The sequence below is a fragment of the Chenopodium album genome, chromosome 23, assembly GCF_948465745.1.
Source record: "Chenopodium album chromosome 23, dcCheAlbu1.1, whole genome shotgun sequence".
NCBI classification, from domain to species: Eukaryota; Viridiplantae; Streptophyta; class Magnoliopsida; order Caryophyllales; family Amaranthaceae; genus Chenopodium; species Chenopodium album.
Genome location: NC_137856.1, coordinates 1,381,226 through 1,442,173, shown reverse-complemented (window position 1 = coordinate 1,442,173; position 60,948 = coordinate 1,381,226). Strand labels below are relative to the sequence as shown.

The 60,948-nt window shown below is 35.6% G+C and overlaps 7 protein-coding genes and 2 pseudogenes across 8 annotated transcripts; 8 read left to right on the top strand and 1 right to left on the bottom strand.

Moving 5' to 3' along the window:
• Positions 1-279: 279 nt before the first annotated feature.
• LOC145609524 (putative aldo-keto reductase 4) lies at positions 280-5,391 on the top strand. Its single transcript, XM_081664984.1, has 8 exons — positions 280-501; positions 1,464-1,664; positions 2,166-2,338; positions 2,436-2,538; positions 2,748-3,081; positions 4,455-4,602; positions 4,680-4,788; positions 5,051-5,391. Exons 1-8 carry the CDS (start codon positions 280-282, stop codon positions 5,375-5,377), a joined length of 1,617 nt encoding a protein of 538 aa, XP_081521110.1. The 3' UTR covers positions 5,378-5,391.
• A 3,470-nt stretch (positions 5,392-8,861) lies between these two features.
• Positions 8,862-15,911, top strand: LOC145609574 (putative aldo-keto reductase 4). The gene is made up of 8 exons (XM_081665027.1): positions 8,862-9,108; positions 12,568-12,768; positions 13,212-13,384; positions 13,485-13,587; positions 13,912-14,243; positions 14,978-15,121; positions 15,259-15,368; positions 15,607-15,911. The coding sequence occupies exons 1-8, from the start codon at positions 8,887-8,889 to the stop codon at positions 15,894-15,896; spliced, it is 1,575 nt and encodes a 524-aa protein (XP_081521153.1). The 5' UTR covers positions 8,862-8,886; the 3' UTR covers positions 15,897-15,911.
• A 1,201-nt stretch (positions 15,912-17,112) lies between these two features.
• Positions 17,113-24,434, top strand: LOC145609575 (putative aldo-keto reductase 4; annotated as a pseudogene). The gene is made up of 8 exons (XR_014106037.1): positions 17,113-17,388; positions 17,787-17,987; positions 18,915-19,087; positions 19,175-19,277; positions 19,952-20,283; positions 23,101-23,244; positions 23,330-23,432; positions 24,081-24,434. The product of XR_014106037.1 is annotated as a putative aldo-keto reductase 4 (transcript).
• On the top strand, positions 21,608-22,559 carry LOC145609478 (IN2-2 protein-like). The gene is made up of 2 exons (XM_081664956.1): positions 21,608-21,829; positions 22,248-22,559. Exons 1-2 carry the CDS (start codon positions 21,608-21,610, stop codon positions 22,557-22,559), a joined length of 534 nt encoding a protein of 177 aa, XP_081521082.1.
• Positions 24,435-24,834: 400 nt separating the features above from the next.
• Positions 24,835-27,138, top strand: LOC145606696 (putative aldo-keto reductase 2). Its single transcript, XM_081662519.1, has 5 exons — positions 24,835-25,068; positions 25,483-25,683; positions 26,168-26,340; positions 26,421-26,523; positions 26,687-27,138. Exons 1-5 carry the CDS (start codon positions 24,853-24,855, stop codon positions 27,023-27,025), a joined length of 1,032 nt encoding a protein of 343 aa, XP_081518645.1. The 5' UTR covers positions 24,835-24,852; the 3' UTR covers positions 27,026-27,138.
• Positions 27,139-27,672: 534 nt separating this feature from the next.
• LOC145609523 (putative xyloglucan galactosyltransferase GT11) lies at positions 27,673-29,118 on the top strand (annotated as a pseudogene).
• A 509-nt stretch (positions 29,119-29,627) lies between these two features.
• Positions 29,628-31,405, bottom strand: LOC145609522 (xyloglucan galactosyltransferase KATAMARI1 homolog). The gene is made up of 2 exons (XM_081664983.1): positions 29,878-31,405; positions 29,628-29,656 (listed from the first exon to the last, which is right to left on the bottom strand). The coding sequence occupies exons 1-2, from the start codon at positions 31,403-31,405 to the stop codon at positions 29,628-29,630; spliced, it is 1,557 nt and encodes a 518-aa protein (XP_081521109.1).
• A 912-nt stretch (positions 31,406-32,317) lies between these two features.
• LOC145608527 (ylmG homolog protein 1-2, chloroplastic-like) lies at positions 32,318-33,353 on the top strand. The gene has a single exon (XM_081664142.1). It carries the CDS (start codon positions 32,412-32,414, stop codon positions 33,108-33,110), a length of 699 nt encoding a protein of 232 aa, XP_081520268.1. The 5' UTR covers positions 32,318-32,411; the 3' UTR covers positions 33,111-33,353.
• A 17,019-nt stretch (positions 33,354-50,372) lies between these two features.
• Positions 50,373-51,712, top strand: LOC145609521 (uncharacterized). The gene is made up of 4 exons (XM_081664982.1): positions 50,373-50,379; positions 50,483-50,803; positions 50,913-51,029; positions 51,120-51,712. The coding sequence occupies exons 1-4, from the start codon at positions 50,373-50,375 to the stop codon at positions 51,710-51,712; spliced, it is 1,038 nt and encodes a 345-aa protein (XP_081521108.1).
• The last annotated feature ends 9,236 nt before the right edge of the window (positions 51,713-60,948 follow it).

The window sequence follows — 60,948 nt, the reverse complement described above, 5'->3', positions numbered from 1 at the left end:
ATTAAAAATAACCATATCAGATGAGATTTGTGAATCTCATCAACAAAGTTTTTTTTATTTTTTTATTTTTTTTTAAAAAAAAAGTCCAATCAGTCAATTAGACCATGACTTCAGTGATGCAATTTTCCCCCTTTTCTTCATTAAAATGCTCAAATCAGCCCATCACATTATTACTACAAATACTACACTTTAATTTACACCCAATTTACTAAATATTCTTCCCACAAAAAATAGAATAAAAAACCCAAAAAACAGAGGAAAACAGAGAGATTTGATAAAATGGCAGAATCAAATGGTGTTAGGAGGATGAAGTTGGGTTCACAAGGTCTAGAAGTTTCTGCTCAAGGTTTAGGATGTATGGGTATGTCTGCTTTTTATGGACCTCCTAAACCTGAAGAAGATATGATCAAACTTATTCATCATGCTATTAAATCTGGCATCACTTTGCTTGATACTTCTGATATTTATGGACCTCATACTAATGAAGTTCTTCTTGGGAAGGTGATTTAATCAATGCCCTTTTATTTCAACTGTTAATTTAATGTCTACACAAGTCATACAGTTTGCATGGTTCATGGTTGCATTGTTAATCTTTCACTTCTTAAAAAAAAAAAAGAAAAAAAAAAAGAAAAATCTTCTTATATGTTAATGTTTGTTTTTTAATCATTCATTTCGTAAAAAAATAAAATAAAATGCAATGATGGTATTCTTGTCTTTTAAAAGTAATGGATACTTAATGGTGTTAGTGATTAAGGATGTTTAGTACATAAATAATAATCGTATTTGTTAGGGTACATTGTTCATTCCAAACTTGTTAGAGGTGCACGTTGCGTATTTTAATTTCTTAGGGGATCACGAAACGATTTCTAGATTTTTACTCCCTCCGTGCCGCTCCGTCACTTTTTACCGTTATGTTTGGTTTTTTTTAACTTGCATATAAAGACAAAAATTTGGTGTATGTAAAATGAGAAAATTTGTATTTGGGTAGCTAGGTACTTTAAAAGAAATTTAGATTATGCCCGAGCCATGCTCGATTTTTTAAATTAATATGGACTCTGTAATTATATAAAAATACTCTATTTTAGTATTAAGTAATAAATATTTGTTTTGAGATCGAGTAGGTGAATATTTTAGTAAATAAAAAAGGTTTCTTTGGGAATCATGTACGAAATACTTCCTCCATTTCTATGAGAGAAATTGTGATTCTTGGCCTTTGATGCCCATTATCTACTTTATTATGGTAAAAAATTAAATTGTGTCCACATTCACCCTAGGAGGATGATTTAGAAATTTGGTCTACTTATAACATACCAAATAAAGTATGGGTTAAATAAAAAAGAAATTTCTACTTTATGAAAATAGTTTCAACAATCGGAAAGGGACTGGAACCTAACCACCCAGAACCGATCTTGTGGTTTGATTGCTAACGACTGAATTGGCATTTGATCTTGTAAATTGGGCAGGCATTAAAAGGAGGGTGGATAGAGAAAGTGGAACTGGCTTCAAAATTTGGTGTTAGATTTTTGGATGGAACTAGAGAGGTTCATGGTGATCCTGCATATGTAAGGGCTGCCTGTGAGGGAAGCTTGAAGCGGCTTGATATCGACTGCATCGACCTCTATTATCAGCATCGTGTTGATACTAACACTCCCATTGAAGTCACGGTTTGTCCATCCATTTACTCCATCATCTGTCCAAATTAGTACTTATATATGATTCCAAAACATGTCTCATTTAATTATTCATGTTTGTTCTGTTATTGTTGTATGTCTTGTGTATTTATAAGTTTAAGTTAATATGGAGAGAATAGAATTTGTGAAAATGAAGCCTTATCTTGTCTCTTCTTTTAGATTGTTGTCGCGTCACAATGAAGCACGTACATACTCTTAAATACATTGGTTAATAAGCTATCATAATTTTAGCAGGGTAAAGGAATTGTATAGTGTATCAAATTCAACTATATGTGAAATTGCAGCATTTTATTCTTAAACTGTCATTTTTAGGTGTTAAGCTATCATAATCTTAAGGGAAAGGCGGTGTATCAAATAAAGCTATACACTCGTTAATGATAGCTAAGAGCCTAAGATAGCCTGGCAGGCTGGCATAAAACCTGTTCAAAATCTATATCTTTGTACTCTTATATGTTAATGTATAAGCTATATCAGATGGGAGAACTGAAGAAACTGGTCGAGGAGGGGAAAATCAAGTACATAGGTCTATCTGAAGCATCTGCATCAACCATCAGAAGAGCACATGCAGTTCATCCCATAACAGCAGTCCAGATTGAATGGTCTTTATGGGCGAGAGATGTGGAGGAAGTCATAGTTCCTACCTGCAGGTAAGATATATCTGATCGATTCTTGGTAAGTGAATGTGAAAACTTGGAATTTGGAACTGTGTCTTCAGAGTTCTGACAACATTGAATCTTGACACAGGGAGCTTGGGATTGGAATTGTGGCTTACTGTCCTTTAGGAAGGGGCTTTTTTTCTTCAGGGCCTAAGATTACAGAGAACTTTGCAAAAGAGGATCTCCGGCAGGTTTGTCCAATTTGCTCTGACTTAGTTTCTTGTAGTATATCATTTGACTGAATTTCCTCGAAAATGATCTATGTCTTTCATGATTCACAAACTTAGAAAAGTTGTTCTAGTATTAAAGAAATCCTTTTCATATATAGTACGAATAGTTGTGTAAAGGTTATTGATTTATAGCTTCGTCATGTTGATCTACTGATTTGTATTCCTCTCAGTACTATCCAAGATTCCAACCGGAAAATCTAGAGCATAACAGACATATATATGAGCGGATCAGTGAAATAGCTGCTGTAAAAGGATGCACCCCAGGACAGTTGGCGCTTGCATGGCTCCATCACCAGGGAGACGATGTATGTCCCATACCCGGAACCACAAAGATTGAGAACCTCAACCAGAACATTGGAGCCTTGTCTGTAAAGCTAACTCCTGAAGAAATGGCTGAGCTAGAATCTCTTGCCTCGGAGGAGGGTGTCAAGGGTGATCGATATGGAGATGTAGCTGGATCTTATACCTGGAAGAATTCAGACACACCGCCTTTGTCCTCATGGAAACCTGAATGAAATTAGTTCATCCTTTATTATTTACCCTGATTTATCATTCTGAAATGAACATGTATCTGTTTTTTATTTTATTTTATTTTAACTTACATATTCATGAATTATAGTTCCTGCTATACTAAGATTGTCTGATAAAAAAAACAAGTTCTTAATCAAATTTTCAAATCAGGGACATTTTTCTTTGAATTGCAATAACTGATTGCTTTGTACAAGTAGGTTCAAGATTATATTACCAATGATTGATTTTTTTTTTTTTTTTTCTGTTAATTAATTTATTATCAATTAATCATTCTTCTCCAAAGCTTCTTTGTACATCTTTGACTGACCATTTCAACTACGTAACTGAATTAACTTTTGTTTACTATAGGTTATAATAAACTTGTATATATCTACATGTTGAAAATAAAATCACCAAATTTGACATCTCAACCATGGTAAATAGATTAATATGTTATTGGTTTCTTTTTATATTTATCTTAATTATTATATTAATAATCACTATGACATCATGTATAACGCACGACTTTCCCTAGATGTTCTATAAATAGCATGCATTAGCCCTTCCTAGAAATTAATCAGTAAAAACTAGAAGTGTAAACTCAAAAAACAATAAGAAATGGCAGGTGTTGTTAGAAAAATTAAGTTAGGTTCTCAAGGTTTAGAAGTTTCAGCTCAAGGTCTAGGATGTTTGGGAATGTGTTTTTATTTTAGACCTCGAAACTCCGATGAAGACATGATTGAAGTTATCCACCATGCTATCAACTCCGGCATCACCTTCCTTGATACTTCCGACATGTATGGACCTCATACCAATGAGATTCTCCTAGGCAAGGTATTGCATAAGTACTTGTTTTTGACATGAAATGAGAGTTTGTGTTAGTTTTAATAAAGTCCATTATATGAAATTGTGTATTGATTATTGAGCAGGCACTAAAAGAAGAATGGAGAGAAAAAGTGGTATTGGCTACAAAATTTGGCATCAACGGCGCTGTTGGTGCAGACATGGAGATTCGGGGTGATCCTGCATATGTAAGGGCTGCCTGTGAAGCAAGCTTGAAGCGGCTTGATGTTGATTGTATCGATCTCTATTATCAACACCGTGTTGATACCAATGTTCCCATTGAAATCACGGTTAATTACTTCATTTATATTATAATCTGGTATTATGTGTTATTTATACTAATAGATACTCGATCTCCTCCCTTTCATATACTATAAGGCATACATAGTTTTCAAGCAATTAGGCCTTACTTTATCAGAACTTATGTTTATTGATTTGATCATAAGGTTAAACAAGAGTTAATTTGTTTTTCTTATGTTTTTGTCACATATGATTTTAGATGGGAGAGCTAAAGAAATTGGTTGAAGAGGGTAAAATCAAGTACATTGGTTTATCTGAGGCATCTGCTTCGACTATCAGAAGAGCACATGCAGTCCACCCGATTACAGCAGTTCAGTTGGAATGGTCTCTATGGAGCAGAGATGTGGAGGAAGAGATAGTTCCTACCTGCAGGTGAGACCGCGAGACTTTTTAGATGTAACATTCTTAAAAAATTTGAGTGTTCTAACATTGTTGTTACATTAACATAGGGAACTTGGGATCGGAATTGTATCATACAGTCCTCTAGGAAGGGGCTTTCTCTCTTCAGGGCCTAAGATGGTAGATAACCTTTCAAAAAATAAGGACTACTGGCAGCAGGTATGTATGAACGCGTAATTTCATGTGATCAACTTATGTATAATCGTTCTAACTAACTTGTACCATCAAATGAATTTTCCATGTTAAATGTAACTGTATTAAGCCTGTTAGATGTAACTTTGCATAGATAATAGTCCTGCAGCATGTTTATTCTTCTCCTGTATCGCGTAATGTTTAGCTATATATCAAGTTTGATTGGTATATTGACTAGCCTGTTAGGCTGTTACCCAATGATGATCTGCTTATTTATCATTTCTTTCAGTTATTTCCAAGATTCCATCCTGATAATCTTGAGCATAACAAGCATATATTTGATCGGGTTACTGAAATTGCAACCAAAAAAGGATGTACCCCTGCACAACTAGCACTGGCTTGGGTCCATCACCAAGGAGATGATGTGTGTCCAATACCGGGAACAACTAAGATTGAGAACCTCAAACAGAACATTGGCGCGCTATCTGTGAAACTAACATCCGAGGATATGTTTGAACTAGAGCACCTTGCCTCTGAGGATAGTGTTAAGGGTGATCGATATGAAGCCGGAATGGCTACTTGGAAGACTTGTGATACTCCACCTTTATCCTCTTGAAAATTAGAGAACTAAAAAAAAGATGTTACATCATGTGCTTAGGTGCTGATTTCGGGTTAAGGTCTAGCCATAGCTCCTATACGCAAACATTGCATATAGGACGGCAATGTGGTAATAAAGTTGAAGTTGTAGTAGGAGTCAAAGTACCATTTAATAGGTAAGTAGTACTATTAAATGTTGTAGTGGTATAAATATTATGCTAATAGTACAAATAAGTATGTAAATGGTACATCAAAATATTATATTACCGAGAGATGTAATAGTACTACTAAGATGTAAATCGTACAACATACATGTACAACAGTACAAAAAATGTACCACTGAAACTATAAAAGTATCATTCTAAATGCGCTTTTCCACTTTTGCCCTCTTATATGCAACTAATGCATATAGGGACTATGCAACAAGACGCACTCTTTCCTTTTGCTTGAATTGAGAGTTGAGACGGATTGTTTTTTTTTTTTTTTTTTTTTTTTTTTTTTTTTTTAAAAAAAAAAAATCCATTAGTTATTGGTGGTGTGTCAATTTTATGTAATATCCGGAATAAATTATGTAATCTTGTTTATGAGTTACTCCACCTTGAATAATCAAATTTTGAATAAATTATGGGTTCACTTTTTGATATGATTATGGGTTGTATCATATTAGCAGATTATATGGTGATTATTAGTATACTCCCCCCGTCCCTAAATTACATTCCTGTTTATAAAATTACACGGGAATTAAGGAGGAAAGAATAAAACAAATAACAATAATGAAATATTTCAATGGGAAATACAAAACATTAAATGATGAGCTTTGAGTAAAACAAAGATAGATTAATGATTAATGATACCATGTCATCAATCCTTTGCAAAAAAAAAAAAAAAAGGACCAATATATAACATGCTTCTAATTGAAAATTAAGAACCAATCATATTCATAAGATTAGTTATGAGAAGTACAAACTTGAGAAAAACGATGGAGAGAGAAAATCAGAGTGAGATTAGGATAGTAAGAGTGAGAAAGCATTAAATATACAACAGAAAAAGAGAGTTGATTTGGGATATTTGAAAAAAAAAATACTTACTAAAAATGAAAAGGAGGAATGTAATTTTGGAATACCCAAAATAAAAACCAGGAATGTAATTTAGGGACGGAGGGAGTATTATTTAATCACCTAAAAGTGCACATACATTTTGGTATTTAATTCACAAGCATGGCAATAAGAAAATTGTGATGCACTAGTGTCATCATACATTACTCCATATCAATTTTTTTAGTTTTAATTCCAAAATAAGAGTGTGAATAAGTAAAGAAAGTATTACCTTTTCCATTTTCATGTTTGAACTAAAATAGCTCTAGCTTTAGTTTAATCTTTCAATTGACAACCCGTCTTGTGTGTGGCTACTTATAATAAACAAAGTAATCCTTATAATACTAACCAAGTAATCTCTGTAATACTGTCTAAGTAACTCTTGTAACACTGACTGAATAACCCTATAACACTAACGAAGTAAATCCGTTAACACTGACCAAGTAACCCTTATTACAGTAACGAACTGATCCCTTTAACACTGACCAAGTAAAGAGTAACCCCTATAATGGTTAGCCACCCCAGCCCCACCACTACCACCCTCTTCTCCATCATCGCCAAGCGCAGCCGCTGCACCCGGCTCGCCGTCGGCACATCCCCTCCCCCAGCTTAATCCCGACCCACCTGAACCCCCTCCCTTTCCCCCAAAATCGCCAAATCGCCCCGAAATTGCCAAACCGCAACTGTCCTTTTTTTTTTCCCAAAACAACCACAAATTCGGCCGGTTAAGTCCACTTCGCCCCAAAATTGGTCGATAATTTCAACCATTAGCGGTTGTTTTGGAGGAAGGAGGGATGCAAATTGAGCGTTTGACGGTGTTGGGGTGGTTTAGGGTTGGGGGAGGGGGAGAGTTTAGGTGGGTCAAGTAAAGGGAGGGTGAAGGGATGCACCGGCAACGGCTGCGTTGGGTGAGGGTGGAGAAGAAGGTGGCAGTAATGGGGCTGGGGTGGGTGGCTAGTTTTAGGCATTTTATTTTCTTAAATAAAAATCTACATTTTTATTTTTCTTTTTTCAAACCAATAAAATGGTGACATGTGTACTATCATTGTGGACTCCATTTAACGGATTTTTTGGATGGAAACCGTTAAGTGATGGTAAAATCTATTTTTTTTTTATGTTGGTGTTAAAATACTTTATTTTGGTGTTAAAAACCAATTTCAGTCCTTTATTTTTTTTTTTATTTTTTTATTTTTTTATTTTTTTTTTTGTGTGTTGAAAATCAAAATTTCCTTAATAATGCTTTTAACACATTTCGTTCTAATTCTAAAAAAAACCCTTAGCCTCTTCTCTCTTCTCTCTCCTAAACTCTAGCCCCCATTGTCAATTTGATGGGGCTTCCATCGGAGTTCACCGGTGGAAGCCCAATCTTTATTTTTTTTAAGCCTTTAATTTTTTAGGTTACAATAATGTCTCCCTCGAAATAAAGGGTTTATCTTCTTCGAAAGAGAAGATTTTTTCGATCTCCTTCGAAAGACAAAAATTTTCGGATTCCTTCGAAAGACAAGGTTTTATTTGTGTTTAATTTGGTCTCCGATTGTGCGGGCCTACGATTGATTATAGCTCGGATTTGGGTTATGGAATTAGCACAAGAATTTACTTACTCACAAAATTACAAAGTGACGACGGATCTATTCAAAAAGTTGTATGAGACAAGTAGACAACGATCGAGAATGTGCCGAAGTGTTAGATTTATGTATTTGGATTCTTAGCCCTTCCCCGATTAACTCTTGTTTGATTGTGTTAAATTCGTTTACATCATCATTACTTGTCAATTGTAGATATTGTATGACTATAATTAATGATATTTAGTGTCCTTTAGGACTTCTTTCAAAAACACATTTCGTTCTAGATTGTTTGTTTCATTCTGTTCTTACTTCTTAATACTTCCTACTACTTTACTACATTTATAATCCACTTTTTATTTAATATTTTTTTTATGCTTTATTTTTATATTTTACTTATTATTCTTACGACTCATACAACTATACAAGTATTTCCTCTATTATATATTAGTTACAAATTTGAGACATTATTTGTAAGACATAAAAAAAAAAAAAAATTACAATTAATATATAATGGAGGAAGTAATATTTTCTTACACCACCTAGGCACCTACGGAGTACCTTATATCTCTTTTGCAGTAATTGTACACAAATTGTAAACATGGTGACTTCATTGATTACACCACATAGGGATGTAATACAAGTACAATTAATTTGAGGTTAGAAATCCCAATGACTTCATTAATTACGCAAATCTCTTCATTGAAAAGTCAATTATTCATCACTAAAATCACTGTAAATACTCCCCTCAACAGTTAACACACTCAAATTACTCATTATTCTCTCTTTTCTCACCAACTTTCACGAAAAGAAAGAACCACAAAATCCCAAAAAACAGAGGAAAACAGAGGAAAACAGAGAGATTTTATACAATGGCAGAATCAAATGGTTTGAGGAGAATGAAGTTGGGTTCACAAGGTCTAGAAGTTTCTGCTCAAGGTCTAGGATGTATGGGTATGTCTGCTCTTTATGGACCTCCTAAACCTGAAGAAGATATGATCAAGCTTATTCATCATGCTATTAATTCTGGCATCACTTTCCTTGATACTTCTGATATTTATGGACCTCATACCAATGAAGTTCTTCTTGGGAAGGTAATTTAATCAATACCCTTTTCTATTTATGGCATAATTTGAGCTTTGATTGAATAATTTGATGATATTTTGGTCTCAATTTTGATGGGTATGTGTTCATTTTTAGGGTATTTTGGGTCAAAAAATCTAGCGTGAACACCCGAGGTTTATACACACGTAACTGACGTTATATGGAACATAGTGACCCTAATTTTAACATTATCACCTTATTTTTAACATAGTATCTTCGGAAATTTCATAAAATGCCCCTGAGTAATTTTTTTATTCACCAAATACCCATCAAAACTTTCAAATTCACCAAATACACTTGAGTTTAAGAAAAATGTCACCAAATGCCCTTAATGACTAACGGCGGTTAACACCGTTAGTCATTAAAGTTAAATATGCCACGTGGCATACTGCCATTGGTTCTCTTTTAAGTAATTAACCAATTAATTTAATTAATTACTTAATTAATGTAAAAAAATAGTTTCAAAAAAAAAAATATTAAAAAAAAAAAAATTAAACCCACCCCCTCCCCTACCAAAGCCAACCCCTGCCAGCGGCCGTCGGCGCCGGTGGTCCCCCTCCCCCTAGCCGAAACCGGCGCCGGTCGCCGGCAAGGCCAGCCCCCCCCCCCCACCCTCGACAACCCCTCCCTTACCCCCAGCCCCCTCTTCCTCCGTTTCCCCTCCCCTTAAACCCCTCCCCATCCCTCGAAAAATCCCCCATCCTTCGCGGCCGGCGCCCAAACTCCCTCCCCGGCGCCGGCGAACCTTTTTTGCCCCACCCCCCTCTATCCCCACCCTAAACCACCACTCAAAAAACCCGAAAAACCCCTTAATCGAAAAAACCCCAAATCGAAATCTAGGGTTTCGATTTGGGGGTTTTTCGGTTTTTTGGGTGGTGGTTTAGGGTGGAAAAGGGGATGGAATGGCGGGGGGTGGGGCGAAAAAGATTCGCCGGCGCCGAGGAGGGGGTTTGGACGCCGGCCGCGAAGGAGGGGGGTTTTTCGAGGGATGGGGAGGGGTTTACGGGGAGGGGAAACGGAGGGAGAGAGGGCTGGGGGTAGGGGAGGGGGTGTCGAGGGTGGGGGGGCTGGCCTCGCCGGCGACCGGCGCTGGTTCCGGCTTGGGGGAGGGGGACCACCGCCGACAACCACTGGGCCGGTGGTGGGGCGGGGTGGGTCTTGGGGATGGTGGGGGTATTTTTTTTAAAGTTTTTTTTTAATAATTAATTTATTTATATTACAACAACCAATTAGAGCCTGCCACGTGGCATATTAGTCATTAATGACTAACGGTGTTAACAGCCGTTAGTCATTAAGGGCATTTGGTGAATTTTTTTTAAACTCAGGAGTATTTGGTGAATTTGAAAGTTTTGATGGGTATTTGGTGAATAAAAAAATTACTCAGGGGCATTTCATGAAATTTCCGTAGTATCTTTTATTAAAACTTGTGTGACATTTAATATGTGGTAACATTAATTTTAACATAGTAACCTTCATTATTTATATTGACTTGTATATAAAAAAATAAAAAATAAAGAAAAAATCGTTAAAAAAATACAATAGCCTATTATAGTCTTTATTATATTATCACAACTAGATTAGTTCCGTGCATCTATATATATTTTATGTATTATTACGTATCAGAAAAATTATTGAGATATGACCATTAGTTGTAAATGCTAATTTTATAAAATTAATTTTGAAGAAGAACAAACCGAATATGAAAATTTAAGCACATACATAAAAGTTAGATTTTTAATATACGAATTTAATTAAACAAATAAATAATGATTTTAAACTTGTAATATATACAGGAAAATAGAAAAAATGTATACATCAAAGTATTTTGTTCGATGAAGCATAAGGGAAAGATGTATTGGATACCAATAGTTGGTGATAGAAGAAAAATAAATAAATTAAAGAGTATATATTGATAAATTGAGAGGAGGAGAAATTAAATTTGAAATTTGAAACCAAAGAAAATATAATGACGTCAGATTTTTATTTGGGCGGGAAAATTTTTCTTATAAAGCTGCCACGTGGACAATATGATGTCAGCGGTTGTTCATTTAGTTTATTTATAGATAGATGACTTTATTTCAACATAATAAGTTTTATTTTAATATAGTGACTTTTTTTTTGATATTAATAAAATAATTATAGTGTCTAATATTAGTGGTCCACAATAAATTAGTGTGGACTGTAGACCAGGTCCACTTAAGAGTTTGTAATTTTGGGTATTGTGTTAGACTTGTTCTTGATTTCTGATGATCTTATGATGATATTCTGGTATGGGGTTTTGATTATTTTTAAAATATGGGTAAAGAAAAATAAACTTTTAATAATCCCAACTATTGACGATTTATTTCTAATATGTTTTAATAATCCCAACTATGCCATGATTTTGCCTACAGTGGTCCCAATCGGTCAACACCAAGTCAACGACTTGTTCAACAGGTAACCAATACACGTGTTAGCACGCAATTGGTCTAAAATTTAAAAGAAAAAAACCAAAAACCCTAACAGCCACCACCTCGCTGGCCGTCTCCCCTAACCCCCAAAAACGGCTAGCCGGCCCCTCCAAACCCCCAAAACCACCCTAGCCGGCCCACTCCCACCCGCCAAACCACTTAACCTCCCTCGAAAACCACTTCCCAACAGTCGACCCTCCTCCCTTCCCAACTCTCGAATTTGGCCTCTTAATTGGGCGGTTTCGATGGTGTGGGAAGAGAGAAGGAGCGCCGGCGCGGCATTTTAGTGTTTTTTTGTTTTTCTTTTTGGTTTTCCATTGAATGGGGAAGGAAGGGAGGAGAGTGGTTTAGGGGGTCGGGTTGGATCAAATGTGTTGTTTTGGGGGTTGGGAGGGCCGGTCGACCGTTTTTGGGGGGTTAGGGAGGTGGCCGACCGACTTTCGGTGGGTTGGGACTTGGGATTGGCCTAGGGTTTCACGGGTGGGTGAAGGGGGGGGGGGTGGCAGGGAATATTTTTGTTTGTTTCTTTTTTTTTTAAATTTTTTTTTTCCTCTTTTTTCCAAACTTTTAATTTTCATTTTAAAATTAGACCAATCACGTGATGACACGTGGCTTTTTTTAAAAATATTAGACCAATCATGTGATGACACGTGGCTTTTAAAAAAAAAAAAAAAAAAATTTCCCTTCTAGCAGGTTACCGGTCATTGACACCGGAGGCAATGTCATAGCATTGGGATTAAATAAAAATTAAACATTTGTTGGGATTACTCGCCAATAGTTAGGATTGTTTAAGTGTATTTTTTCCGATTGGTAATTGTTAATTGGTTTGTTGATTGAATAGATACTTTGTATATAATAATGTTTTATTTGCAATATTGTGAATTGTGGAACAAATTGATCAATTGATTGGAATTGAGACTTTTAATGATGCAATTTTGGAGCATGATAGCTTATGATGGAATTGGCCATTTTTGGGAATTGATCTTGTAAATTGGGCAGGCATTGAAAGGAGGATGGAGAGAGAGAGTGGAATTGGCTTCAAAATTTGGTGTTAGATTTTTGGATGGAACTAGAGAGGTTCATGGTGAACCTGCATATGTAAGGGCTGCCTGTGAGGGAAGCTTGAAGCGGCTTGATATCGATTGCATTGATCTCTATTATCAACATCGTATTGATACTAAAACTCCAATTGAAGTCACGGTTCGTCCATTTGCTCCATCAGTTATCTCTACTAGTATTCATTCTTGCTTAATGCTTATGATTCTCTAACATGTCTCATTTAATTATGAAATATTCATGTTTGTTCTAAGATGTAGTGTATCATAAATTCTTTACTAACATACCCATTATCTTATGCCTTAACCCCATTGTATTGAGTCCTTAATTTTCATACAAATACTACTGCAACTAATAGTTTGCCGATAATATATATTAATGAGAATCTGCTTATAAAGGAACCACTAGCCCGATAACTGAGCCACCGATCACAAACCTTTTTTATATGGTATACATCATGCTCACAATAATTTGCTACAACTAATGTGCAGCATGTTTAATTTTGGAACACGGTAATTGCTGCTAAGATTAAAAACCAGTACAAAATCTATTTCTTTGTCCTCTTATATGGTGATATGTTGCATCAGATGGGCGAACTGAAGAAACTGGTTGAGGAGGGGAAAATCAAGTACATAGGTCTATCTGAAGCATCAGCATCAACCATCAGAAGAGCTCATGCAATTCATCCGATAACAGCAGTCCAGATTGAATGGTCTTTGTGGTCAAGAGATGTGGAGGAAGACATAGTTCCTACCTGCAGGTAAGATATCTCTGATCGATTCTTGGTAAGTGAATGTGAAAACTTGGAAGTTGGAACTGTGTCTTCAGAGTTCTGACGACGTTGTTGATTCTTGACATAGGGAGCTTGGGATTGGAATTGTGGCTTACAGTCCTTTAGGGAGGGGCTTTTTGTGTTCTGGCCCCAAGATGGCAAAGAACTTTGCTAAAGAGGACTGCCGGCAGGTTTGTCAAAATTTCTATTGTCTCATTTTTCTGAGATTCCTCATATAAGCAAATTTATGGCCTGTAATTATGTTAACTAACATTATAGACAGCGTTGTTAGTTTTTCGCCGAGTTTGACCTCTTGATCTTTATTGGAAACAGAGCAATTTAAAGCTACTAGTTCTAGATTAAGTAATACTAAGAGTTGCTTCTCTATATCTTCCATGATTTACAAACTTAGAAAAGTTGTGCTTAATAAAAAGAAGTAAATTTGAGTGCTTATTGAAGTAATTCCTTTCATAGTATGAGCACCATGTTAATCAACTTATTTCTTTGCCTTTCAGCTTTTACCAAGGTTCAAACCGGAGAATGTTGAGCATAACAAACATTTATTTGAGCGGGTCAGTGAAATAGCTGCTAAAAAAGGATGCACCCCAGGACAATTAGCGCTTGCGTGGGTCCATCACCAGGGAGATGATGTATGTCCCATCCCCGGAACCACTAAGATTGAAAACCTCAACCAGAACATTGAGGCCTTGTCTGTAAAGCTAACTCCAGAAGAAATGGCTGAGCTAGAATCCCTTGCCTCGGAGGGAAGTGTCAAGGGAGATCGATATGGAGGTTCATATTCTACCTGGGAGGATTCAGACACCCCACCTTTGTCCTCATGGAAATCTGAATGAAAATGGTTCATCTTCATCCTATGCCTCTTTCTAATGAATTATATAGTCCTACTATTCCATTGACGAATAATCATTGTGAACATTATTAATTTTCCGCTTGTAACATCTAGCTCAGATATTGATCAATTTACCCCTTTCTTGTATTACTGGGATCTTTGTGTGCCAGTTAGTTTCTTGCTCTTATATGTATCAATATATTTTCCCTTAATAATAAAGATGAGTTGATTTTCATGAAAACTTCATGGGTTGATTTCCATGACTCTGCTGTTATCAGCTATCACATAATAACATAACTATCTGACGCATGACAATCAAAGGTTGAGTGTCACCAGGAGAATAGTCAAATGTGCACAAGGCCACATCCAGCCCCCCTTGTTGAAACTCCTGTCACTGAGATTTGAGCTTAACTAAAGGTTTCTCCAGGAGGGGGATTTTTCTCTTCAGGGCCTAAGATGGTAACGAACACAAATATAAGGACTCCTGGCAGAGTGGCAGCAGGTATGAATGCGTATATTCATGTGACAAACCCATATCATGCATCGTTCTAACATCAAATGACTTTTCCATGTAAAATGTAACTTTTTTTTTAAAACTGTTTCAAGCCTGTTTGTTGATCTGATCATAAGGTTAAACAAGAGTTAATTTGTTTTTCTTACGTTTTTGTCATATGTAATTTCAGATGTCACATATAATTTAAGATGGGAGAGCTAAAGAAATTGGTTGAAGAGGGTAAAATCAAGTACATTGGTTTATCTGAGGCATCTGCTTCGACTATCAGAAGAGTGCATGCAGTCAACCCGATTACAGCAGTTCAGTTGGAATGGTCTCTTTGGAGCAGAGATGTGGAGGAAGAAATAGTTTTTACCTGCAGGTGTGACTATTCTATGTTCCCTTAAATGATGTATGTTGTTAATATAATTCATAACGAGCAAACACAACATCACCTATTTCCTAACATATGTAACATTCTTAAAAATTTGAGTGTTCTTTGTTGTTACATTAACTTAGGGAACTTGGCATCGGAATTGTATCATACAGTCCTCTAGGATGGGGCTTTCTCTCTTCAGGGCCTAAGATGGTAGATAATCATTCAAAAAATAAGGACTACTGCCAACTTATGAATAATTAATCGTTCTAACTTCTAACATCTAATGAATTTTCCATGTTAAATGTAACTGTATTAAGCCTGTTAGATGTAATTAACTTTGCATAGATAACAGTCCTGCAGCATGTTTATTCTTCTTCTGTATCGTGCAATGTTTAGCTATGTATCAGACTATCAGTTTTGGTATATCGACTAGCCTGTTAGGCTGTTACTCCATGCTTATCTGCTTATTTATAATTTCTTTCAGTTATTTCCAAGATTCCATCCTGATAATAATCTTGAACATATCAATATATTTGATCGGGTTACTGAAATTGCGACCGAAAAAGGATGTAGCCCTGCACAACTAGCACTGGCTTGGGTCCATCAGCAAGGAGATGATGTGTGTCCAATCATGGGAACCACTATGATTGAGAACCTTAAACAGAACACTGGCGCGCTATCAGTGAAACTAACACCCGAGGATATGTTTGAACTAGAGCACCTTGCCTCTGAGGATAGTGTTAAGGGTGATCGATATGAAGCTGGAATGGCTACTTGAAAGACTTGTGATAATCCAGCTTTATCCTCATGGAAATTGGAGAACTAAGAAAAGATGATACAACCTGCGCCTGGGTGCTGATTTTTTATTTTTTTAATTTTTTTTAAATGCTCTTTTTTGCATTTTCTATTTTTCATAATTTTAATTGTTTTTATACATAATAATTTTTGCTAAGTATCAATATTAAGTTTTCAAAGTTTTGTTTACGTAAATATATCAGTCAAATTGATGTAATTTAAATAAGAGAACAAAGAATAATATAAAGGTAAAATTGGATATAAAATTAGCCTTTAAATATTAACTAAGATAACACCTGCTTCGGTAAGTGACTAACTGCTGCAATGTTTGATTGTTTGTCATAAATACATGTTTTAGTAGTGAAAATGATACCGGCTATGTCTATTTTGATATCATTTATGACACCATTGTACCTATTGTAAAAGTTGGTGTCGGTAAAATAAATTTTGCCTGATGAATATATATAAATTAGTGCAAGTATTGTTACATTATTCTATTTTATTTGTTCTTAACACATTTCATTTTAGTTCATTTGTTTCATATGTTATTTTCTTTCTTTGACAAATTTTGTTTCATAATGTTCATATTATATCCGATTTACTTCATTTTGAATGCACCTCTTTTTTTACTACATTACCTCTTTTACTCCCCCATTACTCCATTAGATATATTTTTTTTTCACTTATTTTTCTTAGGACTCATAACATTTTTTAAACCGCCTACCTTTTTATACTTTTATCTAATTTTATATAAACATTAAAAATGTAATTTTATTACATTTTTTTTATATTAACTATAAATGTTTAAGAACATGGTTAAGCTCCAACCAATTGAAATATCTCCCACTTTCAATTAAAATAGAAGAGGTAAGGGAAATTTCATACCCCCCAATCAATTGTAGTTGGTGAGACTCAAAGTCGTGACCTCAGATCACAAGGTGATTTCCCACTTCCCACTAACCAACCATGCTTGATTTAAGAACATGGTGACTTCATGGATTACACCACAAAAGGCAATAGTACAAGCTGTAGAAGTGTATACAAGTATAATTAATTTATTTGAAGTCCTAAAATTCCCAAATACACAATGACTTCATCAATTACGCAAATCTCTTCGTCAAAAAGTCAACAATCCATCACTACAAATACTTCCGACACTCTAATCACTCATTATTCTCTCTTCTCTCACCAACTCCCACAAAAGAGAAACAAAAAACCCCAAAAAACAGAGGAAAACAGAGAGATTTCAGAAAATGGCAGAATCTAATGGTGTTAGGAGAATGAAGCTGGGTTCACAAGGTCTAGAAGTTTCTGCTCAAGGTCTAGGATGTATGGGTATGTCTGCTTTTTATGGACCTCCTAAACCTGAAGAAGATATGATCAAGCTTATTCATCATGCTATTGATTCTGGCATCACTTTCCTTGATACTTCTGACATTTATGGACCTCATACCAATGAAGTTCTTCTTGGGAAGGTGATTTAATCAATACCCTTTTCTGTTTATGGCATAATTTGAGCTTTGATTATTTATTTTGATGTTATTATGGTCTTAATTTTGATGGGTATTTGTTCAATTTTTAGGGTATTTTGGGTATTGATTTAGGCGTGTTCTTGGTTTCTGATGATCTTATGATGATGTTCTGATCTGGGGTTTTGATTAATTTTAGTAGTTATTGGTAATGGTTAATTGCTTTGTTGATTGGATGGATATATAATAATGTTTTGTAAAATTTTTTGTGAATTTCTGAACACATTGGTAATTTGACTAGAATTGGGACTTTGTTGAATATTGATGATGCAATTTTGGGGTTTGATAGCGTGCAGTATGATTGAATTGGACATTTTTGGGTTTTGATCTTGTAAATTGAGCAGGCATTGAAAGGAGGATGGAGAGAGAAAGTGGAATTGGCTTCAAAATTTGGCATTAGATATGTGGATGGAAAAGGAGAGATTCGCGGTGATCCTGCATATGTAAGAGCTGCCTGTGAGGGAAGCTTGAAGCGGCTTGATATCGATTGCATCGATCTCTATTATCAACATCGTATTGATACTAGCACTCCGATTGAAGTCACGGTTCGTCCATTTGCTCTATCAGTTATTCTTGCTTATGATTCTAAAACATGTCTCATTTAATTATGAAATATTCATGTTTGTTCTATGTCTTGTCTATTTTTGGGTTAAGGATTAGTTCTAAGGAGAGATTGGAAAATGAAGCCTTATCTCTTCTTTTAAATTGTTGTCACATCACAATTTAGCATATACTCTTCAATACACTTGTTAAGCTATCATAATCTTAGTATGAAAATTTGGGAATGGAATGGTGGTGTATTCAATACAACTAAGCACTTTTTATTCTGAAGCAGTTAAGCTATCATAATCGGAATAGGTGGTGTGGTCAAATACTGCTATACTAGAAATTACGGCACTTTCTTCTCGAACCCTCATTATTGAGTTGTTATGCCAATTGCCAAAATTAAACCAACCCCATGGTCACTGGATGGGGATTAGCTGTGAGTCTGTTAACTTTCAAGCATCCTTGTATGCAAGCTACTGGTAAATTTTTAGCATGTTTAGCAGAAATTCTTAAGAGTAATAGTAAGCAACTTAGCAATAGTGATAGTGAAACCTAACTATTATAGATGTAGTGTTTTAAAAATTCTTTACCAACATACCCATTATCTTATGCCCCAACCCCTTTGTATTAAGTCCTTAATTTTCATACAAATAATATTGCAACAAATACTTTGCCAATAATATTAACCAAAATCTGCTTATAAAGGAACCACTTGCACGATAACTGAGCCACCGATCACAAAACTTTTCTATATGGTTTGGTACAATGATATGCACCTGAATGGTATACAGCATGGTCACAATAGTTTGCTAGAACTGATATGCAGCATGCTCAATTTAATTTTAGAACACAGTAATTGCTGCTAAGATTAAAAGCAGTTCAAAACTAAAATCTGTGTCCTCTTATATGGTAATATGCTACATCAGATGGGAGAACTGAAGAAACTGGTTGAGGAGGGGAAAATCAAGTACATAGGTCTATCTGAAGCTTCAGCATCAACCATCAGAAGAGCACATGCAGTTCATCCCATAACAGCAGTCCAGATTGAATGGTCTTTGTGGACGAGAGATGTGGAGGAAGACATAGTTCCTACCTGTAGGTGAGATATCTCTGATTTTTGGTAAGTGAATGTGAAAACTTGGAACTGTGTCTTCAGAGTTCTGACTTTGTTCGTATCTTGACATAGGGAGCTTGGGATTGGAATTGTGGCTTACAGTCCTTTAGGAAGGGGCTTTTTGTCTTCTGGGCCCAAGATGACAGAGAACTTTGCAAAAGAGGACTTCAGGCAGGTTTGTCCAATTTGCTATGACATAGTTAATTGTCTCATTTTTCTGAGATTCCTCAAAAAAGCAAAAGATGAAGCTTCTTTATCTAGTTTATTAATCTTGTACCCCATATATGTTAAGTACTTAAGTACAATCTTATACAAGTATAATGGTATTCCTCAAAATAAAGCTCCTTTTTTTTTGCTTCATATGTACCGTAATTGACCTTTTTTTTTTTTTTTTTTTTTTTTTTTTTTTTTTTTTTTATAATCAAAGATAATTCTAGTTTGGCTCCTTTAACATAATAAGTATGCAGTAGTGCTTTTGCCATTCATGCAAAGGTTCCTTTATTGATTTAAAATCTTTCTTGGTCTACCACTCTACCCCCACCCAAAATTAAGCGCCAAATTAATGGCCGTCAATTCATTAATTGACATTATAAACACCGTTGCTAGTTTATTGCTGAGTTTGACCCCTTGATTTTTATTGGAAACAGAGCAATTCCTAGTTTTAGATTAATTATTACTAAGGGTTGCTCCTCTATATCTTCCATACTTTACAAACTTAGAAGAGTTGTGCTTGATAAAAAGAAGTAAATTTGAGGGCTTATTAAGTAATCCCTTTCATAGTATGAGCAGTTGTGGAAAGATTATTAATCTCTAGCACCATGTTGATCAACTTAATTCTTTGCCTTTCAGCACTTACCAAGGTTCAAACCGGAGAATCTAGAGCATAACAAACATCTATTTGAGCGAGTCAGTGAAATAGCTGCTCAAAAAGGATGCACCCCAGGACAGTTAGCGCTTGCGTGGGTCCATCACCAGGGAGATGATGTATGTCCCATCCCCGGAACCACCAAGATTGAGAATCTCAACCAGAACATTGGAGCCTTGTCTGTAAAGCTAACTCCAGAAGAAATGGCTGAGCTAGAATCTCTTGCCTCGGAGGGAAGTGTCAAGGGAGATCGATATGGAGGTTTATCCTCTACCTGGAAGAATTCAGACACCCCACCTTTGTCCTCATGGAAATCTGAATGAAAATGATTCATCCTATGTTGTGAACATCAGTATTTTTCCGCTTACAGCTAGCTCAGATATTGATCAATTTACCTCTTTCTTGTACTACTGAGGTCTTTATGTGTTAGTTTAATGTTGTAATTTGTATCAGTATCTTTTGCCTTAATAAAGATGAGTTGATTTTCATGAAAATTTCATGGGTTGATTTCCACAATTCAGCTGTTATAAGTTATTACATAATAACAGAACTATCTGACGCCCAGCAATCTAAGGATAAGTGGCACCAGGAGGATAGTCATAGTCAAATGTGCAGAAGGCCACATCCAGCCCCCCTTACTAAACTCCAGTCACTGAGATTTGAGCTTAACTAAGGTTTCTCTAGGAAGGGGCTTTCTCTCTTCAGGGCCTAAGATGGTTACAAGCATCACAAAGAAGGGCTCCTGGCAGCAGGTATGAACGCGTAATTTCATGTGATCAACCCATGAATCGTTCTAACATCAAATGAATTTTCCATGTATAATGTAATTGTATTAAGCCTGTTAGATGTAACTTTGCATTAATAGTCCAGCAGCATGTTTGTTCTTCTCCTGTATCGCGTAATCTTTAGCTATATAATAGCCTATTAGACTGTTACTCCATGCTAATCTGGATATTTATCATTCCTTTCAGTTATTTCTAAGACTATGAATCAATTTCTTTTTTACTCTTTTGTTTCACTATCTTATTTCCTAGCAAAATGTCTTAAAATGATAGTTTGGTGTTTGAAAATGAGACATTCAAAGTATAGTATTTTGCAATTGTTTAATTCTTGTTTATTAGCAAATCATATTATTAATTTTCTTATTTTTATTTTTTAAGAACCTGTGCATTAATAGATATCCAATAACCGCAAAAACTAGTTTACATGCCTTCTGGATTTACATTTTCCCATTTAAATTTGAGTTTGTCTGGTGCTCTAGTCCGTTTGGCTGAACTGTTTAACGAAGAAGTTTAACACCTATATTTGGCCAATGCCTAGAAGTTTTACACGTTTGGTCCTCTAAAAATTTGGAGCCCTGTTCTTTTGAGTTTGTTTTATCAAAGTTCCCAAATTTAGATATACTTGTATAGTTGTATGGTTGTATCAACAAAGACAAAACTCAATAGATATCCCAATTAGACCATGACTTCATCAATTTTGCAACTTTTACCCCTTTTCTTCATTTAAATACTCAATTTAGCTCCATCACTTAACACACTCAAATTACTCTTCTCTCACCAATACCCACAAAAGAGAAGAAATAAAAATAAACCCCAAAAAACAGAGTATTACAGGGGAAAACAGAGAGACTTCACACTATGGCAGAATCAAATGGTGTTAGGAGAATGAAGCTGGGGTCACAGGGTCTAGAAGTTTCTGCTCAAGGTCTAGGGTGTATGGGTATGTCTGCTTTTTATGGACCCCCTAAACCTGAACAAGATATGATCAAACTTATTCATCATGCTGTTTGCTCTGGCATCACATTTCTTGATACTTCTGATGTTTATGGTCCTCATGCCAATGAAATTCTTCTTGGGAAGGTATTTAACCAATACCCTTTTCTATTTATGACATTTTTTGAGCTTTGATTGTTTATTTGATGTTATTTTGGTCTTGATCTTGATGACTATTTGTTCAATTTTCGGGTACTTTGGAATTTCATTTTTTTCCCCTTCTGTACTTTTTTTTTTGGACAAACCCTCTGTGATATGGGTATTGATTTAGGTGTGTTCTAGTATTATGATGATCTTATGATAATTTTTGATCAGTTGTTAATTGGTGTGTTGATTGGATAGATATATGATAATGTTTTGTTAGCCATGTATTGAATTTCTTAACATATTGATAATTTGATTATTATTAGGACTTAATTGGTGATGTGATTTTGGGGTTAGATAGCTTTTGATTGAATTTTTTTTTTCTTTTCCTTTTCGGGTTTTGATCTTGTAATTTGGGCAGGCATTAAAAGGAGGATGGAGGGAGAAAGTGGAATTGGCTACAAAATTTGGCCTTCGATATGTGGAAGGAAAAGGAGAAAATCATGGTGATCCTGCCTATGCAAGGGCTGCCTGTGAGGGAAGCTTAAAGCGGCTAGATATCAATTGCATCGATCTCTATTACCAGCACTGTATTGATACCAAAACCCCAATAGAAGTCACGGTTTGTACAATTGCTTCTTCAGAAATCTCTTTCATTTCTGAAATATTCATATATTTTTTTTTTCAAAAAAACATTTGTAATTTGTTCTATCTCTTGTGTATATTTGGGTGAGGAATTAGTTGTATGGAGTGGACAGGAAAATAGAAGGTTTACCTTGTCTCTTGTTTTGAATTGTTGTCCCATCACAATGGAGCACATACTATTGAATACACTGGATAATTTATCATAAGCTATTTAGGGGAAAGGGATGGACCAATGGTGTATCTAATACAACTGTACAAGAAATTTTAGCTCTTTCTACTAAAATTGTCATTATTCAGGTGTTATGCAAATCTAAACCAACCCCTTGGACGTTGGTCGGAAATTAGCTAGAGAATTGGTCATACATCAAGCAGTCCTTGCATGAAAGATAATCAAAGCATGTGAAAGCAATAGCTTTTAAAGTAGAATTTTTGTTAGTGATTGTGTAATAATATTCACTGTGTTATTAGAGAATTGAGTTGGTGTTTCTAAAACCCTTTATCAACATAATCATTATCTTATTGCCCAACCCTTTTGTATTTACGTTCTTAATGTTCAAAATCCATTTCTTTGTGTTCTTATATGTTGATATGCTACATCAGATGGGAGAACTGAAGAAACTGATCGAGGAGGGGAAAATCAAGTACATAGGTTTATCTGAAGCATCGGCATCAACCATCAGAAGAGCACATGCAGTTCATCCCATAACAGCAGTCCAGATTGAATGGTCCTTGTGGACGCGAGATGTGGAGGAAGACATAGTTCCTACTTGCAGGTGAGTTAAATCTGATACTTGGTAAGTGAATGTGAAAACTTGGGACTGTGTCTCAGAGTTCTGACTTTGTTGTATCTTGACATAGGGAGCTTGGGATTGGAATTGTGGCGTACAGTCCTTTAGGAAGAGGCTTTTTCTCTTCAGGGCCTTAGATGACAGAGAACTTGGCAAAAGAGGACTTCCGACAGGTTTGTCCAAATTGCTCTGACTTAGTTTATTGTCTTTTATTTTTTTATTTATTATTTTTTTTTTCTGAGTTTACTGGTGTAAGATTAAAAAAATTGCTCTTTTTTTCTAGTTTATTTATCTATCTTACACTCCATATTTGGTAAGTAAAATCTTATTTTTAAGGGATTCCTCGAAACAATGCTCCATTTCCTGTTTCAATTGTACTGTCATTGACCTATAATTTCCTTGCTATTCCTTTAACATAATATGTATGCAGTAGTGCTTTTTCAATTTATGCAAAGGTTCCTTGTTGCATTTGAAGCCTTTCTTGGTGTACTCCCACTCAAATTTAACCAACAAGTTCATTGCCTGTCATTTTGTCAATTAACATGATAAATATCGTTGTTATTTGCTTCTAGAATTTGACCCCTTGATCTTTATTAGAAATAGGGCACTTCAAAGCTAGTAATTCTAGGTTAATAATTTCTAAGGGTTGCTCCTCTATATCTTCCATGATTCACAAACATAATAAAGTTGTACTTAGTGAATGGGAGTAAATATGAGGCTTTTCTCAATTATTAAAGTAATCCCTGTCATGGTATGAATAGCTTTGTGAAGATTATTGATCTCTAGCTTCATCTTGATCTACTCATTTCTTTTCCTTTCAGCTCTTACCAAGGTTCAAACCAGAGAATCTAGAGCATAACAGACATCTATTTGAGCGGGTCAGTGAAATAGCTGCTCAAAAAGGATGCACCCCAGGACAAATAGCGCTTGCGTGGGTTCATCACCAGGGAGATGATGTATGTCCCATCCCCGGAACCACTAAGATTGAGAACCTCAACCAGAACATTGGAGCCTTGTCTGTAAATCTAACTCCAGAAGAAATGGCTGAGTTAGAATCTCTTGCCTCAGAGGGCAGTGTTAAGGGTGATCGATATGGAGGTTTATCTTCTGCCTGGAAGACTTCAGACACCCCACCTTTGTCCTCATGGACACCTGAATAAAGGGTTCATCATATATTGTACAACAGTACTCCAAAGGATAATGTTTTGTTGTGAACATCAGTAGGTTTTTAATCAAATTACTTTTTTATTGTACTGCTGGAGTTGTTTTGCCAGTTAAGTGTGCTTTTGTTTCTTTTTTGCAATCTGTATGGACTGTATCTATATCTTTTGCCTTAATAAAGAAGATTTACTTTTCATGAGTTGATTTCCTTGACTCAGTTGTTATTACATAATTACATAATTATCTGACACACGGCAATTAAAGGATAAGTGATACCATGAGAAAAGTCAAATTTAGCAGAAGGCCATATCCAGCCCCTCTTATTGGAAACTCCAGTCACTGAGATTTGAGCTTGGCCAAAGGTTTCTCTTGCCTTTTTAACATTTACTTTACACACAGTTACATACACCCAGAAAGCAGAAGCAGGTAAAGATGACATCATCTGTTAAGAGGGTAAAGTTGGGTTCTCAGGGTTTGGAAGTATCAGCTCAAGGTCTTGGATGTATGGGGATGTCTGCCTTTTACGGCCCTCCTAAACCCGAGGAAGACATGATTCAACTGATCCACCATGCTATTGACTCTGGTATCACCTTCCTTGACACATCTGATGTTTATGGACCTCATACAAATGAGTATCTCCTTGGCAAGGTAATTTAAGACATGCCACCTTTTATATTGATGATTCTATATGCTCTTTGTTTGTTTATTTATTTTTAAGCTTTGATATTATAGGTGTGTGCTCAGTTTTGGTAATTTTTTTCCCTTCCAAGGCATTTTGATTTATTTTTGTTGATGCCGTTTTGTGTGTAGCTATATATTTTGACAAGATTTAGTTTTGATGCTGATTTTTTGTCTTACTGAATCTGGGTGTTGGTTGGTTAACTTAATTGTTAAGTGACATCAACTTAGCTGTCAGGTTTTGGGAACAAGATCACTCATTACTTGGAATTGGTCCCAGTTGGAACTTCAAGTATGATGCAGCTTTGGGGTTTATTAGGATATGATTAAGCTAGCTTTCTTTTTCTTTTCTTATAATTTGCCTTGTGGATTTGTGTTGGGCAGGCATTGAGAGGAGGTTGGAGAGAGAAAGTGGAATTGGCTACAAAATTTGGCCTGAAATTTACTGATGGAAAAGGAGAGATTTGTGGTGATCCTGCATATGTAAGGGCTTGCTGTGAGGGAAGCTTGAAGCGGCTTAATGTTGATTGCATCGACCTCTATTATCAGCACCGTGTTGATACCAGAATTCCTATTGAAGTCACGGTGTGTTCATTTGCTTCATTTTATTTTCTTATTCACCCTGGTTTATCATTCTGAAATGGAATCTGCTACCCCAGAAACATTATTCATTATTTAACTTGAATTTTCAGTTTCTTGTTATTTCTAGTAACATTTGGACTATCACTTAATATTATGATGAGAGGAGACCCAGAAGAAAAGTCAGGGTGAAGATAAGTTAATAGTTCGGAGGATTCAGAGCATCACATCAGGTGATGTGTTGATGTGACGAAAATTTCAGTGGTAATAACTTATAGGTTGATCACTGTGTCTATCACAAGGGTGTGCTAGTAATTTATAAAGTTTAAGCTACTTCAGATGTCTTAGAGCTACCTATCTAAAGCCCTTTCTTATATATAAATGCTATATATTATTAGGTTGGGTGTTACACAACTTAAGGTTGCTGCTATACTAAGATTGTCTGATATAAAACCAGTTCTGTCTTTCGTTTGTTGACATGCTGGATTAGATGGGAGAGCTGAAAAAACTAGTAGAGGAGGGAAAAATCAAGTACATAGGTCTATCTGAAGCTTCAGCTTCAACCATCAAAAGAGCGCATGCAATTCACCCAGTTACAGCCGTTCAGCTGGAATGGTCCTTGTGGACAAGAGATGTGGAGGATGAAATAATTCCTACCTGCAGGTGACATGTTTCTGATGTTCGAAATTCTAATAAGAACATTAAACTGTTGTGTTCAGAGTTCTGACTTTATTTATCTCTAGGGAACTCGGAATTGGAATTGTGGCATATAGTCCTCTTGGAAGGGGGTTCCTCTCTTCAGGGCCTAAGATAGTGGAGAGCTTCTCAAAGGAGGACCTTCGGCAGGTTTGTCCAAATTGTTGACGTATTAGTATACAATGTGTTCCATGCGTGCCAAATAAGTGGTCTCGTTTTGTACAGTTTGAATCACTTTTGACTTCTGTGTGTATATTACCTTGCCTGTTTTAATAGTAACCTCTTGCTACATGTTACTCTTATTGGCTTTCAGAACTTGTCAAGGTTCCAACCAGAGAATATTGAGCACAATAAACACATGTTTGAGCGAGTCAGTGAAATAGCAGCCCGAAAAAGATGCACCACAGCACAACTAGCGCTTGCATGGGTTCATCACCAGGGAGCTGATGTGTGTTCCATCCCTGGAACCACTAAGATCCAAAACCTCAACCAGAACATTGGAGCCTTATCTGTGAAGCTTACTCCTGAAGAGATTGCTGAGCTTGAGCCCTTTGCCTCTGCAGACAGCGTTAAGGGCCATCGATATGGAGGTCTTACTAGTACTTGGGAGAATTCAGAGACTCCATCTTTGTCCTCCTGGTCACCTGAATGATGATGGTGCATATACTGAATCCTATACTCTTAAATGTTGCCGACTTTGTGTGATGATCATCTTGTTGTTGGTAATTACATTTTTTCATAAAAACAAACAATTTATTTCGTTCATGATCTTGAATTGCACACACAAATGGAAGTCCATATCTATCCTATTCAATTAAGGGTTCTGCCATTCTTTCTCTTTTTTTTTTCTTTTTTTTTTCTTTTTTTTTTGTCGGAAAATATATCGTGATGGTTTTACAATTGGATAAGGATACATAGAAATACCAGCTTAGATTAATTTTTATACAACCCCTTAAATAAAATAAAAATAAATATATCGGTTTCAAAAAAATATATATATAATTTTTATACACAAAATAATATCTTAAAAAAAAATAAACTCAATAATTCCTATATTTCCTGACAAAAAAAAAAAAAAAAAAAAAAAAGAAAAAGAAGCTCTAAAATTTTTTTAAAAGGGAAAATATAAATTTCTTAACTGAATTGAGAATAAGTAGCTTAGACTTAGATAAAGTAAAACAACAAAGATTTAGGTGCCTGTTATTCAGCTATAATTGTTGTGCAAATCAAGATCACAAAAAATCTTCCTTACTCTTAAAAGCAATATTATTATCAGAAAAATCTTATGATTTAGAATCAATGGTTTTCTGCCATTGTCATAAGAATATATGGTGTATAATCAGTGCAACCTTCATACTGTTCTGTCTTTCATTGCACACCTATCATTACTTATCACCATATTCAAATACAGTGAAAGAAACAAACCGTCTCATACCAATAATTAATCAGGAAAGAGCAGAGAAGAGATTAGTCAGTGTACAAGAAGATCCGTGCTCAGGCCGTTACATTTACATGCATGATCTTCCTGCAAGGTTCAACCATGACTTAGTAACAAACTGTCATACGCTTAGCCAATGGTTCGATTTCTGCCCTTATGTGAAAAATGAAGGTTTTGGCCCTCGGCTTAATGAGACAAGTTGGTATGCTACTAACCAGTTTATGTTATCAGTAATATTCTATAATAGGATGAAGAAGTATGAATGCTTAACTACTAGTTCTTTCATAGCATCAGCAGTCTATGCACCGTTTTTCCCTGGCTTAGAAGTAGGTCGGTTTCTTTGAGGCGAGTTTAACTCATCAGTTAAGGATGCGGTAGCCCTTGATTTTGCTACATGGCTAAGGAGAAAGCCGGAGTGGAACCGGATGCTTGGTAAGGATCATTTCTTTGTAGCAGGAAGAATCACTTGGGACTTTAGGAGGCTAAGAGACGCGAACTCTAAGTCATGGGGTAATGTACTCTTAAACTTGCCTGAAGCCAAAAACATGACAATGCTAACCATTGAGTCAAGCCCTTATGGCAGCAATGACTTTGCAATCCCATATCCGACCTTTTTCCATCCTTCGAGTGACAGAGAGGTGATTGAATGGCAGGAGCGCGTGAGGAAATCAACACGAAGGAAATACCTCTTTGCATTTGGTGGGGCTCCTCGCCCCAATATGACAGGATCAGTCAGAGGAGAGTTGATTAGTCAGTGTAAAAACGCGATAAACAATGGTTGCAGGTTACTTAATTGTTTGCATAAAGATGATCTGTGTAACAGTCCAAAGAATATTATTGAGACATATTTGAAATCTGATTTCTGCCTGCAACCCCCTGGAGACTCATACACGAGAAAATCTACTTTTGATTCGATCTTAGCTGGGTGTATCCCGGTATTTTTCCACCCAGGATCAGCTTACATTCAGTACTTGTGGCATTTTCCTAAGAATTACACAAAGTATTCTGTATTCATACCAATGGATGGGATTAAAAATGGGAGTGTAAATGTTAGGGAGTTACTGTCAAAATTTTCTGACAATGAAGTTGTTGCTTTAAGAGAAGAGGTAATAAGGTTGATCCCAAGAATTATTTACTCGCAAAATAAGTTGGAAACATTTGAGGACGCATTTGATGTATCTGTTAAAATGGTTCTCAGGAGGATCGAGGAAGCTAGGTTAAGGTTTCGAAAAGGGAAAGAGGAGTCAAGAAGGAAGTATTACTTCACAGGAAAAGACGAAGATCATGAATGGGATTCTTATTTCTGAAGCAAGCAGAAATTGCAGAAATAATGCCAAAATTTCAAGTTATAATCGTGTAAGTGAATTGATTGTTAAAAACTAGTATAAGTTGTAGTTAGGTATACTGTAATATCTGACTTCATGATAGTCTTTACTGCTTAGCTTTTAAGTAAGATTTTGACAACTAATCTTTAGAGATAACTAGTCATCTTAAATCAATTGTCCAATGATCAGAATGCATGATTTTATTTTGGTTCTGTTTCGTTTGAAATATAGCTTACTTGATTGTAATTTGCAATATTGTTTGATCAGAATATATGATTATACTAATAAACAGTTGTTAGGTCTAGAATGTCTTACTAATAACATCTCTAAAAGGCCTTAAACACAAAATATCAGTATAGTCCTGACTCTTGATCAGCAACAAACTGATAATAGTAACGCGGGCAGACACAGGGTAGGTAATGCCAGAGGTTCTATTAACTGATATTAACATCTCTAAAACACGAAAGTTCACTTCAAGCTAGCTTAGCTGCTTAAATTGCTGCAAGGAGATCTGAAGTTTCTGTAATAAAAAGTTCAGAAAAACTTGCAGAAGTACTGATTGAGAAATAGTGAGGTTCCAAACCTCTCAAAGTAGATCTAACTGTGTAAAACTTGTGTTTAATTGTACCATAACAATTCAGTCATACAGTATATACATAAGCTAATGTTTATGCATACATTACAATTTCATAATTTGGTCGAAAAGTCAGAAGAAAAAAGAACTCCACTCCTTTAATTTACCTTCTGAGATATACTCCCTGCTTAAACTTTCAGAGGAATTGTTGTTTGGTTCTTTTCCTTCCTGAATTAGTCTCCTGGCATCTTCAATCCTTTTGAGAATTTTTCTGACAGCAACATCAAACGCGTCTTCTACCATATTCAATTTTTTCCGTGCATATAATATTCTTGGTATCAATCTTATCACCTCTTTTCTCATGGAAGACACTTCTTCCTCTGAAATCTTTGACAGCAACTCTTCAGCTCTGACAGTCCCATTTTTAACCCCTTCTTCTGGTATAAACACTGAATATTTGGTGTAATTTTTCGGAAGATGCCACAAGTACTGAATGTAAGCTGCTCCTGGGTGGAAGAAAACCGGGATACAGCCAGCCAAGATCGAATCAAAAGTGGACCGTCTTGTGTATGAATCCCCTGAGGGCTGCAGGCAGAAAACAGACTTCATGAACATCTCAATAATATGTGTTGGACTGTTGCACTGATAGTTGTTTTGCATACAGTTAACTAAGTTGCAACGATTGTTCAGCGCATCTTTACACTGACTGATCAACTCCCCTCTGATTGACTGTTTTTGATTGGGGCGCGAGGCCCCAGCAAATGAGAAGAGGTATGCTCGTTTTTTCGTTGCTCTTCTCACTATTCTCTGCCACTTAAACACTTCACTAATGTTCGAGGGATGAAAATAGGTAGGATATGGGATCGCGAATTCATTACTTTCATAAGGACTTGATTCTATTGTTAATACTGTCATGTTCTTGACTTCAGGCAAATTCAAGAGCTTGTTACCCCATCCGTCGTTACCATCACCTGTTCTCTTAAAATCCCAATTAATTTTCCCTGCAACAAAGAAATGGTCTTTACCAAACATTCGATTCCACTCATGTTTTTTCTTTAGCCACACGACGAAATCTAAGGCTGCTGCATCCTTGACCGAGGAGTTAACCTCGCTCCAAAGGTATCGACTTATCTCTAGGCCAGGGTAAAATGGAGCATAAATCGCCGAGGCCAAGGAAGAGTTCCTAGTCAAGCACTCATATTGCTTCATTCTATTGTGAAATATCACAGCTAACATAAACTGGTCAGTATGATACCAACTGTTCTTGTTAATTCGAGGGCCTAAACCGTCATTTTGCACATAAGGGCAGAAATTATACCATTTAACAAGAGTGTGACAATTTTTAAGCAAGTTTTGGTTGAACCTTGGAGGAAGATCATGCATGTAAATGTAACGGCCCGAGCAAGGATCTTGCTTAACATGAATGTCTAGTGATATCGGATCATATTTTCGCTTCGTTGCTGCTTCTTGATCAACCCTAGGAGTGATTTTTCTCGGTGTCTGCCTAGTAACATTGCAATTGGTAACAATTATCGTACTTTCATATGTGAAAGAGTAGTAGTAGTAGGAAGGAAATGCAAGGCACAACAGTAAAAGTGTTGCAATAACTATATGCAATGGATTTTTGTGATAATTTTTGGAGAATTGCATCAAGCTTAATGTTGGCTTCCTAGAGATTATCAAGGGGGACATCATTTTTCTTGTATATGCTTGAAATTGAACAAGTTTCTACTATATAAACATTCGAAAGACAATAGAATTTTATTTACAACCGTTGTATGAGAAAACTTTTATCGAATGGCTAAATTAATGTGGTGTGGTTAGAATTTTTGTGAGCTATTATTATGAGGAAGAACAAAAGAAATTGATTAAATAGGAACAATTTTTTCAGAATCAAAGTGAATAATGTACTATCCATACTTAAACAATATCCATATAATCATATGATTTTCTTCCATATATGTATTTTTATTGTGGTATTCCAACTCATATATTCAATGCCATAAGATATTGTAGGATTCTTACTAAAACAATTATAAAAAATACTATATATATTCATATATTGACTGTGCAATCAAGCCTCTATAGTGTATACCAGCTTTTTTTTTTTTTGGTAATTAAAGGAAAGTAAAAATTATGTATTCAAGATTTCAAGTGTATAACCAAAATACCATAGTACCAAGTATTTATTTTTAACGAAAATGCTATAAGGAGCTAAAAATGTAAAGAACAAATGAATTAGAGGTGTCATTTTTGGTGTTTGGATCACGTTCAATGGAGAGATGGTTATATACACCCGGGTACACCGTACACCCATGAATATTTTTGTTTTAATTTTGATGATTGTTTTTTTTGTTTAATCATCAAATGAAGAGAAGAAACTAACCTTGAGTTAATTGGGTCTTGGGTGTACGATACATCCGCCTGAATAAAACAAATTACAAATTTGATGAGGTCGGGTTTAATTTTAAACTTAAGTCATGCTAAATTATTTTATCAAAACAAGTTATAATTTATGTTCAATATAATTTCGATTTTTCGAATTGATTTTAGATCGAGTCAGGTTTGACACCTCTATAATACGGCAATGATGGGTTCGCCATTAAATCTCCCTCTTATCAAAACATCATCCACACTCTTCTCCCTCCTTCTCTCTTTCTCTCTCCTCCTTCAACGAAGAAGAAGCTCTGAAACCTCAACAATGGCGACTTTTACAGCTTCTTCTCAATCCCTCTTTCTCTTAAACCCTAAAACCCCTTTTCTCTCCTTATCAAAACCCACCAGAAAAACCCTATTCTTCGCAACCTCCGCCGCAACAACCACCAATCTCTCTCTTCAAATTAGGGCTTCTTCTTCATCTTCAACCTCACCAGCACCTTCAATTTCATCAATTCCAACTTTACCCTCCAACGATTCCCCACTTTCCACTTCCATGCGCCCAATCACCACCTTGATCGCCACCGTTTTCGCCGTTTCGAAACTCTTCGCTACTAAAATCGCTTCGATTTTACCCTTACCAACCCCTACTGAGCTCCAGAATCTCACCAATTTGAGGACGAATTTGCTAGGTTCAGTGGGTCCTTTGTTCTTCGCCGCATTGAAAGACCGCCCAAGTGGTTCCCTCAACACTCCATTAACAGTTGTTGCTGCTGGAATGGCGAAATGGCTTGATATTTACAGTGGGGTTTTAATGGTTAGGGTTTTGCTCAGTTGGTTCCCCAATATTCCGTGGGATAGGCAGCCATTATCGGCAATTAGGGATTTGTGTGATCCTTATTTGAATTTGTTTCGAAATATTATTCCTCCGATTTTTGATACATTGGATGTTAGCCCGTTGTTGGCTTTCGCGGTGTTGGGACTTCTTGGCTCGATATTGAACAGCAGTCTTGGGAGTTATTGATGGAGAAGATGAAGGTGAATTGAAGGTGGGAGATTGAGTAAGCTGTTTATGTATGGTATTGTTTAATTTTGTTTTTATAAAATTTTGTTATAAAAGTGAATTTTGCTGTGAGTTAGAACAATGGAATATAGTGATTTAGTAAGCTGTTAGCTCTACTTTAGATGAAGAAATGGAATCATCACATTATTGAGGAATATTAACCTATTACTAATATTTATATATATGCTATTTTCAGTTTTGTTATTTTGTTGATGATAAATTGATGATGATGATTTCTTTTTGCTCTGTTAATATCAAATTCGAGTGAGTTGTGTATGGTGTAGTTTAGTGTTTTGTGGGATTTTGTTAGTGCATTGTGAAGTATGGTGATTTAGCAAGTTGCTAGTTACATAGTTTCATTTTTGGTAAGGAAATGAAACCTATCAAAATCTTGAAAAAGTTGAGTTTATACAAGAATTATATTGATTGCATTGATATTGGTGATATAAACCCCAAACTTTATGAGCTTGTATATAATGGAGTGTAATTAGATTTGATATTGTTGGAGTAGTGTGAGATACTGTTGTTTGAAGGACATTGTGGAGGAGCAGAAGAGTTAGATTACTTGGCCATGTTGTCGATCTTGCAAAAAAGACTTGGGGAGTATGAGAACTATAAAGTAATATATGTAACTTAAATTAGAGGTTTCTATCCCCTTGTTGATTATACTACGTATTAAGTTATCTTGTGGTGCTTAGGTCTTTTAGTGCCTTGCTTAGAAAGGGGGTAAGAAAAGGGTAAAGAGACTAACTTTTGGCGCCTTTTCTTTTTTACTCTGTTTTTGTGCATTATCTTGAGATAATTTTGCAATTAGTATGAAGGGTTACAGAGTAATTTTATCACATCTTTAATCAGAGTTTAAAAGTCTGTGCCAATAGTAAAAATTGTTGAACACTTTCTGTTAGCGCCAATCTTTGCCCTGTCACCAATTCACCATTCTCCTGTAATCTTTTTAAGCATTTAAACAGGGTGGATTTTCATAAGCTGGGAGCTCTGTTTTCTTTAATTCTTAAGAACCCAAAGATAACTTTTTTTGTTTGCTTTAGGTTTAATTGGGAGATCCTTTTGTTCCTTTCCTATCGACTTGAATAGTCCTTAGCACTAACTGTTTCATGTTGAATTAGCTAAAATAGAAAATATGAGTGAAATGAAAAAAAATAAAAAAATGTTCTGGTAGGGGGGTTTGTATGCTTGTGATTAGAAATGTAGGAAGGCAATGTCATATTAGCCCCAGTAAAGATGAGTTACTTGAGCTTAAAGAACCCAATTACTGGCTTTTCTAGTTTAGTTTTGTGCAGAATTGAAGGTGGAAGGTTTGAGCAAACTGTTTATGTATGGTATTGTTAAATTTTGTTTTTATTAATTTTTGCTAAATGTGGGTTAGAAGTTAGAACAATGGAATATACAGATTTTGTAAGCTTTTAGTTCTACTTTAGATGAACAAATGAAATTATTCAATATGGAGGAAAACTTATAATTATTTATATACAAGTATATGCTATTTTGAGTTTTGTTATTCAGCTGATGAACCTATAATTATTTATATGCATATTATTTTGAGTTTTGTTATTCTATTGATAGTTGATGATGATGATGATAATTTCTGTTTCTTTTGCTCTTTTGGTATCGAATTCAAGTGAGTTTTGATATTTAATTGATGATGATTAGTATGGTTTCTTTTGTGGGATTTTTTAGGCACTGAAGTATGGTAATTTTGCAAGTAGTTTGTTTCATAGTTTTATTTTTGGTAATGAAAAGAAAATCATCAATTGTTTGGAGAAATTTGAACTCATACAAGTGTTATATCGATTGCATTGGTATTGGTGATGTAAAACCTCAAACTTGATGAGCTTGTTTTATAAACTGAAGTAATTTGAAATTTGAAATTGTAGTGGTAGTGTGAGATAATGTTGTTTAAATGGTATCGTTGAATAGCGAAAGAGTTAATTTACTTGGTCATGTTGTTGGTCTTTCAAAAAGACCTGGGAATATGAGACTGTAAAGTAATATTCTTAACTTAATCAGAGGTTTTAGCCCTCTTGTATATTGTCTTAAGTTATCGAGTGGTGATTAGATATTTTTCAGTACCTCGCTTAGAAAAGGGAGGTAAGGAAAGGGCAAAGAGACTAAATTTAGGTTCCTTTTCTTCTTTACCCTATTTGGTGCAATATTTTGAGACAATTTTGCAATTCGTATGAAGGATTATGGAGTAGTTTTGACAAACCCTTAATTAGAGGTTATAGAATTTCTGCCAAAGATTAAAATCATCAATCACTATCTATTAGCAGCTTAGTCTTTGCCCTGCTCCTATTCCCCTGTAATCTTTTCAAGCATCCAGACTGAGTGGAATTACATGAACAAAGAGCTCTGTTTTCCTTACTCTTAAGGACTGAAAGAGATACTTTTTATTTGCTTTAGGTTTGATTGGGAGATCCTTTTGTTCCTTTCCTATTGACTTAAATGCTCCTTGGGACTTATATTTCGTGATGAATAGACTTGGAAGTTGGAATAAGAAAATGTGAGTGAAATGAGAAGAAAAAAAAGAATCATTAGTTGCTTGAGATGTATAAATGCTCTTGTTGATCTCATCTGACTGGTTTACTTTGTAGAAGCACTGAAGCAGGTTCCAGAAACATGCCTGCTATATTAATGTTCTGAGGGTAACCAAAGGTGTGTCTAAGAGAGTTACAGCTGCTCTTTCACTTAGTCTATTTGTAGTATAAGCTCAATCAAAACCTGCTTCACTTATGGTAAGAGGCTTTATGCTTGTGATTGGAATGTAGGAAGGCAATGTCACTTTGACCCCTTTAAGGATGAGTTACTTGAGATAAAAGAGCTGAATAGCCTGCTTCTTGGTTTAGTTTTGAGCAGAATTGATTGTTATCATTTAAAATTGGACTATTCTCTGAGCATCTTGTAGAACTGTAAGCTTGTCTATTTGGGTTACCTGATTATGTTTTGAGTCACTTTAACATAAGATGGATGCACAGTAAAATTCAGGTCACTTTTGGAGCAGCTTTTACTGTTTTATTGGAAGTCAATATCACAATATGAGTGGGTGACTTAATGACTATTAATTGTTTAGGGGTGACTTTTCTGGGACAGTATGACATGAGGTTTCCCTTTTTGTAACCCCAACAATTTCTGTGGTACTGTTTCTGAAATGTATCCTCTCCTGAAACATAGCTTATAACTTTGTAGCATTATGTAACATATTTGGGAATTTTTTTTTTTTTTTTAATTTATTTATTTATTTATTTTTTAATACCTATCTCCTATGAGAATTGGCATTATAGAGTGCATAGTATGAAGTATTAGACATAATCTAGCTTATTTGTTTGGATAAGTCCAAATGGCAGTTCGTAGAAATGAAGATAATTTATGTGAATATTTATGTGAAAAACTCTTTGCTGCTAGCTTGGGTACATAGCATCCAATTTGTTTTGCATCGACCAAATGTCATTGACCTTGGCCCAAAGAAAGGTGTATAAATAGCTAGGAGCCTAGGATTTTACTTGATTGGTTATTTGGTTCCCTGATATTCCGTGGGATGGGCAACCATTACCAGTGACTAGGGATTTTAATATGGTTATCTTGTGTTGCTCGTCTTTTTAGTACCTTGCTTAAAAAGTTGATGAGGAATGGGTATAGATAGTAAGTTTGAGTGCTTATACTGTTTTACTCGGTTTTGGTACGACGCATTATTACACTCTTAATAAGATTCGTAAAAGCATTGTGCCGATGTAGGGTGGTTGAAGTAGAATGAATGAGAAGAAACCATGATCTATCAAGCTCTTTTGTACAACTTCAACTATTAGCCATTAATCTAGCCTAACAGAGTGAAGTTAGGAATTGTGAAAATGTTTGATGAGTAAGATTTAGTGGCCTAATCTTTTCACCTTTTTCTAACCTTTTTCTCATTCACCTGCGATCATATAAGACAGGGTAGAATTGCTCAACTTGGGGACCTTTGTTTTAATAACCTTGAGAGAACCCTTCTTGTATGATTTAGATTGATTAGGAATTCCTTTTGTTCCGTTCCTCATAACTTGAGTTTCCCTTTGCACTCACTGGGTAACTCATGTTGGATGAACTTGTAAGATGAAACTATTAGTGAAATAAATGAATGAACTTTTGAGAAGTTTAGTGCTGGTATATCTAATTCTGACTGCCTTCATTGTAGAAGCAAGGGCCAGAAACATACCCAATTAAGACATGAATCTTGAGTAGCTCATTATTGAGATAATTGCAGGTGTGCTTTTGCTTGGAGTCTTAGTGTAGAAGAAGCTCGATCAGAACCTAGCTTTATTTATGGTAGGAAGTTTATAGTCTCTGATTGGATATGTAGGAGGGCAATGTTACTTTAGCCCTTTATTATTACCTGAGACAAAATAACTTAATGTTTAATTTCTGGTTTAATTTGAGATGAACGCTCCAGAGATTTGAAGATATTAAGAAATAGAGTGGCATTTGTGTGAGGCTATGGGGGCTAAGAAAGACAAATTAATAACAATGTAGTACCTGCTGAGTTTCCACTTTTGAGAAACTCACTAGCATTGACTCATTACTAGAGCATTCTTTATTACGTAGATTGGATTATTTTTCTGAGTTTTTGACTGTAAGTTGACGTGAACTATAGCTTGCTGAATTGAACTTCCTAATTAAATTATAGCAGTCCTAGCATAAGATGTGTGTATAGGGGTGATATTTATAGTTTAAGGCAGTTGAGTAAAGATTGGTGACTGTTGATGATTGAATAGGGCCAATAGCGGTGAGTTTTGTCTTGTTAGCATTGTTCAATGACTTGGGGTCATATAAGTTTATACACAATTCTCCTGTGACTGTATGTCTTATAGAGTATTCATTTAAATTACTCTAGTTCAAATGGTAATGCTTGCTATCCATGGAAAATGATGTTTATAGATATGAATCATTCTGATTTTCTGAGCTTTGAGGTAGAATATTTGCTGGTAACTTGGAGTTTTTAAAGCACGAGATTTGTTTGGACAAACATTGACTAATAGTCATGAGACCCTGTATACCGTACATGGGAAGTAGATTTGCATTGACATAGACCCTGAAAAAGGTGTAATTCAAGTTTGTGTTGATTGTTGAACATTTAGGTTGAGATCTTTCAGGGATTTGGTTTAGAGTTCAGGTTTTGTATAGTACAAGGTCCAGATGCAACAGGGGTTACAGGGCTGACTTTGGACACTCTATTCTTGTTGTTCTTTTAAAGATCAATAGTCGCTTACTTGTTTACTATTGGTTTTGCTCATTTGAGCCATCCGATAAAGCAAGTAAACAAGATTGGGTACACCTAGCTCTAGCATTTGGAACACCTAAGGACTGGCTGGTTTAACTTGCTTCGTCCAAGTGCTTAATGGAATTGACTGTTAGCTTTTGATTCTTTACTGTCATGTTGAAATTCTGATAGCTTCTGCTTTTATAATGTACAGTCTCTAGGAGACAAAAGCAGGCAAAATATAAATTTTGTTACGAAATTGGCCTATATGTGCCATTCTGAATTCCATTCTTCTATAAGGTGTGATTCAAAGACCTAAATATATACGTTTGTTATTCTGTGAAATAACTTGTGCTAGAATGCCTAGAACAGTTCGTTGTTTCCTCTTCTTAAACTTCCTGGAAATATGCATGAGCCTGGAATATTCTATATCATAGCATGCTTGTATATTTTTGAACAAAACATATGTTATATGGGCTATGGTTACCTTATATTGTTATCTGTTTTGTTTCGAGTTCAACTTAGCAGTGTTATTTGAACTTTGAAGTCTGGGGATGTAACCAGGAGAACTAATCTGATAAGTACAATTGCTCACCATTACAGTGAAAGAGTGAATGCATGATAAGTAAGAGATCGAAAACCTGAATCCGATCCACCCTGATAGTGTGACTGAGCCTTCCTGTAAGTGTAGCGTCCCAGGATTTTCTTTTCAAACTTTGTGAGGGGTACTTTGGGAATATGGAAATTATGCAAACAGATTTGTATGTAAATAATGTACGAGTAATGATGATGGTGATATTCTTAAGCAAGAGAAAAAAAAAATTTTTTGGTGCACACAATTAATTAATTAAAAAAAAAACATAAAAAAAAAAAGGCTAGATCTACAATACAGAAATCAATACTTAGTTATAATAATCCAGTAACCACCGTGATATGCATCCAAGAAGGTATTCTAGCTGCACATTTTTGAATTACCTTGGATCGGGCAGTTAGGCGATTTGCAAATGCATTAGATAAGCTCTATTGGCATGTACCGAGGAACCATCCACTGCACGAACCAAGGCCGCAACACCAATTCAGTACCAATAGTCCACAGCTATCGCCTGCATCTGAGCACGAACCACCTGGAGGGGTACCAGTAGCCACCACTGCGAAGATGACAAGGATAAGCAAGAGAGCCATATAATATTTTTCTGTCTTCATCACGAGTGTTGAATAATACAGAGTACGCTTTTCTTTCTTTTTTGGGTAGTACTCTTTGCCTTTTGGTGCATCGATGATCAATTTCCTAGGTCCCTTTTTATAACCTTCCAAGTCAATGCATCCACATGTGTCTAACATGGATGCAAGTTGGCAAAGACTTTTGATCATTATAATAGGGCAAATAGCGCCCCGAGCACAATTTACTTTTACCCTCATGCAAAACACCCACGTTCTTGCAATATTCGCAATTATGTCTCTTCTAGGCTTGAATTTGTGTCACCATAGATGGAATTGTTTATGGCGACATTGAATTTTCCCCTTCAGTTTTCCTTCCACTTCGGCCATTTTCCCCTTTCTCTCCAAATCTCTCCGTCAGGGCTCTAATAGAAAATTGATGAAAATGATATTTGATTCTGAGTCTTGAGTACTTAATTGACCAATGCTTTGGATGATTGGCATATACCAAACAAACGATTAATATGAAAGATATGATTGTTGACTTATATGGAGTGCAATAATCCTACTTCATTCGTTGCTTATTAACTTTTGCATATGCTTTGTGAGTTTAAACTATAATTATTTGACGTGATTTCTCTTGAAAGTATTGTATCAAAAATCATATTATTGTTAGATTTGTATTTAAATGTACTTTACTATTTCATTCGTTTTATTTAATTTGCCCCCCGTTAAATATGAAAGCAAACGACATTAAACCAGGAAAGGAAAAAAAAACCTAATATGTGACAATAGAATGATAGTTTGATATAATGAGGAGATTTTTTTTTTTTTTTTGGTCGACGTTTTTCAAAAATAAAATCAAAAGTGAACTACATTGATGGTTTATATTAGTCAAAAGAAATAAACGTTTAGGATTTGATATAATACAATAATGGCTACAATTTTATTGTGGCCACTCAAAAGTCATCCTACTTTATGTGGAATAATAATGTTTTGCAAAAGTTTTTAGTTGACAATTCATTTCACAATTGCAATTTACAAAGGCATTGATCACAAAGCCATTGTACTGTCGATTGCATTTGGGACATATGCATAGCATTGAAAAGTATTTCAAACTGTCGATGGAATACTAATGTATCAGACCATACGTACATGTAATGGAAACGTTATTAGATAACATACATAGTATTATTGGAGGTTACCGAATAAACATTAGAAGCATGTATGTAATATTGTTATGCGTTGTATGTTCTAACATGATACACACTGGCACACTTGTTACACAGTACGTTATTAAACACCTTATAATGATATACTCCGTAGTATGTATGTATTTAGTAGTAGTATATCATATAGTCATAAGGTTTAATTTGATCTAATGGCATGTGCCCGAAAAAATGCTGTCGCATGAATAGTTGGAGCAACACGGAGTGAAGAAACCGCAAGGTTCTCCAGGTCCTGGACAAGGATTACAAGTACCAAAAATATAGCCGTCGCACGCCAGTTCAGGGCAACACTTGTTGGCGAGTTTACTACATGATGCCCCTAGTGTTGGGCACGATATGCAACTACGACCCACCTCGAGTGTTTTGCAATCAGTCCCTGGGCAACACTCACTCGAAGAGTCGCAAGGCTGGCTTTCTGGAGTGCATTGATCTTGCGCAGCCACATTAGCGGCTAACCCCATCAAAATGCAAAGGATGATAATTTTGGAAACGAGGCCAAGAACATCAGTATAACTGTTTGATTTCATTATATTAGTAGTATTTATTTTCTTAGTAATTTTTTTTTTTGGTGGTTTCATCTATGTTTTCTCAACCATTTTATAACCGCCGAGCTAGAGTCGTCTCTGTATTATTAAGTAACCATAGCCAACGCATATTGATGAGTTCAACATCTATGATTAAGCTGGCAACGTTATCAAAGCACTTCTTCTAAGTTTATTCTATAGGAATTGGATAGTTATTATTAATGACTTTGTTAAATAATTAAGTCTTTCGCTTTAAGTTCCAATTTTTAAGGAAAAATATTATGATAATATGGAGTAAAATATATAGAGTGAAGACAAAAACATATATGCACCTACGTTTTAAATTATTTGCAACATTACCTCCGTTATAAAATATGACAATTGTTTATTGGCAATGCATATTTTTATCATTATCTGCATTACTTGCTTGACAACATACACTTCTGTCATTATAATTATTTATTTTTCAATTAATAAAAATTAAAATTCATACTAAAGTATAGCACAAATTCTTATATGTGGGTGGACATAATGACATATGGTGTAGCCCTTTCTCTTATAAGCAATTATTAAGTAATGAAGTTATGATGATGATAAAAGGAAAAATTACTCCCATTAATCTGAACTTTGCCTCGTCGGCCGAAAATAATCCCAACTTTCGTTTATTATCTATTGCACCGAACTTTGGGGGAATTTTCGTTGCACCCAACTTACCTGCAACCGGTTAATCCGGTCAACATTTGTGTGTTACATTGTTTTTGGACACGTGTCACTACATGAATGGTCAAATTAAAAAAAAATTTAAAAAAAACAAAATTTAAAAAAAAAAAAAAACAAAATTAAAAAAAAAAACAAAATTTTAAAAAAAAAAACCCAGCCACCCCTTAACGGCAGCCACCCCTTAACGGCAGCCACCGTTAATGGCAGTGGGGGAAGGGGGCGGAAACGACAGGGAAGGGAGGCCGGATTTGGGTCGGAAATGAAGGGGAAGGGGGCGGAAACGACGGGGAGGGGGAAACGGCGAAAACGAAGGGGAAGGGGAAGGGGATTCGGGTCGGAAAACGGCGGGGGAGAGGGGAGTGATGGAGGAAATAGGGGTGGGGGAGGGGTTTTCGGGGGTGGGCCGGGGAAAGGGAAAGGGGGAGTTTTGAGGGAAGGGGGAGGGTTGAGCGGCGATTTCCGGGAGTGAGGGAGGGGTTTTCGGGGGTGGGGGAATGGTTTTCGGGGGTGGGGGAAGGGAAAGGGTGGGTTTCGAGGTAGGGGGAAGGTTGGGCGGCGGTTTCCAGCAGCAGGGGAGGGGTTTTTCGAGGGTGGGGGTGATTTTCCGGCGTGGTGGGGGTGGGGGTGTGGTGGCCGGCTGCTTGGGTATGGGGTGGTTTGTGGGGTTTTTATTTTTTTTTTGTTTTTTTGTTTTTTTTTTTTTTAAAAAAAAAAATTAAGCCAATCATACGCTGACACGTGGCTAGGTGACCTGCTACATCTGGTTAGATGACCTGTTGGGTGCAACGAAAATTAATACCCCCTAAAGTTGGGTGCAATAGATAATAAACGAAAGTTGGGATTATTTTCGACGGACGAGGCAAAGTTCAGATTAATGGGAGCAATTTTTCCATGATAAAATGGGGTTACTTTGATGCATATGAAGGGTAACCACAAAGAGAAAAAAGGGTTGATCTTATAAATAAATGGAGTTATTATGTTAATAGTAAAAATAAAAGTGAAAATTAGATAATACACCCGGGTGCACCATGCTCATGGTGCATCCGGGTAAACAAAAAAAGGCGGAAAGAACATATAGTGTTTGATAAAGAACATACCTATATTTGACAAAGAACATACCTTTAATATGTTCTTTGAATGTGATCAGTGTGTTCTTTGAGTAAAATTATATGTTCTTTACATTAAAACTTATGTTATTTAACATATGTTGATAAACATATATGTTTTTTTGGGTTTATTAATACAAATTATGTTCTTTGAATTTGGTGTCATGGTTTGTATGTTTCTTTAAGCTCGTAGTGACGCCCAGACTCTATTTTTATTATCATATGTTATATTTAAATTACTTTTATTATCGTATGTTCTTTGAGTTTGATTAGTGTGTTATTTAGGTATTCACTATATGTACTTTACAATATAAATTATGTTCTTTTAACATATGTTATTTTGAAATTTGATATTGAAATCCTAAATTATTTTTAATTGAAAATAATATTAAAGTAAAAAAACTAAATTATCATGGGATGTTGAATTTTTTTTGGAGAGATAAAAAACTATTTTTTGGGGGAATGATATCTTTGGTAAGGATTTTTTTAGAGGTGATCAACATTGGCATGACTCGCATCTCGACCCGATCCGACCCGAAATAGGGTGAGTTTGGGCAAACCTAAAAATGCATTTTTAGTTAAAACTTGAACCGGGCTCAAAAAAAGCCGGAAACCGCTACTTTTCTACGGGTTTGGGCACGAGAAATTATGATATGGCCCGGCCCTACTCGAGTTTTTATCACCTCTAAATTTCTTCCGTTAATAATGTGTAATTTTTCAGAAAATTTTATTAAGTTTTTATCTCGTTCTTTTTATTATATCTTTATGTTCTTTGGTAATGCATGTTTTTGTCAAATACAAATATGTTCTTTGTCAAATACATGTATGTTCTTTATGAAACACTAGATGTTCTTTCCGCCTTTTATTTATTTATCCGGGGTGTAGGATGAGCATTGTACACCCGTGTGTATAAACCACGGATTATGTTAATAGTAAAAATAAAAGATGAGGTGTTACTCATTGAATGAATTGAACAATTAAGTGACGTTACTATTTTCTAATTAATTGATGTTACTCGTATAATTAATTGAGGTTACTTTTAATTTCTGATCAAATTAAGATTACCTGTATGAATAATTGAGGTTTCTCATACTCGAATGATTCAATGAAATAATTAATTGAGATCGAATAATCTTATAAACTAAACAAATATGGTCACACCATATGGCTAGCCATACATAGACGGCCTTACTAGAAAATTAAACATCACATAATAATATTAGTATAGTAGTACATGATCTCCCTTATTAACAGGAGAAGTAATTTTATTTAGGTACTACAATACTACACTTGACATACAAATAAAGCAGGCGAGCAGGCAACCAAGTAGATCCACATGCTATATATAGATGATTAAATCTACGACTCCCGGCATGTACCCGAAAAATAGCCGTCGCAGGTGAAGGCAGAGCAACACGGAGTGAATAATTTACTGCATGATGCATCAAGTCCGGGGCACGTTTGGCAACTATGAGCTGGGAGCCTGAATGCTCGACATTCGCTTCCCGGGCAGCACTCATTTGGAGAGTAACAAAGGTAGCCAAGAGGAGTGCATTGATCCTGCGCAACCACACTAGTGGCTACTATAAGAATGATCACGGCAACAACAAAAACGTAACTGTTTGATGATTTCATCTTGTAAGATATTTATGTTTATATTCTTTGTTTTTTTTTTTGGTGCTCCCATCTATGTATTCATTAGCCATTTTATAACATTCAAAGTCGTCTATGTTTAATTTAATAATCAAAGGCTCAAAGCCAGAGCACGCATACCCATGCATTTAACTTCTACACATGGCATTGGCAGCGCTATCAGAGCTATTTAAATCCTTATTTGAGTTCATCGATCACATTCTCAATGTCACTTAAATCGAGAGATTTCGTAATTAGCATGTAAGACGTTCCATTATTTGTATTTTTTTGGTCAATTTTGAATTTAAATCTATGGTATATATGTCATAATATGTGGTCAAAGTTATTTTATTTTGACTAGATGAGTAGTAAGTGAGTCGAACTTTCATCAGGAACAGAGATAATATATAAAATGGTGGCAAGAGAACCGCAAGGCAGTAGATGTGTTTATTAATCTTCATTGCATTGATATCTTTTTACATAACATTAATACCTTTTACAATCCAATATCCTATCCTAGTGGTTTTACAAAATTCATAATTATCCCTGCAACAGCAATTAGGAGGAAAATGACTCAAAAATGAACCTGTAATCTGAATTAGCCAAAGGGTGAACTGAGTGGGAACACCGAAAAAAGAAATCATAACTATAAATACACTTTTAACCTTGAGGTTGATATGAATTAACAAGATTATTGTACCGTTTCACTAATAAAAAAATATGAGAGATCATATATGGTAACATTAGTTGATATTGTATATTTGTATGTAAACCTTTTAGCTCGCGGATTTGATCTATAAACATGGCACGAGCAACATGTCACACACTCTTACACATGCTTTGCTCATCAATTAAAATTCAATAGGAAAAATTTAATCCAATATAGTTGAAAATTTGACATATACGTATTTTGACAATTACCACCTTCTGATATGTCCATTTTAGTAATTACCACCTTTTTTTTTTTTGAAAATTACCACCTTCTATTTTCAAAAACATCAAAAGTTGCCACCTTCCTGCCCCCCAACTACCACGTGACATTATTTTGGGCCCATTCTTTCCCTTCCCTCCCTATTTCCCTCACATTTCTCATTCCTATTTGGATTCTCATCTCCCCTTTCACTTTTTTCCCCCAAACCACCAATAATTGTTCGTCAATTTTGATTTGGAGGAATGAATTGAAGTGTTTTTGATTGTTTGGGGGAAAAAAAGTGAAAGGGGAGATGAGAATCGAGTTAGGAATGTGAAAATTGAGGGAAATAGGGAGGAAAGGGAAAGAATGAGCCCAAAATGACGTCATGTGGTAGTTGGGAGGTAAGAAGGTGGTAACTTTTGATGTTTTGAAAGTAGAAGGTGGTAATTTTCAAATAAAAAAATAGAATGTGGTAATTGCTAAAATGGACATAACAAAGGTGGTAATTGTTAAAATTTCGTTAAAAGGAAATTTAGACAAACACTTTATTAAATTCGAAAACGCATAGGTATTGTGTGGTACATGACATAATTAAATAACAATTGTAATATGCATAATAGTGATAGTACAAATAGATCACACTACATAAAATTTAAACTGATAGGGTATATAATAAAACCGATCTTAGACTCAACATAACTGATGGTTGAAGCTCAGGATCGGTTTATATACTCTACTATACACGTATGTAATTGAAGGAAACTAATTCCGTGAATATTCCATTAAACTTGCTGTCAATATATACACATTACAATCCTTAACTAAAGCCACTAATTAAGGAGAAGCTATACATCAGAATAAATGCTAAGCTACAAGTTAGGAAATAAGAATATTTACATATATACTAAGTCAAAGATATATTAATCCTAATATATCTTAACACACCCCCATAGTCTAAGCCGGAGGAGGACGAACGTTTAGACTATCTTTAAAGTCTTCAAAAAGAACACGAGGGAGCCCTTTTGTAAAAATATCCGCAATTTGGTGCCTTGAAGGAACATGATGAACCCGAACTTCTCCCCGGGCTACCTTTTCTCGAACAAATAAAATATCCATCTCTATGTGCTTTGTTCGTTGATGTTGCACCGGATTGCCGGAAAGATAGATTGCACTCACATTGTCACAATAAACCAAAGTCGTCTTCTTAATCGGACAATGTAACTCCAAAAGCAAGTTTCGAAGCCAACATGACTCAGAAACCACATTAGCAACACCTCTGTATTCTGCCTCGGCACTAGACTTAGATAAAGTAGCATGTCGTTTCGAGGACCAAGAAATCAAATTATCACCCAAATACACACAATATCCAGATGTGGAGCGTCTAGTATCTGGACACCCGGCCCAATCTGCATCTGTATAAGAGACAGGAGATGAAATAGATGACGGATACAGATGCAAACCATGATCAATCGTGCCTTGGACATACCAAATGACCCGTTTGAGAGCGGCCATATGCTTCTCTTTCGGATCATGCATATGTAAGCAAACTTGTTGGACCGCATATGATATATCTGGTCTAGTAAATGTGAGGTATTGCTAGGCCCCTGCAAGACTACGATACAATGTAGGATCGGCACAAGGTGAACCTATAGAACTGTCCTTCGGTTTTACCTCAACAGGTGTAGCCGAAGGTTTACACGAAGCCATCCCTGCTCTTTCAATAATTTCCTCCGCATATTTGCGTTGTGACAAAAATAATCCACCCTTATGTCGTGTCACTGCTATGCCAAGAAAATAATTAAGATGACCCAAGTCCTTCATAGCAAACTCTGAGCTAAGAAGGGACATAATAGAACGCGCAGAGTATCAGAAGAAGCAGTAAGAATAATGTCATCAACATATAAAATTAAATAAGCCACATTTTTCCCTTGACGATAAATAAACAGGGAATTGTCACTCTTACTATTAGTGAAACCAATAGTAGCAACAAAATCTGCAAACCTCTTATACCACGCCCGGGGTGCCTGCTTAAGACCATATAAAGAGCCCCGCAATAAACACACATAATCAGGGTGAGTTTTATCACGGTACCCAAGGGGTTGATGCATATAAACTGTCTCCTGAAGCTCACCATGTAAAAAAGCGTTCTTGACATCAAGCTGATGTATCGACCAAGCCTTAGACAAAGCAAGACTAAGAACAGTACGGATAGTCGCCGGTTTTACAACCGGGCTAAAAGTCTCCCCACAATCGATGCCAACCTGTTGTGTTTTGCCATCACCTACAAGACGGGCTTTATGCCTCTCAAAAGAACCGTCAGATTTCACTTTATGAGTAAAAATCCACATAGAGCGAATAACATTAACATCAGGTGGACGGGGCACCAACTCCCACGTCTTATTATTAATAAGAGCATTAAATTCATCATCCATGCCCAATTTCCAATTCGGGTCATTAAGAGCAGAAACGGGGTTACGAGGCAAAGGGGATATCGTAACACTAGAAGTCATAGCACTTAAATTTTTATATTTTGGATTTGGCTTGACTATACTGTTTCTACTACGAGTAACAATCCTAGGAGGAGGTGGCGGGGGAATCTGAGGTGAGGGAGGTGGAGCCGTGGCAGGAAGAGAAGGAGTAGCATTAGGAGTTTCTGGTTGGGTAGGATCACATTAGGCCGTGGCTGATTGAACAGACCCACGGTCCAGTGTGGCCCTATTATGCCCACCAGAACTCGGCATGCTAAGAGAAGGGGAAGAAATAGAACTGGGCTGCTGGACCGAACTGGGCTGGAAGGTGGTGGAAGTGGCCCAGTTCGTGAGGAGCAAGGTGGAGAAGTATTGGGCTGATCCGTGGATTGGGCTGATGTGTTTTGCAAATGGTTCATAACATAAGAATTGATACCATCACCCAAGAAATCATACGTATGGGAAGTGGGTTTATGCAAATCCTTAAAAGGAAAAATACTCTCATCAAATACGACATGGCGACTAATAATAATTTTATTAGACGATAAATCAAAGTATTTGTAACCCCTCTGATTCCGACCACCGCCGGACTGCTTGCGGCCACCACCAGATTTTTTCTAGTTCTTGTTCTTGCCACGAGACTGACCCGAATCACCCCCAGAATTAGCATCACGCGGAGCACTGACCACCATTGCAGAAGCCGACGCCGAAGCAGCCTTCTTTGTCAAGCCGGCCTCCTCCAATGTAAGCATGGAGCGGGCTTGGTAAAACTGAGGAAGGGGATTGCTTTGCCTGATCAAAGTTGCAACCCCATTGTACGGTTCGGTTAAACCGGAGACCAATTGAAGGACAGGGCGGTTATTATCCACCGGTGCTCCAACATTCTTCAATTGATCGGAGAGACTCTTGAGTCGTTGACAATATGTCGAGACATTAGGGAAATCCTCCATGTTAGTGTTGGAGAATTCATGTTCAAGAGTCATGGCACGGGAATTTTGATTGTCTTGGAATATGTTACGGAGCCGATTCCAAGCCTCCATTGCCGTCGAATCAGGTTCCATAATTGTATGCATAAGGTCCTTCGAAATTGTGGAATAAATCCACCCAAGAATGGTAGCATCCAATACCGACCATAACTCCTTTTCCTCTGCGGTCGAAGGTGCAGCAACCTCCTCTTTAGGAGCAATGATATGATTAAGAACCTTGTGAGATCAAGCATTAATTTTAAAGAGTTCCGCCCAAGCAGAGTATTCGACGTTCTCCATTTCAAGAGTAAGAGGAATATTGCTTTTGATGTTTGACACTGTAAAGGCCGGATGAAAATTGCTTTTTGATTCGGCCATGGCTGCTGTGCAAACAAGGGAAGAGAAGAAGAAGAAGAAAAAGAGAAGAATTTGACGGAAAACAGAGTAGGGTGCAGCGGAAGAATACCCTAGTCTACTGATACCATGAAGGAAACTAATTCCGTGAATATTCCATTAAACTTGCTGTCAATATATACACATTACAATCCTTAACTAAAGCCACTAATTAAGGAGAAGCTATACATCAGAATAAATGCTAAGCTACAAGTTAGGAAATAAGAATATTTACATATATACTAAGTCAAAGATATATTAATCCTAATATATCTTAACAGTAATAAACAACCGCAAAGGCTTGAATAATTGTCGTCAGCAAGAAGGCTCGGTGACTAATTAATGGCATGTACCACTAAACCAATCATCGCATTTATAGTCTCCGCAACACGAACTGAATTCCCAGACACCGCATTTTTCCCCGACTCCTAAGCACCACCCTCCGAACCAGTGGCGGATCCAGGATTTGTGAAATGGGGGTACGAAATGAATTTCGATAAAAAAAAAATTTACAAAATAATATAAATTGCAATAGTTTTTTCCTAACTAAATTTTGAATTAATAAATCATATTACTTTGTATTACTAATGGCGTGTACAATACATCCCATCCTTCGACGATAAGTCTTATTATTGAGTAACTAAATATGCTTGGGAAAGAAAAAAAAAGATATTATCTAAGAGACCTGTTATCTGGAACAACAGGTCTCTTTTATTGAAAAATACTAATCTCCCGCTGGAGAAATTAAAATTATCACCAATATAATATATTTAAAACATAGATCTTTTTTTGAATGTAAACCCCACGCTAAGGACTCCTGGATTCGGAGAAAATTTTACAAGTTCGCCCTCTTCTTCTTAAGGGGCTGAGATGGAAAGTTGGTTCGGGCTCTAATATTCTTTTTTGGCTAGATAATTGGTGTTCTTCTACGAATTTAATTACTTTATTAGATTTAAATATTTCTGATATTCAAAATCTAGACCTTACAGTTGATCAATTTATTACTGAAGATCATTCTTGGGATATTGCAGCTCTATCTTTAGTGGTACCTCCTCACATAGTTCAGACCATTAAAGGTATTCCTTTGCCAGTTAATGATACTTTTGATGAACCCTGTTGGGGTTTTTCTGGTAATGGAGAGTTTACGGTAAAGTCAGCAACCTGGTTAGCTCATAACTTTAATTCTCCTGCAAAATGGGAATTTTCTTGGATTTGGAAACTTGATATTGCTCCAAAACTAAAGATATTTATTTGGCAACTGCTACTTAATGGTCTTCCAACTAGAAATAATTTGATTTACCGTAATATTAATGTCCCTCATATATATTTGCCCCTTTTGTAATTCACATGCTGAAACACAGGATCATTTGTTTCTAAATTGTCCATTTATTAGACAGTATTGGGATGCAGATATCGTTAGTCATTGGATGGGAACTCAAGTTAATACCCCGAATCTCCTTACTCTTTTTCGGGACATTCGTCATAATGTTAACCTTCCTGTAAAAAAGATTATTGTTTCTTTATGGAGTATATGAAAAGTTCGTAATGCTCTTATTTTTAGTCATATCCCCTCTACTATTATGAGTATTTATTCTAGAGCTTTCAAAATATTTACAGAATGGAATATTCGTTCTCATCTTGATTCTTTTAATGACATTGTTCCCAAGACCCATTCTCCTCTTTACCATAAAACCATCCAAGTAGCTTGGTCCCCTCCTGCCCCTGGTGTTTTCAAAATTAATTTTGATGGTTCTGTTTGTAATAACTTTGGATCAACCGGAGTTGTTATTAGAGATTATACAGGAAATAATGTTGTTAGTCGTGCTTATAATCTTGGTACCTCGACTCCTATTATTGCAGAAGCTACAGCTCTGCGTAACAGTCTTCTCTTAGCTATTGAACATAATATACGAAAACTTTTTATTGAAGGTGATAACCTTTTAATTATAAATATTTTGCAGGATAAAGCACGCTGTCCTTGGAAAATTCAATTGCTAATGAATGACACTAAGAAGTTGTTGGCTCACTTTGAGGTTGTTTCTTCTTGCCATGTGTATCGAGAAGCTAATCGTGCAGCAGATTATTATGTTGCAACTATAGGTCATCAAATTTCAGGCTATGTAAACATTGACCCTAATGTAGATGCTAATTTTTCTTATTTTATTTCTTTAGATAAGTTAGGGTATAGTCTTGAGAGAAGACTTACCTAACTTTTGTATTTGTCTTATCAAAAAAAAAAATAAAAAAAAAATAAAAAAAATAAAAAAAAATTAAAATTATCACCAAAGAGGCTAAGAGACCTGTTTTTAAGTAGGCGGTCTCTTTGATGTTACACAAAAAGGCGGGCTGAATAAGTGAATAACTACCTACATAACAGAACCTAAGAGACCACCTCTTTGATAAAGGCGGTCTCTTTTCTTACCAGACTTCTTTTTTTTTTTTTGGCAGAATGGGGGTACAACTGTAACTTTATGTACCCCCCTAGATCCGCCAGTGCTCCGAACGGATCGCGGTCACCGGTGGCTACCAACATAATGAAGGCAAGGATAAGCATGAGAACTACAACATATTCGTTTGTCTTCATTATTTTGATCTACCACAAATTATTCTCTATATGTATATTACAATGTATAAACTTTGTAAATGTTGTTGTTGTTTTTTTTTTTATTTTTTTATTTTTATTTTTTTATTTTGTGCTATATACAAGTATATAACTTTCCTTTTATAAATGTCAATGGATTATGGCTTTGCCCCTCTCTTTCACCAAAAAAAAATGTCAATGGATTAATACAATAATACATATGCAGGTTATGATTGAGCTAACAATAATGAATGAATTATTATTATTAATATTATTAATGACTTTGTCATCATGGTCAAGAAATTGAGCATAAGATACGAGAGTCGATATATCTATACATACATGATACATCTATCAAGTGGTAAGTATACAACCCTATTTATTCGATAAATATCTTAATAAATTAAACAATTTAGGAAATTTAAAGGTCTAATCATTAGAATACAAAATTTTACTGCTTAGAAGTTGTTGTATCATGGACATCAAGTCATTAATGCAATATAAGTGCAGCTGTAATCGGAATCGAATCAAAAGTGATTAATTTGACCCGATAATATATTATTATAGGCTTGAACTCAAACCTACACCCGACCTAATAACTATTTTCTCCCATACCTAACAACATTCAAAATTTACTGGCCTAGCACCCGATCCATTTAGAAATCAAGATCGGTTAAAATTCATGGCTAATTTTGTGGTACACGTAATTTATGTTAGAACAATTTGAAGGCTAAAACAACTAAACAAGAGGGATTGGATGTTTCTTTTAGGCATGTACTAATTAATGTATGCCATTTTGCTAGTATTTTTTTTTATTTTTATATATATATTATCGTCCTCTACAAAACAACAAGCCAGGGTTATCAAGCTCGCCTGTGGCCACCAACACAACGATGGTTATCCGTAACAAATTTGTTCGCTTTCATCACTTTTGTCATGAATTATTCTTTACATAAATAATCATATATATATTTGGTGTACAGATAGTCGCAACTCGCAAGAGTAATGATGTAGACAATATACGATTCCCAACACCTCTCTGACTTTGATCAACTAATCCAGCTAACATTCATAACCTGTAATTAATGTCAACGGGTAAACATCCACATGCATAGTTATGATCGAGATTCGAGATGACAATAAAAGAATTACTCGTATTATTATTTATGACTTTAAAATCAGGGTCAAACTTATAAAATTACGAGAGTATGTATATTATAAGTTGTTTAGTGCACCCAAAGTCCCAAAATTGCAGGAAGTAGTTCCTTGAATAATTCTTATTAGATCGTATATATTCTTAGCAACAAATATTAAGTTAGTGTAATTGTCAGTTAACATATACTTCATATAGTTCATGTACTATTCTGTTGATTTCCTGTTAACGAAATATAGGAGCTCAGGAAGCAATGTGTCGCGATCCTAGTTTTAGTTAATTTAAGAGTTGTTTTGTTTGTTACCTATTTGTATATAATTATATATATTGCCTTTCACAAATAGTGTTATAGGGGTTACCTGATATGTATATATATAGACTTTAAAATCAATATTTAGGGGTTACTTTATTAGTGTTATAGGGTTACTACGTCAGTACTATAAGGGTTACTTGGTTAGTGTTATAGGAGTTACTCGGTCAGTGTTTTAGGAATTACTTTGTTATTTTATAAGCGCTCACACGTTATGGCCAGCCGCACACAAGACGTGTTAATAGCCTTTAATTGTAGCTTTTGAATTGCTATAAATTTTTATTTTTTTGAACAAAGATTCACATTATTCTCATTTGACAACCTTTATGGAAATTAAGTTGGATAATAATATATATATTTTATATAATATCATATCGAAGATATTGGATTTATTAAGATTTGTGTCAGATCAATTTACATTATAAAAATCAAATTTTTATGATTTTTAGACAACTATAATTAAAGATCTGAAGGGTTAAATATCTAAAATGATGCATAAAAAAATATGAAAATAAATAATTTGCAATAAATGAGAATAGAGGAAATACGTATTAAAACTTTGTGTTGATTATAAGAGAATGGAGGAAGTACATTTATTATACTTTGTATGTAACAACCCTCATACTACCATTTATAGAAAGAAATTCACACGCACACTTACTAAGAATTAACACCACAAGATAATAGTAGTTATTCACTTATAGTACCCTAGTAATGACAAGAATAGTAAATTTATAATATATAAACTAGACACAATTTTACTCCCTTGATCCCATGTTTTTTGCGCCATGAACCCACTTTTTGTGAGAGCTTTGAGTCATACAGTACAAATAAAAGGGCATAGAGGGATCGTGGTACTGTGCTAGTAAGTCAGCAACTCAGCATGCTATCGATGGTTTGATCTATTGGCATGTACCCGAAAAATATCCGCTGCATGTGTTTTTCTTGCAACAAGAAGTGAAGAAACCGCAAGGTTCACCAGGTCCTGGGCACGCCTTACAATTACCCGTAAAAAAACCATCGCAAGTGAATTCAGACTTTTGAGAGCAACACTTGGTGAAAAAACCGCAAGATTCTCCAATCCCCGGGCACGTTTGGCAAGTAAAAGCCTCGTACTCGTATTGTCTACATTCAAATTCCGAGCAACACTCAGTAGGTCGTGAGTTGCAAATGTTGCCCTCAGGAATGCATTGATCCTGCGCAACTACATTGTTATTCGTCGCTACCATTACAATGGTCATGGCAATAACAACTAAGATATAACTGATTGATGATTTCATCATATATACGATGTATGTATTTTGTTTGTTTTAATTTTTGGTGCTTTCATGTATGTATTCTTAGCCATTTTATAACCTTCAAATTAAGTCGTCGTCCATGTTTTGTTTTGTAATCAAAGCCAACGCATACCCATGCGATTAATATCTAAATAAGCTGGCAAAATCATATCTTTCACTCTAATTCTGAGTTTATTCTTTAGGGATTGGATAATTATCATAAATAGTGACTTTAATTTGCTAACTATTAGGGTCAACTTAATTATTTCTTTCACTTTAAGTTCCAATTCTTAAGGAAATATGTTACAGTATTGAATTAGATTTAGGACAAAAACTTACAGTAATACACAAGCAATGCAACTACGTTCCAATTGGAGTACTTAATATAGTTGCTTAACTTTTTTTTATCATCATTATAAATCTAACAAAAGCCCAAATAGAACACTACGTTCCAATTGGGTTCTTTGTCTACCTTGTTATTTATAAATGTTGAAAAATATACTCGTAGTATAGGTTCAATGTCCAATTAAAGTGTCCAACACATGCTTTTCTAAATCAATCAATTACATCATAGTTTAAGAAATGTATGAAAGGGATTAACGAATGTGCTAGCTAAGTTTGCGATTAATGACAATTAACAACCATGAAGACGGAAAAAACAAGTAATAAACGAGACAAGGAGAATTTACCGTGGGAAACCCGAGAACCGGGAGAAAAAAAACCCACCAATCTACTATGGAGTAACAATTTGATGAAGAACAATGTAGTTTACAAGCTTTCAATCCCCATGAAAGCTCCCACCCCAAGCTCACCCTCTCAAACACTCAAACCCTAAGTGTTTGGGTTTACACGAGGCTTTCTCTCTCTACATCTTTCCTCTCATCTTGTTCCTCAATCTACAATGACAATACAAGAGTATATATAGTGCTAGAAGATCAACGGCTAAGATTACATCCCGAGCGAAATAAAAGAAATCGCGTCGCTGAACAGGGGCTTGATAGTTCGACCGAACCAACCCTTAGTTCGGTCGAACATGAGGTGGTTCGGTCGAACTTCTTCCTTGGTTCGACCGAACCTGATCTAGAAATCAAAAGGCTGCACATTCTGCCAACTAGGTTCGACCGAACCTTCATGAGTTCGGTCGAACTCCCGCACTACACGGATAACTCTTCTAAAAACAGCCATAACTCCCACGATTCTTAACCAAATCAAGCTTATGACCAGCCGTTGGAAAGCTCTTGAGACGAACTATTAGATCCAACTTGAATCATCTCAATATCACTTATAGATCTTGAGATATGTCCATTTGAAGTCAGCCCTTTGTCATCCACCATTGCTTAGCACCAAGCAATAGCCCCCCTAAGCTATGCAACCCCCCTTAGCCTTTTTGAACCGTTCTCCACATTCTCAAACCTAACAATGTCTTAAATACTTGTATGATTTATGAAAACCGGAATTTGACACACAAACGAAAACTTGAATAAATAGAATCAATCAACACATAATACACTATGGTACAAGCAGTATTAGAACACAACAAGATTGTAATACGGAGTGATTAAATAAAGCTTCAAAGTAGAATCCAAATATAGGCTGCTTAAAAGGCAGTTTAATCTATTGGGATGGCCTGGCAATTAAGAACAAAACCGGAAGCAGCCCCAGACACTAGGCAAGAGGCAAAAGGCAACGGGGATATGGCCGGAAGATGTTGACACACTCAAAACCCGGGCAACACTGTATAATAGTTACTGCAAGGTTGGCCTAATCCTCTGCATTCCTGCGCAACCACACCGGTGCCGGCCACCATGTGAAGTATGGCAATGGCCAGCAACAGCAAAACTACTGTTGAGAATAAACCTCCTAAGTATCACCACATGTAAATGTCCCACATTGGTTGAAGAATAGAGAGTTAAACACTTTATAAGGATAAGGGGCTACTCCTCCTATTTCCATATGGTTTTGGGATGGAACCTCCTTTGATCTTGCGAAGTGGACTCTCTTTCTTGATTTGCGGGTGCGGCTCAGGCCCGCGTTTAACATGGTATCAGAGCCAGGCCCACAATGTGGGACCTTAAATAGCTAAAGTTCACTGGGCCAAGAGTTGGTCCATGCATGTGAGGGGGAGTGAACAAGCACTCTAGCCCAAAAAATCACATGAGACAAAGTTTAAGGGACCTTACATGTGAGGGGGAGTGTTGAGAATAAACCTCCTAAGTATCATCACATGTAAGTGTCCCACATTGGTTGAATAATAGAGAGTTAAACACTTTATAAGGCTAAGGGGCTACTCCTCCTATTCCCATATGGTTTTGGGATGGAACTTCCTTTGATCTTGTGAAGTAGACTCTCTCTCTTGGTTTGCGGGTGCAGCTCAGGCCCGCGTTTAACAACTACATACGAGTATTTCTTTGTATTCATCATCTTCCTTGTAAATCAAAAAATAAGTCCATATTTTGTTACCTTTTATAAACTTCATACTTGATCGCCCTACTAAATACTACCTCCGTTACAGGTTATGTGCAACGATTAGACATTTTCCCTCTCTACTTTATGTCAAATCGTTGCACATAACCTGTAACGAAGGTAGTATTATGAATAAGACGTTTCATCCTATTATTATTGTAATAAAAGTCAATAGGCGGCTCTCACCATCGGAGTTGCTTCGTTTCAGATTGGATAATTATTACTATTATTAATAATTAATATAATTTGATTTGAGAGTTATTAGGGTTAATGATTACTTTAATTTGATTTGAGAGTTTTGAGGGTCAATATAATTCATCAAAACTTAATATTCTTCCATAACATGATGAATTGTTCACTTATCCTTATGTAGTTCTAAATTTATACTCTAATAATTAAAGAAATTGTATTAAATGCATTTGTTAAATTAAATGAAAATTGACACACAACACTTCATTTAATAAAAATCAAACATTACAAAATACAATTATGATACAAGCTTAAACCACAACAACATTGTGTAAAAATATAATGAGTCAATTATAAAACATAAAAGTAGCAATCACAATATCAAAGTATATTGTAGTAGCTTAATTTTATTTAGGCAGAAAAACTCCATACGTAGGCACGCTAGTATATAGCTGAACATAACCGCAAGCAGCACCTAGCCGGGGCGGCATTATATTCTGCAATGGCCGATGGGAAAACCGTTGATATCGTACAGGCACGCTGCAATCAGGCAACACTGTCCAGTACCGGTGCAAGTTTGGCCTAATCCTAAGCATCCTTGCGCAGCCACACCGGTGCCAGCCATAGTCATAAGTATGGCTATGGCAAGCAACAGCAAGAGAACATCTACAACAAATTTCTTTGTATTCATCTTCCTTGAAATAATGAGTGTGTTGTTTGTTTGTTTTAATTTGTGTTGATGCTCGTTAATTAGTACTTGTTTTAATTACTTTTTATAAATTTCAAACTTGATAAAATATTATGACGTTTATTTCATCCTATTATTGCCTGCAATTAAAGTCAATGGGCGGCTCTCACCTTCGGAGTTGCTTCATTTCAGATTGGATAATTATTATTATTATTGACATTAATTGTCTAATTAATGGATCGGATAGGGTCTAGTATATAAATATGGGAGTAAATTCCCACTTTGTTAATTATATTGGTATTAATTTTTTTTATGTCATGTTGTATTATTTATTATGCTTAATAATTCCAGTTTAGATTTATATATGCAGAGTATATTGTAATAGATGCAAGAAAGATTAACGACAGAACATAACAAACAAGAACACACAGATCAGATTTACATGATTCTCTAACTATGATTTAGCCACACGTTCATGCATGGGCATGCTAGAGGAAGTTTTATCGATCTTGAGAAAGAGACCTTTGCTGTGTCAAGGGGTAAACACCCTCAAGGCATATTCTAACAAATTACTCCGTAAAAATCTCTTATAACGATTATTGTGTTTGTGAATCAGCATATATAAATAAGGACATTTTGTGAAAAACTATCTTATAAAACACTTTTTTTGCGAGAAACTACCTAATAAAAAAAATGTTGTTAGAAACTACCTTATAAAAGGATAAATGTTGTAAGAGACTACCCTTGGTCGAAAAATCATCGTTCACTTTTGTTTTCCGACGTTGATCACGTCACGTTCCAATTAAGAAAAAAGGAGGGAAAGGGTGAAGTAAAAGTCACGTGATTGACACGTGATCTGGTCAACGCCGGAATTTGAAAGTCAACGGTGACTTTTCGATTAATGGTAGTCTCTTACAACATTTACCCTTTTATAAGGTAGTTTCTTACAACATTTTTTTTATTAGGTAGTTTCTCGCAAAAAAAAGTGTTTTATAAGGTAGTTTTTTACAAAATATCCTATAAATAATTATGTTTGAGCACGAGTAGTTTATTGCACAAACTTTTAAATAAAACGGATGTTCAGTAAATTACTGAACATCCATTATAAAGTGACAATAAAATGCGCAAAAGTTACACTAAAATGCACAAAAGTTACTCAACATATATAAGAGTAATTTAATCCTCATTGTCTCATTGATAAATTTGACAAAAGTGACACTAAATTTGACAAAAGTGCACCCGATGTACAGTAGATTACTGAAAACCGGGTGTATAGAAACAGTGCCTTTTTGGTGCAGCAGGCCACATGGTGTGGCCTGCTGCCAAGTCAGCAAAAATAATGGGAGTTACTGGTATTGTCAAGGTTACTTGTATTTTTCAGGTGTTACTTGTTTTTTTTTTTTTTTCAGGAGTTACTTGTATGATTACTTATTTAGGGGTTACTTATAATTTTTTTTTTCAAGAGTTATTTGTATGGATTACTTATTCAGGGGTTACTTGTTTTATTTTTTTTCAGGAGTTACTGATTACTTGTATTTTTTAGGGGTTACTTGTATGGATTACTTATTCAGGGCTTACTTGTATGAGTTAATTCAAGAGTTACTTGTATGATTAATTATTCAAGGGTTACTTATATGAGTTACTAGCTTATTTAAGGGTTACTTGTATGCATGGGTTACTTGTATGAGTTACTTATTAAAAAAGGTTACTTGTATGAGTTACTTGTTCAAGGGTTGCTTGTACGTATGCCCTATACCAAACCAGTAACACCCTACAAGTAACTCCGACCAAAATTAGTAACACCCTACAAGTAACCCCTGACCAAAACCAGTAACATCGTACAAGTAACTCTTGAAAAAAAAAAAATTGTATTCTTGGTTACTTGTTTCAATTCTGGAGTTACTTGTATTCTGGGGTTACTTGTATGGAACACTTGAATGGGTAGAGTAACCCCAGATCAAAATCTCGTACCAAACCAATAACACCCTACAAGTAACCCATGACCAAAACTAGTAACACGTATACAAGTAACCCCATAATACAAGTAATACCTACAAGTAACCCCTGACCAAAACCAGTAACACCCATACAAGTAACCCCAGAATACAGGTAACACCTACAAGTAACCCCTGACAAAACCAGTAACACCCATACAAGTAACCCCAGAAACAAGTAACACCTACAGTAACGCCATACAAGTAACCCCTGCCGCACCATGTGGCCAGCCACATACAAAAATTTGTGGTATAGAAAAGTTTTTCAGTTTATTGATGGCCTGGTCTCGACTTATTTAGACCCCTAGTGTATAATTGATTGCTTTTTGTCTTGCAATAAATTATACTTACCAAAAAAAAGAATTTGATCGGAGTTAAGTACCTCACTTTTCACCTTTAAGGAAATTCCACTTTTTTTCTTTTTTTTTTTTTTTTTTTAAAAAAAAAAAAGAATAATTTGATTAATAAAAAATTCCGTTGTGCAATTTTTTGGTTGGTATACGTGATTAAATGATTAATCCCTCTTATACGAATATACTAGGTTAGACCCCGTGCCATGCACGGAAATTTTTAATAACTAATTTTAAATTAACATTTTATAAATAAATTTACATATGTGAATATTATGATGGATTATAAAATAGCATATTTGTCAAGCAGATCTTTCAAATTATGCATTTGATTGTGGAAGGATACATGCATTGATGCATACATCAAATATTTTATTTATGTAAATAAGAAATCTATTTTATACTTAAGTTTATAATTGGCAATAAATATTAGGACGGATC

Coding starts and splice junctions, on each gene's coding strand:
- LOC145609524 (XM_081664984.1), top strand. CDS start 280: ATGGCAGAATCAAATGGTGTTAGGAGGATGAAGTTGGGTTCACAAGGT. Junction 1,665..2,165: donor ACACTCCCATTGAAGTCACG/GTTTGTCCATCC, acceptor AAGCTATATCAG/ATGGGAGAACTGAAGAAACT. Junction 4,789..5,050: donor ATAAGGACTACTGGCAGCAG/GTATGTATGAAC, acceptor CATTTCTTTCAG/TTATTTCCAAGATTCCATCC.
- LOC145609574 (XM_081665027.1), top strand. CDS start 8,887: ATGGCAGAATCAAATGGTTTGAGGAGAATGAAGTTGGGTTCACAAGGT. Junction 13,385..13,484: donor GACATAGTTCCTACCTGCAG/GTAAGATATCTC, acceptor TTCTTGACATAG/GGAGCTTGGGATTGGAATTG. Junction 15,369..15,606: donor TAAGGACTACTGCCAACTTA/TGAATAATTAAT, acceptor TCTTTCAGTTAT/TTCCAAGATTCCATCCTGAT.
- LOC145609478 (XM_081664956.1), top strand. CDS start 21,608: ATGGCAGAATCAAATGGTGTTAGGAGAATGAAGCTGGGGTCACAGGGT. Junction 21,830..22,247: donor ATGAAATTCTTCTTGGGAAG/GTATTTAACCAA, acceptor TAATTTGGGCAG/GCATTAAAAGGAGGATGGAG.
- LOC145606696 (XM_081662519.1), top strand. CDS start 24,853: ATGACATCATCTGTTAAGAGGGTAAAGTTGGGTTCTCAGGGTTTGGAA. Junction 26,341..26,420: donor GAAATAATTCCTACCTGCAG/GTGACATGTTTC, acceptor ATTTATCTCTAG/GGAACTCGGAATTGGAATTG. Junction 26,524..26,686: donor CAAAGGAGGACCTTCGGCAG/GTTTGTCCAAAT, acceptor ATTGGCTTTCAG/AACTTGTCAAGGTTCCAACC.
- LOC145609522 (XM_081664983.1), bottom strand. CDS start 31,405: ATGATGTCCCCCTTGATAATCTCTAGGAAGCCAACATTAAGCTTGATG. Junction 29,657..29,877: donor CAGGGAGTATATCTCAGAAG/GTAAATTAAAGG, acceptor TTTTTATTACAG/AAACTTCAGATCTCCTTGCA.
- LOC145608527 (XM_081664142.1), top strand. CDS start 32,412: ATGGCGACTTTTACAGCTTCTTCTCAATCCCTCTTTCTCTTAAACCCT.
- LOC145609521 (XM_081664982.1), top strand. Junction 50,804..50,912: donor TAGAAATAATTTGATTTACC/GTAATATTAATG, acceptor ATTGGGATGCAG/ATATCGTTAGTCATTGGATG. Junction 51,030..51,119: donor GATTATTGTTTCTTTATGGA/GTATATGAAAAG, acceptor AAATATTTACAG/AATGGAATATTCGTTCTCAT.